At 53.4% G+C, this 66,920-nt stretch overlaps 5 protein-coding genes and 2 non-coding genes across 9 annotated transcripts in view; 3 read left to right on the forward strand and 4 right to left on the reverse strand.

Moving 5' to 3' along the window:
- The first annotated feature begins 412 nt into the window (after positions 1-412).
- On the forward strand, positions 413-41,463 carry DNMT1 (DNA methyltransferase 1). 3 transcript variants are annotated; one of them, XM_004442617.3, is made up of 40 exons: positions 413-575; positions 7,942-7,978; positions 8,489-8,596; positions 8,790-9,009; positions 9,667-9,742; positions 10,904-10,985; positions 13,667-13,701; positions 14,084-14,168; positions 15,211-15,245; positions 16,283-16,370; positions 18,114-18,148; positions 18,659-18,740; positions 20,617-20,651; positions 21,229-21,274; positions 21,369-21,449; positions 21,524-21,633; positions 24,350-24,468; positions 24,766-24,858; positions 25,315-25,466; positions 25,632-25,819; positions 25,923-26,106; positions 27,350-27,447; positions 27,658-27,805; positions 28,873-28,988; positions 29,190-29,394; positions 29,472-29,605; positions 30,922-31,095; positions 32,680-32,901; positions 33,542-33,734; positions 34,917-35,001; positions 35,174-35,302; positions 35,440-35,722; positions 36,031-36,172; positions 37,240-37,406; positions 37,819-37,996; positions 38,677-38,872; positions 39,193-39,359; positions 39,555-39,671; positions 40,394-40,484; positions 41,117-41,463. In XM_004442617.3, exons 1-40 carry the CDS (start codon positions 496-498, stop codon positions 41,146-41,148), a joined length of 4,848 nt encoding a protein of 1,615 aa, XP_004442674.3. In that variant the 5' UTR covers positions 413-495; the 3' UTR covers positions 41,149-41,463. The 3 variants fall into 3 exon arrangements, with proteins under 3 accessions (XP_004442674.3, XP_087281610.1, XP_087281611.1); XM_087425484.1 differs by lacking the exon at positions 413-575 and adding an exon at positions 791-1,118; XM_087425485.1 differs by lacking the exons at positions 413-575; positions 7,942-7,978 and having other exon boundaries at positions 8,830-9,009.
- Positions 41,464-51,819: 10,356 nt separating this feature from the next.
- EIF3G (eukaryotic translation initiation factor 3 subunit G) lies at positions 51,820-55,855 on the forward strand. The gene is made up of 11 exons (XM_004442616.3): positions 51,820-51,893; positions 52,030-52,076; positions 52,552-52,635; positions 52,749-52,837; positions 52,966-53,025; positions 54,013-54,117; positions 54,207-54,396; positions 54,854-54,961; positions 55,049-55,185; positions 55,268-55,374; positions 55,728-55,855. The coding sequence occupies exons 1-11, from the start codon at positions 51,874-51,876 to the stop codon at positions 55,741-55,743; spliced, it is 963 nt and encodes a 320-aa protein (XP_004442673.1). The 5' UTR covers positions 51,820-51,873; the 3' UTR covers positions 55,744-55,855.
- Positions 55,856-55,932: 77 nt separating this feature from the next.
- Positions 55,933-58,704, reverse strand: P2RY11 (purinergic receptor P2Y11). Its single transcript, XM_087425489.1, has 2 exons — positions 58,626-58,704; positions 55,933-57,227 (listed from the first exon to the last, which is right to left on the reverse strand). Exons 1-2 carry the CDS (start codon positions 58,642-58,644, stop codon positions 56,128-56,130), a joined length of 1,119 nt encoding a protein of 372 aa, XP_087281615.1. The 5' UTR covers positions 58,645-58,704; the 3' UTR covers positions 55,933-56,127.
- Positions 58,705-59,027: 323 nt separating this feature from the next.
- On the reverse strand, positions 59,028-62,807 carry PPAN (peter pan homolog). The gene is made up of 12 exons (XM_087425487.1): positions 62,728-62,807; positions 62,469-62,639; positions 61,888-61,989; positions 61,642-61,692; positions 61,364-61,534; positions 60,611-60,687; positions 60,330-60,437; positions 60,105-60,228; positions 59,945-60,023; positions 59,710-59,839; positions 59,465-59,631; positions 59,028-59,384 (listed from the first exon to the last, which is right to left on the reverse strand). Exons 1-12 carry the CDS (start codon positions 62,743-62,745, stop codon positions 59,173-59,175), a joined length of 1,410 nt encoding a protein of 469 aa, XP_087281613.1. The 5' UTR covers positions 62,746-62,807; the 3' UTR covers positions 59,028-59,172.
- LOC147912132 (small nucleolar RNA U105B) lies at positions 60,505-60,584 on the reverse strand. Its single transcript, XR_015550284.1, has one exon. It is a non-coding gene; the product is annotated as a small nucleolar RNA U105B (small nucleolar RNA).
- Positions 61,757-61,842, reverse strand: LOC147912133 (small nucleolar RNA SNORD105). The gene has a single exon (XR_015550286.1). It is a non-coding gene; the product is annotated as a small nucleolar RNA SNORD105 (small nucleolar RNA).
- ANGPTL6 (angiopoietin like 6) overlaps positions 62,503-66,920 on the forward strand; it is a 7,676-nt gene continuing 3,258 nt past the window's right edge. The window contains exons 1-4 of the mRNA XM_087425486.1: positions 62,503-62,639; positions 62,728-62,820; positions 65,111-65,199; positions 66,832-66,913. Coding sequence (XP_087281612.1) covers positions 62,744-62,820; positions 65,111-65,199; positions 66,832-66,913 — 248 coding nt within the window. The 5' untranslated portion in view covers positions 62,503-62,639; positions 62,728-62,743. The remainder of the gene's footprint in view (positions 62,640-62,727; positions 62,821-65,110; positions 65,200-66,831; positions 66,914-66,920) is intronic.

Consider the following 66,920-nt stretch of genomic DNA (forward strand, 5'->3'; position numbering starts at 1 on the left):
GATTTTCTGGAGTAGGTGGTATTAGCCCCTTTTTACAGATGAGGAAACTGAGGCTGGGTCCAAATGACCCTCCCAAGGTCGTTAGAGTGAGCAAACAGGTGGAGGTGGGGTTGGAACTGAGGACTTTAACTCAAAAGCCCACAGGCTTGAATCTCGTGGGAATGCTCCCCGTTTTATCCCCAGCCTGCGGGAAAGAATGAATGAATGAATGTCTCGGGCAAGGCTCTCGGCAAACGGCGGAGCTTGGACGAACCCACTGCTCCGCGCGGGGGTGTGCGCCTGACTCGCGCATGCGCAGCCCCTGCGCACGTCCCGCTCCACTACGTCCGGCCGCACATGGTACGGCCTCTCTCCGCGTGGTACGTCCCGCCTTCCCCCACGCCCAGGCCGAGGTGGTACGCGCCGCCTCCGCTCGCCGCCCCTCCCCGTCGGTTTCCGCGCGCGCGAAAAGCCAGGGCTGTCTGTGCTGCTGCCGCCTCTGCTGCAGTTTCCAAGATGCCTGCCCGCACCGCCCCAGCCCGGGTGCCCGCGCTGGCCTCCCGGGCCTTCTCACTGCCCGACGATGTCCGCAGGCGGTAAGTGCCACGGGGGCCCGCGAACGCGGGGGGTGGCACAGCGCTGGGGGGGTCGCTTCCCCGCCGGGTAGCCTGTGGCCGCCGCTGACAGACGGGCGCGCATGCGCGGGGTGGCGCGGCGCGCGGCGGCGGTTGGCGCGGGCAGGGTGGCACTTCCGGTCGCGCGCGCCCCTGGCCGTTTGGCGCCAAAATGGGCCGAGGCACCTCACAGCTCCCTGGTGCCTAGGAACTTGGGGTCTCTTCTGACCTCAAAGTAGAGCAAGCGTTGGGGTCGCCTCGGGGGTCCCCTTCCCGGAGCAGCCGCGGGCCGGGCTCCCGCCGCCAGCCTGGTCGCACAGGAAGTGGGCAGCCCGCGGCCTCAGGACACCCCTCGGCAGGGCACTTCGGCCTCCGCTTCCGGTGCCCGGCCCGCCTGGGGGGTCGTGCCGGCCCGGTCCCCGGGGTCGTTTCGGGGGGCCCCCTCGGCAGCCCCGCGCGGCGCATCCCGATGGCGGCTTCCAGAGACGGACGTCGCCGGTCGGGGCCCGGGCGCGGCCGGCTCAGGTTTGCGAGCCCCGTCTTCCTTGGGGGGCTCCCGCCATCGTCTCGGACTGCAGGGAAGTCACATTCTGGAAGGAACTCGTACCGTGCAGCGCAGGGCCAGGGCTCAGGCAGCGCGAAGGCTGCATGGTCTTTTCTAGTAAATCTGTGCCCATGAGCCGTGGGCATCAAGGAAGCCTTGCTGGGGAGAACTGGCCGCACTTTCCAGTGTGTGTACTTAGGGGGCAGTTTGGGGTCGCTGATGTTGGGGACCAGCTCAAGCAATGCCGTGCACATGGGTCAGTGGCACGACCATTGGGCCCCCTCTTCTTGTTCTAGAAGGGCTCCCATTTCAGTCCTGAAAACTTGTACCCCTCGCTTGGAACGCTGATCGCGGGAACCTTGACCAAGACTGAACACTTCCAAGCGGATTGGTGACCCCGCTTTTGCCATTTCGCTGTGCTTGTTTCCTATGGCTGTGCCAGGCCCGTTCTGATTTGGGCTTTTCAAAGTGGAGTGTGTGTGGGGGTCTCCCTACTGGGTGTTTAAGGTTCCAACCACTTCTTCAACACTGTTAGAGGGGATGTGTCTTGCTGAAGAACCCCTATCTGGATCCCCCCAAGATATAACGTAACTTAAAGTGGAAATGGAATCATGGAAGTCCCTGGCTTCATTTTAGACCCAATACAGAAAAGTTGGGGTCCAGCCTCCTTTCTCTGATGGTGAGAATGCTCCCTCCATTGGCTTTTTTGACCTTGGGCACAAGTGTCATAAACAAGCCCCAGCTGTGGACTAAGATTGACAACATGGGCTTTAATTTTATTTATTTATTTTTCCCCCAAAGCCACAGTAGATAGTTGTATGTCATAGCTGCACATCCTTCTAGTTGCTGTATGTGGGACGCGGCCTCAGCATGGCTGGAGAAGCAGTGCGTCGGTGCACGCCCCGGATCCAAACCCAGGTCGCCAGCAGTGGAGGGCGCGCACTTAACCGCTAAGCCACGGGGCCAGCCTGACAACATGGGCTTTAAACTGGCATTGGATTAAATGAGAATATGCCTGGCACCTGAAAGCCCACGTGTTAGCATTGTTATCAGCTAATTTAGCTTACTTTCAGGTCTGCGAATCAGTCACTGATTGTATAAAACACTTTACATTATCGCATTTAATCAAGAGTCCTTAAGAGTGGGTGCCACAGGCATCCACTTGGAGGAAGCGGGAATTCCTGCTGAGGTCTGTTTCGTGCCAGAGCCTTTCCCTTCAACGAGGAGTTTCGAACAGCCCACTAGCTCGGGTTTTATTGGGCCGGAGCAGTGTTCTGTTTGGCTGAATTTGAATGTTCTTAGGTTTACAATCCACCATTCACTCGAGCTTCCATCTTACTTGGAACTAGAATTGCCTACTGTAGGTATGGAGTTGTGGATTTCTGCCTTAGACCATGTGGTAGACGTTGAAATTGTCAGCTTACATGACCCTCGATAGCTTTTCTTACATCTTGAATTTCAGCATACAAAATACACACATAAACATGGCATTCATCACTCCTTTAAACTTAGATTCATAAACGGAGGTATAACTCTTTTTGACCCACGACAATTAGACAAGTGTAATCTATAATATAAGAGGAACCTAAGTCCAGTAGAGTGTTCTAGGAACAAAATTGAGGCCTGGTCCTCATGTATGTGTTTCTGTCACTTCTGCTAACTTGTGTTTATATGGCATCTTTTAAAACTCACAGAGTCCCATTAGATATGTAATGATACTGGAAAGTATTTAATTTTGGGTTTTTAAGTCTTGCACTGCTTTTTGGAAGTGTTATATACGCTCAGTCTTCTGAAAATCAGGCTTTTGAGGACAAGCCACGTTTCTCCACTTGATGTTTCTTACTCTGTCCAAGCCGCCATCATTTGTACAGAAGAAGCGAGAGTCTTCCTGCTGTCACTGAGGTCTGTTTTCTATAAGTGGAAACTGTGATCCTCTTACAACGTGAGTTGGAGCCAGTGGTTTTTCCCGCCCAACACGCTGCCTGGTGCACTTGACCTGGAGTCTGGAATCCCTGTCCACTTGCGTGACTCAGTCTTGTGCTCGTCTCCTCACAAGCCACGCAGGCCTCCTCTGAGGTTCTCGAGGCCTGAGACCATGCAGAGTGACCAGTGTGAGGCTGACTGCTGTCCATTCATCCGTAAGACTGTGCTCAGAAAGACAGTCCCCTTCCCCCACAATGAGAAGGGTGTTGAAATATGTCCGTGCACCCCATGTGCTGCCTTTGCACCCTGGAGTTGGTAAAGGTTTGTTTCCCTTCTTCATTGTATCTGCAGCTTGGTGTACAGTAGACTCAAAGGCCTGCCAGCCTTTCCCCTTTAATGAAGCCTGGATTTATGCACTGATTCTAGCAACTTCCTTCGCACAACTGTGATTAGCCTTTGTGATCGTGACAGCTTTCTTATCTGCTAGTCCTTCTGTGATTAGATTAGGCTGCCTCTTGATGTTCTTAACTAGTTCCATGGCTCCTCTCGAGTAGGTATTGAAGAAGGCAAAACTGACTTACCTTTTCTGGTTCTTCCCTGCCGCAGGATTCTAGAGGTGCAGACTACTGAGGTTCAAGTCTCACCCTCCCACTTGCCGACTGTATGGCCAAGCTGTCTAAACTGGTGCTTTCTCTGTAAAAGGGGATGAAGGTGCCCGCTCCACCGGGGTGTTAAGAAGATGAACTCAGCTGATAGGTGTCGGCTGTATATTTCATTTCCATAAGGGGAGCATCATTTAAAGTACTGACATATAGATCTGATGCTGAGGCAGATATTAATGTAGCACTGTATGCCGTGTAGAGATGAGGTATATACCTCCTCATCATTCCAACCTTGCTCTTTGCCTGGCTTCTTGTAGAATGATCTAGACTTGTTCTTTCTGCTCCCACCATAGCTTTTGTGCCAGCTGTCCAGTCCTACTCTTGATTGCATTCTTCTCTTAAAGGTTGAAGTGGCTTTGTCTTTCATCTCTCATATCTTGCTTCGTAATTCTTTGTATCCTTGGCTTTTGTGATGCTATGTACTACTAGGGAGGCTCTTTCTTCCCTCATCCCTCTCACCTCCTTTCTTTCATTCTTGGCCCCTTCTCTCTTCCAGTCCTGGGACTTCTACTTTTAGCCATTGGGGTGCAGCTGGAGGTAGCTACCTCAAGTTTTGATGCCTCTCTGGAGAGCCACTTCTAACTTCTAGCTGCTGGATCGCCATCTAGACAGCTACTGTTCACTGAAACATCACTCTTAACACTCATGGCCTGCTTACTCTTTCCACCAAAAAGTGCTGAATTTCTGATACTTGATTAGTTTTCGGTTACTGCCATACAAATTACCACAATCTTAATAGCTGAGATAAAACAACATAAATTATCTTATAGTTCTGTAGGTCAGAAATCTGGTGTGAGTCTCACTGGATTACAATCAGTGTCAGCAGGCTGTGTTCCGTTCTGGAGGCTCTAGGGGGAAGGGAATCTCCTACTCTTTTGGGTTGTTGGCAGAATTCAGTTCCTTGTGTTAAGACGGAGGTTCTTCTTTTGCTGGCTGTAAGCTAAGGGCCATGCCCAGCCGCTGGAGGTGATAACATCCCTCAGTTCGCGGCCCCCCTCTCTCCATCTTTAAAGCCAGTTCTCACGTCGCAGCTCTCTTTTGACCCATCTGTAGTCTCATCTTTTGAAATGCAGCAGGAAAGGTTCTCTCAAGGATTTAGGTGATTAGATTGGGCCCCCCTGAATAATCAGGATAATCTCCCCATCTCAAGGGTTATAAGCTTAATCACATCTTCAGAGTCCCTTTTGCCATGTAAGGTAACAGAGTCACAGGTTCTAGGGGATTAGGGTGTAGACATCTTTGGGGGGTCCATTATCCTGCCTCCCACAGATACCATCTCAGATAGCCCTACCCCACCCACCATGCAGCCAGTCTTGAGAGGCGGAGTTAACAGAGCTTTGTAACTTCTCTTGCACAGTCTCCATGCCTGCTGCTAAACCACATTTCAGACCAGCCTTTCTAGTTTAGGGTGTGAGGAAGAGATTACAAAATATTAAGTTACTGTGTCTAATCTATATTCTATATTTCTCCCAGATTAATTTTCCTAAAGCCTGCCTCTTTGATCTTGGCTTCCACGTCCCGCATGACTTCCTCAGTGGTTTGTTAACTATGGAACCAGATCAGTGATATTTAGTGTGACGTTCTTGAGCTCCCTCGGACTGGCACCCAGCCTCCACTCTCTGGAATTGCCTTTCCTACCATTTGTGTTAACCCGACTTGTGTCGGTTTCCGGGGTGTACCGGGCCAGCTCCCCCACTGTGCTGCTGCTGTTCAGGCAGCTCCCTCTGTCATCTTCCCACCGAGCTCTCAACTCCCCTGACCCCTCCTTCCTGATGCTGCTTATGCCCTTTCTCTTCGGAAGCCCTCAGATTTGAACTGTATCTGCCTTACTCCTTCACGGCTGTTTATATGTGTATATATCTCCCATAAGACCACTGTCTGAGGGGAGCCAATGGAATGAATCATGGGATCTTGGGCTGGCAGGGAGCTAAGGTTTCTCTCGTTGATAACGTGGTTGCTGTTCTCTGCATTGGGTACTCTACCTGGTCCTCCACGTTCGTTTCTAATCCTCCTGGCTGTGAACGTAAAGCAGATGTCAGGTGGGGTCATCAGTTTTACTGGGAAGGGACGGACTCTCCAGTGAGGGCCTGGGTAGCAGGGAGGAGAGGCACACTGCTGACAGCCTCCTTCCTGCCAGCACCTCTGGCTCCTCGGTGCCGGCCCTGGGCTCCGACCTTCCACTCTGGGCCAGGCAGGTTAAACCAGTCTTCGTGGGGCAAGACATTCTAGGTATTCTGAAGACTTCTTTATTTCTCTCTGCCAGGCGAAATATCCCAGTTCATAGGAAAGATGGGAAGAATTCAGACCCTCAGATCTGTCTGGTGCCCACATGTAGGAGTTGTCTGCCTTGTGAAAGGGCACCTTGTTGGGCTTCAGTCCATTGAGCGTTGTCCTTAATGCCTGAGGGACCCGCAGGATCGAGGGGCCGTCGCTGGTGGAGGTAGGAGCTGTGACTTACCCTAGTCTTGTGAGCGGAGGACTGACGGTCAGATGTGAGGGTCGCGCAGCAGCACGTGCGCCCCTGGCTGTGAGTGCCCAGTTCTGCAGCTGTGCGCATGGAAGGCTCTCCCAGGACCCGAGTTACTTCGAAGGTTGAATGACTTTTGCCTGGAACGGGCTCCCTGTGCTTCTGGAAAGCTTGATTCTGAATCTTCTTGAGTCCAAGAAGATTCTTGGATTCGTAAGAATCTACATATGTAATCTACAGTATATACTACCACTGTATCTGCAGTCTGCCGGGCGTCTTTTCTCCAGAAGGACCTTGCCTGACTCCCCCCGTCGGGAGGCCCCTGCCTGGCTGTGCCTGTGTCCAACCCCCCAGCTTGTTGCCTGGAGCAGGGCTGGCAGACAGTAGGTGCCCACAGATGTGAGTGGCGATTGAAGCTAGAAGCAGGGTCCGCATGCACTTGGAGCAGCCGCTGAATGACACTTGTCCGGCAAAGCCTGTCGCTCATGTTCCTGGCTGCTTACACTCGCCCTCTGGAGGTGCCTGCCTGGAAGAACTGTTCCTGCCCTTTGGGCTAGTGATAACCGAGTACCTGGTCTGTGGGTGCTGAGTGGGAGGGTCCAGAGATGCTGGAGGCCTCCCTGCCCAGGGCGCTCCCCCTTCACTGACAGCCGCTCACCCATCTGGTCAGACCTGTTCTCACCCACTGCCCACGGTCGGCACCGGGGCTGGGAACAGCAGCCTCTCCAGTCAGCTCCTTTCCTCCACGTCTTCTATTCTCGCTCCTTTAGTCTCTCTTCTCCCTTCCCCCAAAAGGGGCAAACACTGATCTCCAGTGATGGAATCAGACCATGATTTTCCAGCCCAACTTATGACAGTTCTGCTCTTCTGAATGATGAGGTACAAACATGCCGAAGGATAAGCTCTTGGGTGAGGCGCCAGCCAACTTCTCTGACTTTGTCTATCACCCCTGTGTGTGGGCACCCCCTGCTGCCCCACACGCCGTGACTCCATGTCATGCATTCCTCATTAGAATGCTGCCGTCCCCCCCACCCCGCCTTTCGGAGCGTTAGCTGCCTGGTCCCCACAGCATCCTGTGGCCCTGGTCCGCTCATTCTAGCACTGCCCACACTGGAGTGTGCCTTCTTACGGGCTCTTGTCAGATCCAGCTGGAGGTAGACCACCTGTAGGTCTTAACTTGCAGAAGGACCCCAACTGTGTCACCTACTGCTTCCTTCCCAGAGCCTTTTAAAATAGCATATATTGGACCGGGCCTGTGGCTTAGTGGTTAAGTGCATGTGCTCTGCTGCTGGCGGCCCGGGTTCGGATCCGGGCGCGCACCGATGCACTGCTTCTCCGGCCATGCTGAGGCTGCGTCCCACATACAGCGACTAGAAGGATGTGCAGCTATGACATACAACTATCTACTGGGCAAAAGATAGTTGGGGGAAAAAATAAATAAATAAAATTAAAAATAAATAAATAAAATAGCATATATTGTGAGAGAGCTCCTCTATCATCTCTTACCATCGTCAGAAAAACTGTCCCCCAGAAAGGGACCTCTTTTAGAGCACAAATGACTTCCTAATTTGTAGGCATTACAGTCAGCATCTATACATCGGGGTGGGGGAGGAAAAAAACCACCTTTTTTTTTTCTAACACTCATGTTAAATTGACTTCCAAAGTTCTTTAGAACTGTGGTATTAATTCTTGCAGGTAAACAAAGTTGCTTAACAGGTATTTCTTTCTTTCTCCCCTATTTTGTTCCTCCAGACTCAAAGATTTGGAAAGAGATAGCTTAACAGAAAAGGTAATCTCCACCTTAAAAAATTTTTTATTACTAAATGTGACTACTTGACAGATACTTTGTGGCTCATAAATTTAAGTGGAATCAGCTTTTTTCCATAAAGTTTTGAAGATAACTTGGATATGCTTATTTAATGCACTGCATTAATATGCTGCTAATATTAGTTGACATTTGATAACTCATTGAAAAGTTGCCCAGTCTAGGTTCCAAACCATCAATTCTGAATTGTAACTTGTCCTGGTCAGTTTTCAAAAACACGGTTTGGTTCTAATACACCGTTATGTGTCTGTCTCATCTCTGATCTTCCCATTTTTTCACCACTATGGAGACGGTGTGATGTGTGTGATCTTAATGGAAACATCACGAATGTGTCTTGTGAATATGTAGTTTTTCTGGCCAAGTCAGCATTGCCTGCCATTCAGTCATTGTTACGTGACCAGGCAGCTTAATTACTTGTGTATTAGTTAATAGCTTGAGAGTTTGGGGACGTCTGATCCTGTATCCTTCCCTTAGGAATGCGTGAAGGAGAAACTGAATCTCTTGCATGAATTTCTGCAAACAGAAATAAAGAATCAGTTATGTGATTTGGAAACCAAATTACATAAGGAAGAATTATCAGAGGTAAGTCAGTGCTCTGCATCCCGGCCTCTAGAGGACGCCTCCCCCGGGTAACGTGCCTGTGCCCGGGGAGGCCGAGCAATCCCCCGCTCTCCCGTTACCCGATAGTTGTAAAGGGAAGTGCGTGTGTCCCCTTATTCTCTCACTGCCACTGGTTTACATTCACTGCTACTTAAATTATCCTTTCCCGCTGTAGGAGGGCTACCTGGCTAAAGTCAAATCCCTTTTAAATAAAGATTTGTCCTTGGAGAACGGAGCGCATGCTTTCAGCCGGGAAGTGAATGGATGTCTAGGAAACAGGAGCCAGGCAAGTGGCGAGAACCGCAGAGTGGCAATGGCAGAGGAAAACAAGTCCCCCAAACCTGTTTCCAAACTTTACATGCCCAGAAGAAGCAAGTCCGATGGAGAGACGAAGCGTAAGAGCCCTTGACTCGTTCACCCTTGATGCAGGCGGGTACCACGTGAGGGGACGGTCAGACTTGGAGCTGGGGAAGTGCTTCCTGGTTTGTTTCTTGTGTATATTCCTAACTAGGAAGTATTGCATACTTCCCGACTCGCTTAGATGCACACTTCTTTAAAGTTTGTCCTTGACCTGGTATAGAGCCTTAGATCCCAACATGTGGCTAAATTTATGATGTATAAGATAACAGGGGCTACTGATGCTACTTCTAAATTATGTGCCTATGTAAGCTAAACACTTATTCATAGATTCCGAGTTTGTAGTCAAAGTGACTCTTGTGGAATCTTTAAAAATGAAAGAGCATGGACTTGAGCTCAGGTCCGGTTCTCGGCCACTTCATCTTTTGCTGATACCAAGGGGAGGTTCTGTTTCCTTGTCTGGGTCAGGGGCTGGCGCCTCAAATAAGAGCTCGTGTAAAATGGCTCAGCAGACTGACAGGTGCTAATTGCTGACTGGATGAAGATGGTTGTTGGTTGGAATAAGAAGGGAAGATGCTTAATCCTCAGAACCTGGTTCTCTGCACTAGCTTGGCAATGCTGGAGAACTGCACCTTCGCTGTGAACTTTTTAATTCATAGTGGCTTTTTTTTCTTGTTTCTTTTTTCTTTAAACAGCCGAAGTCTCATCTAGCCCCAGGATTACAAGGCAAACTACCAGGCAGACCACCATCACGTCTCATTTTGCAAGGGGGTCAGTATATAAGGAATTGACAGCCGCCTTTTCTAGGGGCCAGCTGTTTTTGGTAAAACGTGCAATTAGTAGGATGTAATTTAGCAATTCTGACTTCCACATTGCATAGTTTTCAATGCAGTTTTGTTCGTTAGACATTCATGAACAGTATTTCTGAAAACCTCATCTATTTTTACTCTTATTATAAAGGAAACTTCAAATGCACACAAAATTAGCGAGGATAGTAAAATGAGCCCCCAAGTACCCATCACCCGGTGTCAACAGTTAACAGCTCCTGGCTGTCATTTTATCTATACCCCCATATACTCCAACTGGATTATTCCAAGTGGATTACAACTCCATATACCCCCATGACCCCCAATTGGATTACTTTAAAACAAATCCCAGACATGCCTCTTATCCATAAATATTTCAGTATATTTCTAGATGAGGAGTCTCTTTCTGACAACTTTAGTATTCATATTTTCTATAATTGCTAACATTTAGCAGTCCTTTTAAAAAGGCAAAACATAACTATAATACTATTTTCATACCCTATAAAGTGATAATTCCTTTCTATCAAATATAGCAGTGTTCACATTTCCCCATGTGTAGCAAATAAACTGTGTTTGGTTGATTTTTTCCTTTAAGCCTTTCGAATTATAGATTCCTTTTTATTTTCTTGCCGTTTATTTGAAGAAACTAAGTTGGCTGTCCAGTAGAGTGTCTAGATCCAGCTGACTGCATCCTTATGGTGGATGCGTTCCCTTGTCTCATTTCCTGTAAACAGGTAGTTGGGTCTAGAAGCTTGATCAGAGTCCAGCTTTTTTTTTTTTTTTTTTTTTGAGACTTCTTCGTAGACAGCGCTGTGGCCTTCCTTCCATCAGTGGCATGTAATGTCTCTTCGTGGTACTACCAGCCGGTGATCAACATTTAGATCCACGATTTCTTAGGGTTTGCAAAATGGCCATATTCTAAACCTGTCACTCAAAGAAACATTAAGCTTGAAGCCTCTTTCACCATCCTGGCAACGAGGGCTTATCCTTGGAGGGAAGAGGGCATCTAGGCCCTGAGTCTGTCCTTGAGAGGGCGCTCTCGGTAGGGAGGTGTGTAAGTCGGTTCCTGCCCGCTGGAGGTCTGGGGACTGGCTGAGCTAACGGTTGGCTTTACTGTGTGTCATAGCCCTGCCAAACGGAAACCTGAAGAAGAGCTTGAGCGAGAGAGAGCAAAAGCAGACGATTCTGTTGACGAAGAAAAAGACCAGGTAGGCTGGTGTTTTCAAGTTTCTTCACTCGGCCTTATTTTGGTACACCTGCTGGTAATTATGGCTTTACACCTGGCCTGTCTCAATGGACCTGAAGGACTGAGAAGGAGCTAGAACATATCCCTGGACTCGGGGCAGTATGAAGTACATCATGGTTAGACCCGAGGGCTCGGCAGGCCCCTGCCACTCACGAGGCAGCCCCGTAACTTCAGTCTGTTGCCTACTCTGTCTACCTTCCTGCCTCTCTAGCTGACAAGATTTATGACAGGCAAGCCAGCAGATGTGACGTGTTTAAAGCATTTGCTTCTGATGTCACATAAGCTCCTTTTAACATCTATCCAGTTGTTATATGTAGTGTAATAATGCTGCTTAGAATGCTTGGGTTAGAGCACTGGTGGCTCATTGAAGGCTCCGATACAGAAAATGTTCATCTCCGATGGTACTTTCCCTTGTGACTTAAGGAGGCCAAACCTGCATGACACCAGATGATCACATGCTGTTGCCTTTCATTTCCGTTTTGCCGCAGGATTAGCTATGAGAGTTGAGGGGAATTGTATAGGTTTACGTGTGGGTAGTAAATGCCTTACTGTTACCTAGTAAAGATGGGTCTCTGGTTTGCTCTAAGGCAGGATTTCTCAACCATGGCATTATTGACTTTTGGGGCTGAGTAACTGCTGTGGGGGGCTGTCTTTTGCGTTGTAAAGTGTTAACATCCTAGACCTCTACCTGCTAGATGCCAGTAGCATTCACCTTCTCCCCTCCCAATTGAGACAACCAAAATCATCTTCAGACATTGCCAGATGTCCCCTGGGGGGCAAAATTGCCCTGAGTGAGAAGCAGTGGGCTAAGGGGTCACCTGGCTCCCAGTCTCACTGAGGTAGGCCTGACATCCTCTTGTAGGACACACTAATTTGTGTATCACTTTATTCTTAGAAATTAGATGTCACTGTTCATGTCTCTATTCAGATAGCTGTAGTTAGGTTTAGTTAGAGTACCCACTCAAGTGGGAAATTGAGGCACAGAGGGAAACAACTTGTCCAAGTCACATGGCCAAGTCCTTTGCCTCCTAGGAAAAAGCATTACAGATGAGAGCAAGCTGGCTCTTGTAATATTGACAACTCTGTTTTTTACAAACGCACCAGTTTTAGAGCTGTTCCTTGCACTCAGACCTTTTGGAGACCTTACGTAGCCTTTTTATCTGGCTTCTGAAGACATGTGCCGAGCACTGTTTCCCGAGGAGGAAACTGTTTCACTGGAAGTGTGAGGGAGGCCCTGGGTGCTGCGTGGATGAACATTCCAATATGCTAGAGTAAGACCTTGTGTACCAACCCAGTGTTATCAGACGATATCGGTCAAATAAGTAGTAATAGAAAGAATCTGACATTAGTCAACTTAAAGTTTTGAGAATTTACTAAAAACAGGTATTACATGCATTTGGTAAAACTTTCAAATAGTACAAAAGGGTGTTCAGAACATAGATCTCCCTTATGCCTCGCCCTGAACCTCCAGTTTGCCTTTCTAGAGGCAAGCATTTACCAGTTCATTCTATATTGTTTTAGATGATATATACATGTGTGTGTATATATATTAGTGTAGTATGTCAGTATAAAATCTATATTAGTCAGGGTTCTCCAGAGAAATGGAACCAATGGGCTGTCTGTATATATGAGATTAATTGTAAGTAACTGCTTCATGCAATTATGAATCTGGCAAGTTGGAAATATGCAGGACAGGCCAACAGGCTGGAGACCCAGGGAAGAGTTGATGTGGTAGCTCAAGTCCAAAGGCAGTCTGGAGGCAGAATTTTATATATATGTATGCATATTAAGATTTTTAAACATACATTCCATGTAATATAGTGCAGAGAGATTCTGTGTAATTTACCCACCTTTCCCCACTGGTAACATGGCACGTAACTCTAATACAATAGCAAAACCAGGAAACTGACATTGGTGCAATCTACAGACTTTCTTCAGGTTTCACCAGTTTTCACATGTTATGTGTATATAGTCACGTGTATGCTATGGATTCTTGTAACCTCCACCTCAAACAAGATGCAGATCTGTTTCATCACCACCATATTCTTATCCCTTTTATTTTTTTTATTTTTAATTTTTTTTCCCCCAAAGCCCCAGTAGATAGTTGCATGTCATAGTTGCACATCCTTCTAGTTGGTGTATGTGGGACGCGGCCTCAGCATGGCCAGAGAAGCGGTGCGTTGGTGCGTGCCTGGGATCCGAACCCGGGCCACCAGTAGCGGAGCGTGCACACTTGACCGCTAAGCCACAGGGCCGGCCCTATCCCTTTTAAATACATAAACACACACATCCTTCCTGATGTGAATCCGAAATTAAAAGAATTCCTGAGATAGGTGGAGGATCTTTGATTCTTTCACGTAGCAGCGCTAGATGGTCTCGAGTGCTTAGACGTGTGCTGGGCCAACGCCTGGACCGCCCCTTTGTTTTGAGGGTGGGGAGACATCAATGCCACACTGGCAGTTGCCTAGGTCTTCTCCCCACAACCCAGACCACCCCCCACACCCAGACCAGCCCCGCCCCACCCAACCCCATTTATAACCGTATCACGTATGTTTATTTAATACTTTGACTCATGCTTTTGGTTTTGATTTTCTTTTGAAATGAACATTCTTGTCTTTCTCTTCCTCCTTTCTCTCCATGTAGGAGGAAAAGAGACGTCGAGTTACATCCAGAGAACCGTAAGAATAATTAATATACCTTTTTGTTCTGTGCAATGTGTAGTCTTGATTACTGAAATGACTTTTCTGAAACCTTTTAGAAGGAACTTCATAGTGAGTTGCCATGGCGACCAGAGATAGCTTAAGGATGCTGAGTTTGGGGTTGGATTATTAGCCTTTTGATTCGGGGGAATGCTCCTTGCAAAGAGTGCGTTGAGGGCAACTGGCGGTTGTTATCAGAACGACATCTAAAGGTCATATGAAATGTTAAAGTGGTGTGTGCCCTTCAGGGCTCCTGAGATGGAGAGTGCTTTCTCGGATAGGAAGGAGGACCTTCTGAAAACAGCTTCCAGGAGAGGAGTGTGTGAAAGTCACCATTGGCTTGTTTTCTTTTGCTTGACAGAGTTGCTAGACCACTCCCTGCAGAAGAACCGGAAAGAGTAAGACCAGGCACACACACGGAAGAGGAAGAGGAGAGAGATGAAAGAGTGAGGCCTAGTCACCCGCAAGTTTGTCACCTCTGCCTTAATCTCATAAGAGTCTCCACTTGGTTCTGGGAAGGAGGCGGTTAGGGGGTGGGGAGCATGCAGGAACAGAATGACTTTCCCTCATGATCACAATGCCCGTGACTTTGGCTAAAACGTTTTTCAAACTCATTTTTCTGGTAGTTCTCTACGGGGAAGGTGTGTTCCCGTTTTGGTTTGGTTTCATGTTAAGACATTGATTCGAAGTTTCTTACAAACTCGAATGGGTGTGGGTGCTGTTACTGGCAGCCTATTAAAGGCTGAGGGTCCATTATTTTGCTCTGATGGAGAATCGACCAAGATGTATGATAATTCTTATACCATTTGGTACTTGAAGCAAGTCTGTAGTTGATCACCTTCCCTACCCTGATACTAGTTAAGATTAGACAGCAGTTACAGGCGGGATACGCCATTCACTTGAGAACAGGCAGTTCTAATGGGGCCAGCTCAACCACCCTCCAAAGAAGGAGCTTTGGGCGGCTGCCAGGATGTCTTCTCGCAGTGGGAAGGCCTGCGACACGTTTCTTCTCTAAGAGCACTGACCTCTGTGGGCTCTTTACAAAGCGCGTGGGCGTGCTGAGGCTGCACTGGCCTTGAGCAGCGTTCGGGAGAGACGTTTAACTCCTCAAACTCGGGCTCAGAGCAATGCCGTGTTTCGGGTGGAGCTCTTTGTACAGATTGGGTCATCCTGCTCTGTTCCTTCATTAGAGATTCCTACTCTAGATATTAAGTCGTTTTCTATGAGGTTGTCAACACTCGTCATGACAGGTGGTAGAGGGATTTGGGGGTAAAAAACGCTTAAACTGCAGGATCTCTCCTCTGAGAGTTTCTTTAATTTCCTGCCTATTGGCCCCACACACAAAAAAGTGCTGTCTTGAAGGTAGACAGTCTTTACTCCCACCAACTAGACTCAGGACCAGTTTAGATATTTTCTTTCCTTAGAACACTTTAATAAAGATTAAGGCCAAATGGGGAAAAATTAACTAGTCTTTTTCCCCCCATTTAGGAAGAAAAGAGACTCAGAAGTCAAACCAAAGAACCGTAAGTATAGTTAACATGGCTTGTACTTTATATTGTGAAACTTAATTGCTAAAATAAGCGTTCTGGTAGAAATAATGGATTGGACAGACGATTAGGTCCACTAATTATATATATAGTGTGTGGGTGAGTTCCGCTTGTGGAAAAGAGGCAGACCACCACTGTGAAGGCCGAGGTCAGCTGGGATTTGGCTACCTTGACCCCACACTCTTCCTCAGCAGTGGTCATACAGCAAGCAGTTTGTCAGGTGGTGGTTAAAGGGCGTTGAATGAGGAGCTTTGTCAGTTACCCGTAGCTATGGAAACGCTGTGTAACAAACAGCCCCAAAGCTCAGTGGCTTAAGACAGCCAGCAGTTATCGAGCTCACGAGTCTGCAGCTCGGTGGTTATCAGCTGTTCTTGGCCAGGCTTGGCAGGGACAGCAGGCTGACCCACTTCTGCCCCACGACTTCGCCATCCTGGGCGCACTCTCCTGGCAGTGGCAGAGCGAGAGGGCAGAAGTGAAAAGAATCACTTTCTCAAGCCTCTGACATCCAATTGGCCGAAGCAAATATTGACTGGGCCTGAGTCGGGGTGGGCAGAACACAGGAACCAAGTGACAGGGCCCTGGCTGAGGGAGAGGCGAAGATCCCGTGTGTGCATTCAGCTTTCCACAGTCGCTGGTATAGACCGCCCATCAGACCAGTGCTCCTGGACCTACACGGGGTCAGCCTCGGGCCAGCCACTTGCCTTCCTCCACCGCAGGTGGGATTCCCATCAGATTACAGGAAATCAGTGGAGTCTTGTTGTCTGTTTTTTGTTTTAAACTCCTGGCACTTCATTGACGTTCGTATGACGTGTTGATGGCATTTCTGAAGATCATAGTTCTGAAGTAATAAAGGCCTTTTGGGTTTCCTGCAGTGGAGACTTGCCCTTCAGATGGGAAGGCACCCCACGCTCTGACTCCAGGGAGGAGACTGTGTGAGCCCTCCCTGGGCCACTGGAGATGACGGCAGGCTCCCTGAGCTGACGGGGGTGTGTGTGTCTTGTTTTGTGTCACAGGACACCTAAACAGAAACCGAACGAGGAGCCGGATGGAGAAGCCAGACCAGGAGTTCAGGCTGAAGCAGACGAAGGCGGAGAAGAGAGAGTAAAGACTGAATTTATTTCACTCTGTTCTTACGTTCCCATTTAGTTGGGAGAAATCGCACAGGGCAGGGCTGTGGGTTCCAGTCCAGCCCCACTTCCCCATGGGGTGACTGAGCAACTTACCTAATCCCCCTCGGGGCCCGCCAGCTGGTGGGAGGGGTGGTTGGTGGTTGTCACTGCGTGTCAGTGCCTGTCACATAGTGAGCATTCCCTGTCTGTTTATCCGTAACCGTGGAGAGGGCCTGTGTGTGCCTTCACTAAGGTCTGTGTGGAACCAACTTCCTTGAGATCCTCTCCACTGAGAAGGCCTGACGTGTGTCAACCCAGACCCATGTGTCAGCCATGTCTGTGCTTTAGTCAGTCTCCTAAATTCTAGTCTAGCTCCCCTCACCCCTGCCAGCCTCCCTAATTCAGCTAAGTGAACATGTTTAAACCCTAAAACATACGTTGAGCCATGGACAGTCATCTGTAAAAGTACGGGATGGTAAGGTTATCCGCATGGCTGTCCTCTACCTGAGCCTGAGGGGAATGGAGACTTCTGGGGGCCACAGCCCAGGAATCGCCAGGTCTTTGAGCAGTTTGGTCCCAGTCTAAGAGGATGAAACAGGATAATCCCAGGATGGTCTCCATGGTTTTCTGTCTGAGATCCAGAGAGGGGAGCCAGGGTCACAGACTAGCTGGGTCCTGAGCATTCTCATGTTCTCAATTCCAACCTGGTGGGCGGTGGGCGTCCACTCGTCCTATGGCAGATGACCCTTCTGGTGTCGCCTCCAGCTTGCTCTAATGTCTTATTGTCCCTTGCCTTTTCTGTCCGGATGTTAGTCACTTACTGTCAGCACTTGGCTGGATCCCTTTAGGTCTAGAGAGATCTTGGTGGTGGCGTCAGACCACGCACTTCCTCACACAGAAACCTCGGGAGCTTCAGACCATACAGCCAGCACTTTTGTGGCGTGATAGAATGGGATAGGAGGATCCAACATTTGACCTTCTCTAATATTATTGACTCTTCCGTCTTAATAAATCCGTTCATAGATTTTCTGCTTTATGAAGATGAGCTAAACAAATTTATCAGAAAGGTATTTTTTATATGCAGGCTTAGAAGACACTAGATCATCCATATGTAACAGAGTTGACTGAGTTGGAAATTCCTACTTCTGTTTTTTTAATTTTTCATACTAGAATCCTAAATTTGATTCCCACTCTTTGCTGTCCTAATGCCTGTCTGTGTGACATCTTCACCCCTGACCCGGTGACAGATGGAGCTGTAGGCGTTTTGGCTGACATAAGCAAAATGGCTATAAAATTCCCTTGTATGCTGAGCTATCCTAGGACAGGAGTTGGCACACTGTGGCCCGCAGGCCAGAGCTGGCCCTCTGCCTGTTGTTGTAAATAAAGTTTTATTGGAACACAGCCATACCTTTTCACTTACATATTGTCTCTGGCTGCTTTGTGCTTCAATGGCAGAGGTTAGTAGTTGTGACACAGAACATGTGGCTTGCGAATCTGAAAGTATTTGTTTTCTGGCACTTTACAGAAACAGTTTGTCAACTCTTTTTGGTAGGGGGTAGGGAACTGAGTTAACAATTTGAAGCCTCACTTCTACTGTGTAGATCTGCCCAGATTTTCCTGTTCTCTAGTTCCACAGTGCTGCGATCATTAGCTGATACTTTGGTGTTTGGTCTCGCTCTTCCTTGGAAACTAATTTTTCTCCCTTTATCTCTCCACCCGCACTTCCCTCTGTCAGGATGAGAGGAGGCAAAGAAGTCAACCCAAAGATCTGTAAGTGGTTAAAATGCTTGTGTTTTTGTGCTGTGCTTTGTGTAATTTTAGTTGCCGAAATAACTGTTCTAGAGACCTGTGATGATATAGAGATGTACAAGGAGTTGCTGATGCTGTTGGGAGACTGGGTCAGTTCGGGCAGGATTGGATAAGAAATCAGACTCTGGGCCCCATCCTTTCCCCTTACCTGCCACCACTTTGGCCGCACTCTCGTCCCTGCAGAGTCACGTGTGTCCCCTAGCTTCCAGCACCTCTCATTGGGCCTCACGCCTGAGGGGTCACCTGGGGCTTCTGAAGGCCTTGTTTTAGGATTACGAGTTAGCAATGTGCCTTTAGAGCCCCCATGACAAGGGGGATATCACTTTTGGACGGAAAGAATCTGTTCCCCAGATGTACTCTGAATATTTTGCTTGCCAACAGGGAGGCGTTAGTTTGTCATTTTTGATGTGAGTTGGCAGTATAGTCAGTTTTTCTGAGCTAACGTTTAGCATATATTTGTTTACCAAATAGAGCTGCCAAAAGGAGACCTGAAGAAAAAGAACCTGAAGGAGTAAAACCACAGGTTTCTGATGAGAAAGATGAGGATGAAAAGGTAAGGCCTTGTTTTTCAATCCTGCCGTATTTCATACAGCGTGAAGTGATTTTTTTTTTAAACTAACTTTATTATAGAAACATTCAAACATACCCCAAAGTAGGCAGAATAGGGTAGCAAACCCTCATGTTCTCATCATCAGCCTTCACTTATCGACTCATGGCCAAGCGTGTTTCTGTCAAGCCCCACCCGTTCCCCTCAGCCTCCCTCACCCCGGATGATGATAAACAAATCCCAGACATGTTACTGAAATGTTTACAGAACTACCCATAAAAGAAAAGGACTCTGTTTTTAAATATCACCACAAGCCCGTCATCATAACACAGCTAATATGTCAAGATCTAGTCTGAGTTCAGATTTCCCTGATTGTCTCTGTTGTCTGTTTTTTACAGTTTGTTTGTTTCAGTCAGCACCCAAACAAGGTCCATACGAGTCTGGTTGATGTTGGTCCTAAATGTCTCATGTCGTTTCGCCCCTCTCCCCTTACTTGCAGCTTGTGGAAAGGACCGGCTTACCTGTGAAGTTTCTGGATTCTGAATTTTGCCATTTGCACCCCTCTCGTGTATAGTGTCTCCCTCCAGCCCCGTCTCCTGCAGACTGACAGTTCAGTCCAGGGGCTTCACCAGATGCTGGTCTTCTGTTTTCCAGAGCGCTTCTGAGGTGGTGCCGTGTGCTTCCTGTTGTATCTGCCAGAAGGCACAGCTGTCTTTTTATGGTGTTAAGATTGATCCCTGGGCTCAGGCACTGTCTGCCTGATCCATCCATTATAAAGTCCCCCTCAGCTGTTCCCCTCAGGTTTTTATAACAGTCATTGCTTAAATCCATTATTTCACTAGGAGTTGCAGAGTGATAATAGCCCTTCATTTCTTCCTTCACTCGAAATCTAGAAATGTGTCCCCTCATTAGTCTGCTCGGGCTGCCATAACAATCGACCACAGTCTGGGTGGTTTAAACAACAGACACTTATTTTTTTCACACTTTCAGAGACTGGAAGTCCAAGATGGAAGTGCCAGCAGGGTTAGTTTCTGGTGAAGCTCTCTTCCTGACTTGCCGAAGGCTGCCAGGAAGTGTCCTGTGCTGTGTTCGTGCTGTGTCCTCATGTGGCCTCTCCCTGTGTGGGCACAGAGGGAGAGAGAGTGAGACCTGGTGTCTCTTCCTCTTTTTATAAGGACACCAGTCCTCTCAGATTAGGGCACCACCCGTATGACCTCATTTAACTTGAATCATCTCCTTCAAAGCCTCATTTCCAAATACAGGCATACTCAGGATTATTTTATAGAGCTTCAGCATATGCACTGGGGGGGACACAGTTCAGTCCATAGCACCCCTCATCAGTTTTTTACTTACTTTGAGGTGCCACTTGTACAGGAAAGCTAAGGGTTTTTTAAAAAATTGGTCTCTCGGGGCCAGCCCGGGGGTGTAGTGGTTAAGTTTGCACGCTCCACTTTGGCAGCCCAGGGTTCGCGGGTTCAGATCCCGGGCGCGGACCTACGCACCGCTCATCAAGCCACACTGTGGTGGCATCCCACATACAAAATAGAGGAGGATTGGCACAAATGTTAGCCCAGAGACAATCTTCCTCAGGCAAAAAGAGGAGGATTGGCAACAGATGTTAGCTCAGAGACAATCTTGCCCACCAAAAAAAAAAATTGGTCTCTCATGAGTCTTTTAAGGAAGTCTTTGGTTATAAGAATTTTGATTATAAGACTTTGGACACTAGCAATGGCTTGGATTTCACTGGTCCTTTGGTTGCTTCCCCCTCCGCCTCTGACTAGGTTTTGTGAAAACCACGTATATAAAATTTGTAACTCTACAGCATTATCCAGATGTAGGATGCTTTTTTACCCTTCACTCCTCTTTTGTTTTCTACATTTAGGAGGAGAAGAGACGCAAAACTACATCCAAAGAACCGTAAGAACCTATTTTTGTCTTTATGCAAAGTAGATCATGATATTAAAATGATTGTTCTAGGGGCCGGCCTGGTGGTGCCGTGGTTAAGTGCGCACGCTCTGCTGCGGCTGCCCGGGGTTCGCAGATTTGGATCCCAGGCGCGCACCGATGCACCGCTTGGCAAGCCCTGCTGTGGTGGCATCCCATATAAAGTAGAGAAGATGGACATGGATGTTAGCCCAGGGCCAATCTTCCTCAGCAAAAAAGAGGAGGATTGGCATCAGATCTTAGCTCAGGGCTGATCTTACTCACCAAAAAAAAAAAAAAAATGATTGTTCTAGAAAGGAAAAGGGGTTTTCAGTGAATTGCCAGAGCAGCCTTAGCTTTGAATCTGATTGGGTCTGAGCACAGGACCAAGACGCCCTAATCCTGCCACAAGAGGCAGGTCCCCTCCATGCGGCAAAGAGATAGTCATGACCTAGACCTTGCCCCTTACACAACAGCTGGTGCTCACCTGTGTCAGGTAGATTAGGTATAACTGATGGCAGATTCTGGTATGTTCTGAAATGATTTAAAAAATCTTGTGCTTTGTTCCCAGAACTGAGAAAAAAATGGCTCGAACCAAAACAGTAGTGTCCTCCAAGGTAAATGTATATCTGGGGATAAAACCGGTGGTGCAGCACTAATGGGATTGCGGGGAGCCGGCTCTCTGAGCGCCCGTGTGTTCATGCCCCACAGATCCATCCTCCGAGGTGCGTTCAGTGCGGCCAGTACCTGGATGACGCAGAGCTGAAATACGAGCAGCATCCCCCTGACGCGGTAAGTTCCGCTCTCTTCTCAGCCTTCTGTGTCCTCTCTTGTGTGCCTCTGCCTAATGGCCAACTGTCTCTCAGGTGGATGAGATACAGCTGTTGACGAATGAGAGGCTGTCCATCTTCGATGCCAACGAGTCTGGCTTTGAGAGTTACGAGGCTCTCCCCCAGCACAAGCTGACGTGCTTCAGGTAACTACTACGCTTCTGCCTTATTGCAGCGGGGCACTTCCCTGACGCCGCCTCCGTTCTTAACGTCCTAGTGAAGATCTTTAGCTCCTGTCCTGGAACACTTCTTAAGCTGCTAACACTCCATGGATAAAAGCCACAAAGCCGGTGGAAATATAGTGTTGTTTTTATTGTTAAAACTAGACATGTTAACTCATCAGTCAGTACACATCCTGAAGGTCACTCATTCATATAAGGGCCAGTGGCGTGCTGGATACTGCCCTAGCACCTCAGGTCCCCGCTTTCTTGGAAGCAGAAAAAAGTTATGCCGATCAGGGAGGAACAACCTTGACAAATGTAAAAGAGCACGGTGAGCAGAGAGAGTGGGTGGGAGAAAGAAGGTGTGTTTAGAGCGGAGGGAAAGTGACTTGAGCACAGACCTCGGTGGTGTAAGAGAACAAGCCGAGGGGGTAGCTAGGGAAAGACATTCCAGGTAGAGGGAACAGCAAGTACAGAGGCTCAGAGGAGGGTGTGTGCTGGTTGTGGAAGACCAGGCGATGAGGCTGGTGTGGCTGGGGCAGAGGGAGCAGGGGGCGAGTGTAGGGGCTGTAGACAGGGAGGAGGGTCCGCGGGTGGGGGGCTAGATCCTGCAGGGCTTTGCAGGCCGTGGCAATGACTTCGGAGCCTTCTCTGAGTGAAGGGCCATGGGGTCTGGACTGGAGCTTTGGCAAAGCTGAGCCGAGCTGTTGAGTGAGCAGACTCCTCACGCTCATCAGCACCTCCTTCAGTTCTGCTCCTCTCACTGGAGCTGTGCTTGTCTCAGGGACTTCACTGTTTCTCTCTCCTTTCAGGCCTGGCACATGTTCTCCCTCTCACTGAGAATGGTGGGCGGGTGCATTGCCTCAGGTGGAATCACTTCTGGGCAGCAAGTTGGGGGCTCATGCCCTGAGAGGAGACCCCAGCATGTTTCTTCACCGTTCTCCGCACTCCCTGTGGTTAGGGGTTGGAGGCGTCTCCCACTCTCTACAGTCAGGATCCTGATGCATACTGGGATGCCAGCCCAAACCTCTGCCTGATGGCATGAGTGAAACGTGCCGTGTTGACATAGCTGACGGTCACGCGCTCCTGCCTCCCTGTGGCGTCCTCAGGACAGAACCATGCGTGGGAGCCAGGTTGCTGTAGTCAGGAATGGTGGGGCTTGGGGTCTCTTGGCTTCCTCCTGAAGAACAGGGTCTGCTGTAGACTCATTCCTGTAGGGTGGGAAGGTGGCAGTAAGGACATTTTCCCAGGAATAACGTGCCTTTTAGCATCAGGCCATTGGTTTTTTAGGGACTGTTTACCTGTGTTACTTGGGCTGGAAGTGGCAGGTGGAAACAAGTCCATCCTGTGAACCTGCCTGCCTGCCTGCCCGCCTGGGACTTAGAACTTCTCCCTGGTGTCACCTCTACTGAGAGAGCCCACAGGCAGCCTGTTGGGCTGCGCACGGGATCCTCCTCTTCTGCATATCCTGCCCTCTCCTGATATGTGTCCAACTTTCATACTTGACTTCAAGTCCTGAGGGCAGGGCTGTGACCCATGTCTGTCTACCATGCCTGGCACATAGTAGGGGAGCTCAACTCAAGGTAGTCACATTTTCACGTTTAAAGAATTTTATCTTTGGCTGCCCCACGGCCTAGAGGTTATGTTTGGCACACTCTGCTTCAGCAACCTGGGTTTGGATCCCGGGCGCAGACCTACACCACTCACTGGCGGCCGTGCTGTGGCGGTGGCTCACATGCAGAATAGAGGAAGATTGGCAGAGGTTAGCTCAGGGCAAATCTTTCTCAGCAAAAAAAAAAATTTGTCAGATTCTAAGATGAGGATTTTTGGTTCCAAGGGCCTAGGCTGTGGGAGTGTGGTGGGGGTGCTCTCAGGAGAGATCCCTTGTGGCCCGTTTGGGGACTCTGAGGGATGGCATGGCACCTCTGGTATGAAAGGGTGATCCCTGAGGCCAGCATGAGCAGGTCTGTAAGCAGAACCCCTGATTCATGTTTTCTTAAGTTTGACATCCTACTAAATGAAAAATATCCTCCGGAATGTCAGAGTGTCTCTGAGATCACAGATGCCCTTAGACTTGACATTTAACCCCCACAGGGAGGCAGAATCCCTCCTTCCCATGTCCCTGATGTACCTCGCTTCTTATGCTGTTATAATATGCTTCATTTTATTTAATTGCTTTACTGAGGTGAAACTCACGTAACATAAAACTAACCATATATAACCATTGTGAAGAGGTAAATCCATAAAAACAGCAGATTGGCGGTTGCCAGGGTCGGGAGGGAATAGGGAGGGACTGCTTAATGGATATGAAGTCTTATTTGGGGCAATAAAAACATTTTGGAGCTAGATAGACGTGATGGGTGCACAATTCCATGAGTAGAATGTGTGTGAGACGCCAGTGTTGCTCCAATAGCAACATGTCAGAGGAGCATGCAGCCAGCTGCTCCCTTGTGAGAGTTCCCATCGTCCCCCTGTGGGTCTCACTGATCTTCTGGCTCTGCAGACACTCACACTCCTGGTGCACAGGTGGGAGAATCGGGTAGAAACCCCTTGGATGCGAGAAGGCTGTACTGTACTGATCTAGCGTTCTGGCAGCCAGACAGATAGCTGAGTCTAGGTGTTGCATAGTCCCATCACCTTGTGTCTGGGCTTCACTCTGTGCTTCGATCTTCACACTCTCTGTCGCCTGTTGCCTGTCTAGTGTGTACTGTAAACGTGGTCACCTGTGCCCCATCGACACTGGCCTCATCGAGAAGAACGTGGAACTCTTCTTTTCTGGTTCAGCAAAACCAATATATGATGATGACCCGTCTCTTGAAGGTAAGTGGAACTTTCCAGGTTATGTTTGGGACACATATTTTAAAGACAAAACAAAACTCACCTACAAAGGAATATTCAGCTGGAATTACTGCCTCTTAAAGTTAGGGCTTGAGAGTCTGCTGTGAACAGCTGTATGCATACTCACTGTGGTGGCGCTGAGGACTGCCGGCTCAGCTGATGAGAAATGTCAGGTCCCGTTGGCACTCGAAGCGCCACTTGGCCCTCCTGGGGTTTTGATGTGAGTCCTAGCTCTTAGTCCGTTTCCTTTCAGGATACTGTTTCTTTTCCTTCTCTTAGGGGGTGTTAACGGCAAAGATCTAGGCCCCATAAACGAATGGTGGATCACTGGCTTTGATGGAGGTGAAAAGGCTCTCATTGGCTTCAGCACCTGTAAGTATGGGGCCAGCTGTGGACTGTTCTGGGATCTGAACGGGGCCTTTGCTCCTGTCTACCCTGGGGCCTGGTTGGGCTCTGGTGGGAAGTCAAGCAGGCTCACGTGAATGCCACATGACCGTGTGGGAACCCTGTTGGGTTCGACTGGGGTGGCCTCTTGTGTTAGTTACAACCAGCCCTGGAACTGACCCTCCAGGTATATGAGCGGGTCATATTCTTGCAGCTTAAACCCAGACCGAATTCCAGAAACCAGAGACGAGCTAAATGAAAGCCACTTGGCTGGTCTCTGTTCTCCAGCTGGCTCAGGCCACTTCTGAATGAGCTAACTCTGACTGTACTTTGCATCTTTTTGGGTATAGGATGACTTCTAGACTGTTCTGTAAGCTTCCCTTTGGCCACTGTAGCTGCCATCAGGTTCAAACTGCTTTTTAAAACGTCTTCTGTTCACTGCAGCATTTGCTGAATACATCCTAATGGATCCCAACCCCGAGTACGCCCCGATGTTCAGCGTGATGCAGGAGAAGATCTACATAAGTAAAATCGTAGTCGAGTTCCTGCAGAAAAACCCTGACTCAACCTATGAAGACTTGATCAATAAGATTGAGGTGAGAGATTTAGTGTCTTTGTAATCTGGGGTTCACCTACTTACATGCAACATAGATGTTGCTAGAAAACTCATGTCTAGAATCAGCAGAAACCGTTCTTTAGTTTGATTAGAACAGTTTTGTTTCAGCCTAAGAGAAACTTCTGATGTTTTTCTTTTCTTCAAGACCACTGTTCCTCCTTCTGTGCTCAACCTGAACCGCTTCACAGAGGATTCTCTCCTTCGACACGCCCAGTTTGTGGTAGAACAAGTGGAGAGTTATGATGAGGCTGGGGACAGTGACGAGCAGCCCATCTTCCTGACCCCCTGCATGAGAGACCTCATCAAGTTGGCTGGGGTCACCCTGGGCAAAAGGTAAGGCCACAGTGGGAATAAAACGGAAGACCCGAGACCAGAGAAGGCGGTGTCCTGTGCCGTCTTCCCCAGCCCGCTAACACCACGGAAACTTCTCTCCCAGGCGAGCCGAAAGGCGGCAGACCATTAGGCATTCTGCCAAGGAGAAGGACAAAGGCCCCACCAAAGCCACCACTACCAAGCTGGTCTACCAGATCTTCGACACTTTCTTCGCAGAGCAAATCGAGAAGGACGACAGAGAAGACAAAGAGAACGCCTTCAAACGCCGGCGCTGCGGTGTCTGCGAGGTAACCTCCCCTGGGCTGGGCTCCCCATGTGATCTGAGGACCCCGCTTCTTTCTCCTTCTGACTTGAGACTCGCACTGCTCAGATGTGACGCCTAAGTTGGAAGCTGGGAGAAAGAGTTAGTGATGTTGGGGGAACTGCGTGCCTCACGGGACAAACAGATTGATAGGACAGCTGTCGAAAGAGGTGTGCTCGGGCGCTTTGCTGTGAATGCCATTGTCACTAACTAAGGAGCCTGGCCTCCTGGGTGGTGTTGGCTCTGCCTGCGTCTCACTGTGTCTCAAGGCCCCATGTGAGGGCAGAGGGAGCGACTGCCCCACAGAGGCGCTGCTTCCCCCTCGGACGGGGCATCCTGCCAGGAGCCTGCCTTGTCTCATGGTGTCACTTTCCCGGCAAAGCGGGGACTTTGTCCAACTTGGATTTGAGGCCTTAACAGACCTTTCTTGCTGTGAATCTTTTATATATATTTGCCTCACTCTGGAGGGATTAATCCCGCCAATCTGTGACCCAGAGATCAGCTGCATTTTGGTATCCATTGGCTTATTTTGGATGAAAACTTGAATGCAGAATCACAGCTGCCTTCAGAGCCGCCCCGTGTTCACAGTCCTTGGGCTTCACTTTCTCCTTTTGTCTTCAGTGGCAGCCTGAGCAAGAATTCACGTGTTGTCACCTTTGTGTTGGTTTTACTTTACTTGTTTTCATCTAGCACATGTGTACCCAAGCCTTTTTAATTTTTTAAAAATATATACATAACTGGTATCTTCTGCAGCTGTGTTAGGCATTGATCCAGGCAGGTCTAGTTAACTCACTTTGACTGTTCCATAGTCCTATGTCATATGAATATCCCAACTTACCCTCGATGACGGGCAGTTTTCTGTCATAAATCACGTGGCAGCATCTTTGAACGAGGCTTCTTGGGACTGTCTCTACTTAGAAGTAGAATTGCTGGGGTATGGGTTATAGACGTAACTTTGCTCTAGAACACTGCTCTCCAAAGTGGCGATGCCAGCTTATCCTTTGAGCAGTGTGTGTTCTCCATTCCCCACAGCTGTCCCAGCACCACATGTCAGCTTCTTAACCTTGGCCACTCTGGAGGATATGAGTGATATCCTGTTCCTATTCTCATTTCCCATATTTCTAATGAGGCTAAATGTACAATTTTTGAAAATTTTAATTCACCAAGAAACTAGTTACCAACTGTCACTAATGGCTGTTGGATTCACTTTTTTAAAAAATATTTTTTAGGTTTGTCAACAGCCTGAGTGTGGGAAGTGTAAAGCCTGTAAGGATATGGTTAAATTTGGTGGGAGCGGACGGAGCAAACAGGCTTGCCAAGAGAGGAGGTAGGTTTGGCTGGCTTGTCCTCGTGGCAGAGGAGGATGCCAGCTGATGGCACACGGGCTTCGTGTGGGACGGCGGGGTTGACATGTGCGGGGCAGGAGAGTTCCTCTGTCGGGCATTGTCACCAGGCCTGTTCCTCACACCTAACTAAAGCAGCCCCCGTTTGGATTTACTTGTAAAAGGGGCCTCGCTTATAACAAGTGACTTTCTAGGTGTCCCAATATGGCCATGAAGGAGGCGGATGACGATGAAGAAGTGGATGACAATATCCCAGAGATGCCGTCACCCAAAAAAATGCACCAGGGGAAGAAAAAGAAACAGAACAAGAATCGGATCACGTGGGTTGGAGACGCCGTCAAGGTAATCGTGGGGCCAGCTCTTGGTCGTCTTAGTGCCGCCCTCTGAGAAGCATGTTGTCTCCTGATGTCTCGCCGCCAGGCCCTTTCTTAAGCAGCCTGAGCCTGGAATCTGCTCCTTTGCCTGTGAGGAGCAGGGCTGGCTGAGAGGCCGAGGCCTGTGGCCAGGCACCAGAAACGCATTTTGGCTTGTGTGCCCAAGGACTTGGTTTCCCTAGCATCGCAAAATGGGTATTTGGCACAGTTCTAGGGGTGTCAGGCTCGTTCACCTTGGAAGCGTGTTGTGAAGCGAGCCGTCACGGCCCCTCTGGCCTGGGAGTGGGTGTTCTCGGGACACTAACAGGTTGCCTCCCAGCGGTTCCGCGGTCATCTGCCCGTCTAAGGCTCGGCTCCTTGACCAGAGCTGGAGAGGGAATGTCCTCTCAGCATTGTGTCCTTCATGTCCATGAGCCGTAGATATAGTGGGTTCATTCACCAAGCTTGGGGCCTCCCCCTGCCTGGTGCTACTGTAAGCCCGGACGTGGCTAAGCCCCTGCCCGGCGGCACTAATCTCCAGAGCAGGAGGACAGACGCATACTGTCAGGCAGGTGGGGGGCTGGAAGGGGTCTGGGCCCCCGGAGGCTTCCCCGAGGAGGCGACCTCTGAGAAGAGCTGGCCGCGTGAAGATCTGGGGAAGAATTAGGGCAGAGGCCCTGAGGTGGGAGCCACCTTTCCTGGTGGGAGAAAAGGAAGGAGGCCTATGAGGTTGATGGGGGAGTCGGGGGTAGGATGTTCCTTAGGACCACAGTGAGGAGTTAGGACGGGTGCTGTTCAAATCGAATGCTGGAGTCCAATTTGCTGCTGACACGGAAGGGCAGAGCTGATGATAGAGGGGCGTGAGTGCCCTCTGCTGCAGGCTTCCAGCCAAGGGAGGCAGGTGTTCTCTGTAGTAGCCAGGCTGGTAGAGCTTGTGACTTCTTAGAAAATCATTATGAGTTATGCTTTTAAATCAAGTAATAGGAACACGTGGGTCAAGCCTAGCACGGACCTTCACACCCACCCTTGCCTGAAATTAAGCTCTCTTGTTTTCAGACTGATGGGAAGAAGAGTTACTACAAGAAGGTATGCATCGACTCGGAAACCCTGGAAGTGGGGGACTGTGTCTCTGTTATTCCAGATGATTCTTCAAAACCACTGTACTTAGCCAGGTTTGTATCCTTCCCTTTGCTTGACTTCAGCACACACTTTCTCTTGAACAAGTAGGAGATGCCTATTTTGTAAGAAGAGCACCAGCAGCTCCTTGCCCTAGACTAAAACCAAAAAAAAAAATGCAAGTTTCCCTAAGTAGACTTGGACCAGGTCTGCCAGTCAGGTTAGCAACTTGCATGTGCCGCCTCTTCCGACGCCAGGGTCACGGCCTTGTGGGAGGACAGCAGCAACGGGCAGATGTTCCACGCCCACTGGTTCTGCGCTGGCACAGACACGGTCCTCGGGGCCACGTCGGACCCCCTGGAGCTGTTCCTGGTCGATGAGTGTGAGGACATGCAGCTCTCGTACATTCACAGCAAAGTGCAGGTCGTCTATAAAGGCCCGTCGGAGAACTGGGCCTTGGAGGTGAGTGCCCGGCGCCCTCGGGTGTCCCTCCCTCACTGCCTGGGGTCATGGCTGACACAGCATCCTTGTCCCCAAAGGGAGGCATGGATCCCGAGGCCCTGCTGGCAGAGGATGACGGGAAGACCTACTTCTACCAGCTGTGGTACGATCAAGACTACGCGAGATTTGAGTCCCCTCCAAAAACTCAGCCCACGGAGGACAACAAGTATAAGTGAGTGCCGGGATGGGGCTCCGTGTTGTTCCCTCCTCGGGGCCCGTCTGAGGTGCTCGAGGACGCCACACTTACGTGACTCGCTTGAGCTCGTCACGTGCTCCCATCTGTTGGGTTTGTTCCCCCACAACCTCTGGTGGTTTTCCTCGATAAGCAGATACCCACCTGGCTTTGTTGTAGTTGCTGTGAGTGAGTGGACAGCCTGGGCGGGAGGTACCTTTATGAGAAGCTCTCATGTCCACGAGCAGGCTGTGTCTTTCTCTCTTAAGCCTTTTTGCGTGTTCCTTAGTGTTTGTCCCACAGATCTTGGTGAGTGTTTCGTTTCTTAGGTATTTTCTCTCATAAGTGAGATCTTTTGTTCCATTTGATTTTCTGGTGGGTGACTACCTTTAGGGAGGCCTGCTCTTTTTTTTCTAATGCTTAGCACCCCATGCCTTCCGTTCTTTTTTTTTTCTTTTTTTTTTTTTTGTGAGGACAGTTAGGCCTGAGCTAACGTCCGTTGCCAATCCTTCTCTTTGCTGAGGAAGATTGGGCCTGGGCTAACATCCGTGCCCATCTTCCTCTACTTTATATGGGACGCCGCCACAGCATGGCTTGATAAGTGGTGTGTAGGTCCTCGCCTGGGATCTGAACTTGTGAACCCCAGACCACCAAAGCGGAGCACACAAACTTAACTACTATGCCACCAGGCCGGCCCCTGTGCCTTCCTTTCTAACCTCAGTACCTCCTTTGTCCTGACTAAAGTAGCGCTGGTGCCTCCAGAGCGTAAAAACGCTGACAGTGTAAGGCTGATGGGGCGGAGGCTGGGAGGGCTCACGTAGATGCTCCTGTGTTTCTCCGATCAGGCTGGTGCTGGCTTTTGACTTGATCTCCATGTTTAAGGCAGTCTCCAACTTTCTTTTAGAAAGGCTTAAGCAGGAATAGTGTTGAATTTTACCAAATACCTTTTCAGCCTTTATCGAGTTAATGATATGAGCCTCCTCTTCAATTTTGAGTTCTTGACTAAACCACTCTCTGCATTCTTGCTTGTGGTGTATCCTTAACCATATTCTAGATGATTGGTTAATGTCTTAGGGTTTTTATATCAAATACTCAAATGGGATTGGCTTATCATTTTCCTGTGGTGTGTGTCGTCTCTGGGCTTTGGTACCAAATCAGTGTTCTCAGAGTGTGAACATGACGTACAGGACGGCCAGTTTCTTCCCACGTCTGCACGTATTTTCTCTTGGTCACCAGTCTCTGGATTAAGCCAGCGGTTTCTGCCGCGGTCTCTACCAGCCGCCTGAGGCTTTTGTTTCTGTCCTTCACGCCTTCAGGTTCTGCGCCAGCTGTGCCCGTCTGGCTGAAATGAGGCAAAAGGAAATCCCCAGGGTCATGGACCAACTCGAGGACCTGGACGGCCGCGTCCTCTACAGCTCGGCCACCAAGGACGGCGTCCAGTATCGAGTGGGCGACGGTGTGTACCTCCTCCCTGAGGCCTTCACGTTCAAGTGAGTGTCCCCTCTGCCAGGTCAGGCCCGTGAGCGCTGGGCCAGGACAGGGTCGGCTTTGTGACATCCCCCACCTGCACCCCCGGTTCCAGCTGCTGCCTGAGCTGTCACATAGTGTCTGTGATCAGGCAACATCCAGCCGTCCAGTGTAGAGTGAAGGTGATTCGGTTGCACAAAGAAGCTGTAAAGGAAAGCTTCACGTGCCTTCTGTGAAGGAAGTTAGACAAGGAGACCCTGCTGGTTATGAGAGAGTGGCAGGGTCAGTGATGGGCCCCCGCCTAGCCGTGTGGCTTCAGGGCAGAGAGCACTTCCTCTCAGTTCCCGTCTGTCAGATGGGGAGAGGAGTATCTTGCCTGCCAGGTGCTAAGGATTAAGTGAGTTAAAAGTGCTTAACACAGTGTCTGGCTTAGAGTAAAGACTGAAGGAATGTGAATTGCAATTCCCATTTACCAGCAAGTATCAAGTGACTTCTTTGCATATCAGAGGCTTGAGGCTCTTCAGGGAAAAAGCAAAGCCACAGATATTTTCCACTCTTGATCCATTCTTTATTCGTTCTAAGAACTAGCGCGTGGTTAGAATTACAACCAACATTTTCCAAACTTCTCGATTTCCCGACTCGCAATTCCATTTTCCTAGAGTCCCGGTTGGAACCCAGTCCCCACCTCAGTTCAGTTACTGTGAATTATGAAACACGGAGGGCAGGGGTCCTTCCAGCCTCGCCCAGTCAGTGCACGTGGCCCCCCCAGCACCTGTCGTCCTTGGCATGGAAGGGGAGGACACCGTGCGGTGCTCTGTCCCGGCTGCTCCTGGCACAGTGGAAGCGTCAGCACAGATGTTCAGAGGCACCTGTCAGGGGGCCCGGGGGGGAACACGGCAGCTGCCTTCCTGAAGGGCAGTCTTCAAAGGATGCAGCCCTCGGTCTTGGCAGGCAGATCCGATGACCAGCTTTACCAAAGTGGTCGGGCCAAATTCGGCTTGCCCAGACCTCGAGTCTCCCCCTGCTTCTGCAGCATCGCCTCTAGTCGGCGCCTTGTCAGGAGAGCATAGGTTATAACGTGGTAACAACCCCAAAACTGCCGACGTTTCCTTCTTGCCTGCGCTGTGTCCATCATGGTTCTGCAGGGAACTTGGCCTGTTGCGTCACTCAGGGACCTGGGCTGACAGAGCCGCCACCTTCTCAGAAGTTGCCAGCCTGAGCCAAGGGCAGGCACACTGGAGGCCCTCCTGGCGGCTAAATGCTCCCGCCCAGGAGTGCTTGTGGGTCACTTCTGCTCACACTCAGTGAGCGGAACAAGTCGTGTGCCAAGAAGTGTGGTCCTGCCATGCAGCCGGGAGCGGGGAGCTGGGATATTGGAACAGAACAGCATTAGCAACTACCCTAGCCAGCGGTGCGCAGACAGAGAATGCTCGTTCTCAGCTATGGATGGGATTTAATCTGTCTCTCCCTCTTTTCTAGGGGCGCTTAGCTGCAATAGTTTATAAGGTGTTTGAATTTCAATGGTTATCGTTCGTAGCCAGTCGTGCTGAACTAACTTCCTTTTAAGGTTTACTGTTCAGTTATGCGGAACGCGTGCCTCTCTGCAGCATCAAGCTCTCCAGTCCTGTGAAACGCCCCCGGAAGGAGCCCGTGGATGAAGATCTGTATCCGGAACACTACCGGAAATACTCCGATTACATCAAGGGCAGCAACCTGGATGCCCCTGAGCCCTACCGAATTGGCCGCATCAAAGAGATCTTCTGCATCAAGAAGAGCAACGGCAGGCCCAACGAGACAGACATCAAGATCAAACTCAACAAGTTCTACAGGTCAGTGAGGGCCTCTGCTCTTCCGGGAGGCGGCGGACTCTTCTAGAAGGCTCTGCCTGGAACGGGGTTGTAACACAGCGCAGGTGTTTTAAGAGGTAGAGGTGGCTGTCTTTCCAGGTGTTCCTGGTTATCTGATGGATGCTGGCAACGACTATAATTTTATTTTGTGGCCTTACTTTTAGGCCTTTACTTTAAAGCTGCAGAGTTTTCTCTCTGAAAGAAATCCTCAAGCGGAAGTCCAAGATGTGACGAAGGCAGGGGGGAACGTCTGGGCTCTGCCTGAGGCCCCTAGAGAACCTCGGGCCCCCGTCCCCTGTGCCCTCTCTGTCCCGTGCTTCCCGGGCCCGCCCGGCTGCTTCTGGACGGGAGGCCGGCAGCCGCTGTTGCTGACACAGGGCCGTCTTCCTGGGCTCTAGTCGGGGGCACAAAGAGCAAGCAAACCGTTCACTGAGTTTGTTGCAAAGAATCCCACTCGGTTTGTAGCGTTTAGTGTCGGCTAAGGGGAATGGTGATCAAGCGACTTGACTCGGGGGCCGTGGTCCTTACCCAGTGATTCTCTGAGCACCCCTGGGAACGTGGTGCCGCTGAATTCATTGTCAGCTCACGGCAAGGGAGAATTCTTAAAGACTTCCGCTCACAGGCCGGAGAACACGCACAAGTCCACCCCGGCCAGCTACCACGCCGACATCAACCTGCTTTACTGGAGCGACGAGGAGGCCGTGGTGGACTTCAAGGCCGTGCAGGGCCGCTGCACCGTGGAGTACGGGGAGGACCTGCCCGGGGGCCTCCAGGACTTCTCCGCCGGCGGCCCGGACCGCTTCTACTTCCTCGAGGTGGGCCTGCGCTGACTGGAGAGAGGGACTCACTCGGGTCAAACCTGCAGCCCCCTAGAAAGTGGTGTCCGGAGTACAAATCTGTGACGTTTAAGGTGTTCTGGGACACTTTCAGCTTTTAAAGTGCAGTAGAAAATGTAACCTGTGAATGTCCTAATGCAACTAAAATTTATTTGAAGACACTCGGGTGGCCTCTGCTAGCCTGACCAGTGCCTTAGTGTGAGTTAGAGAAAGGTGCCCCTCTCCCTTCAGCCAAGCGTCTGCATCCACGGCCACACAACTAGGCAGCTGGCTGAGAGAGGGTCCAGGAGTCTGATTAAGCTCATCACTTACAGTGTCTGAGCATGGCCTTTTTGTGTGTGTGTGTGAGGAAGATCAGCCCTGAGCTAACATCCATGCCAATCCTCCTCTTTTTACTGAGGAAGACTGGCCCTGGGCTAACATCCGTGCCCATCTTCCTCTACTTTTATGTGGGACACCGCCACAGCATGGCCTGACAAGCAGTGCATCGGTGCGTGCCCAGGATCCAAACCCGGGCCACCAGCAGCGGAGCGTGCGCACTGAACCACTACGCCACGGGGCTGGTCCCCCTTCTTCACTTTCTGTGTTACATCATCTTAAAATGCTACATGGCCTGTGTTTCCTCAGGCTCCAGTGTGGAAGGCCTCATCAGACCATAGTCCCTGCTGTAACACTTTTGCCTATTTTTAGAATGAGTAGGCCAAGCTCTTATAATAGCAGGAATTTCAGTGTTGGCCACATGAAGTATTTGTATTAATAGAACTTTTTCATTTTCAGTGTAATGAAATCAAAGTACTCTTACTGGTGGCTAATTGCTGAGGGCAGTATTCAGCGAGACATTAAGTGGCTCTTGGGCCGGCTCCGTGGCTTAGCGGTTAAGTGCGCGCGCTCTGATGCTGGCGGCCCGGGTTCGGATCCTGGGCGCGCCCCGAGGCACCACTTCTCCGTCCAACATGAGGCCTAGTCCCACGTACAGCAACTAGAAGGATGTGAACCTATGACATACAACTATCTACTGGGGCTTTGGGGGGAAAAACTGAATAAATAAAATCTTTAAAAAAAAAAAAAAAAGTGGCTCTTTATCAGAATAACTTCCTAACTCCTCTTCATTAGGGGACCAGTGCGTTTCTCCGCCAGACTCTTGTGGTTCTTTCCTTCTAGGCCTATAATGCCAAGACCAAGAGCTTTGAAGACCCTCCCAACCACGCCCGGAGCCCTGGGAATAAAGGAAAAGGGAAGGGAAAAGGTACGCAGACTTCCCTAGGGGTCTCCCAAGGCCTGTTGTGAATCGCTTTGTGTAAAAGAACACGGGCTCTCTGCTCTGAACTCAAAACGAGGCCGCCTTTGAATCAATAACGTGTTTGAGGAGAGCAGGTTAGGACTCTGATTTGAGTTCACTTGCGGCCTGTCTCCTCCAGGGAAAGGCAAGGCGAAGTCTCAAGCCTGTGAGCCAAGCGAAGCAGAGGTGGAAATAAAACTGCCTAAACTGCGGACCCTGGACGTGTTTTCCGGCTGCGGGGGGCTGTCGGAAGGGTTCCATCAAGCAGGTAAGCGCTGGGAGGTTTCTCTGCACGACTAGGAAAACTGGACAGGGTGGTTCTGCCCGGAAGCCCTCTGTCGTCACAGTTCTGACTCGAGTCTCGCTCAAGGGACTTTGAACACGTCTTTGTCCTTGTGTTCCCAGGCATCTCCGAAACCCTGTGGGCCATTGAGATGTGGGACCCAGCGGCCCAGGCGTTCCGGCTGAACAACCCCGGGTCCACGGTGTTCACGGAGGACTGCAACGTCCTGCTGAAGCTCGTCATGGCCGGGGAGGTGACCAACTCGCGTGGCCAGAAGCTGCCCCAGAAGGGAGACGTGGAGATGCTGTGTGGCGGGCCGCCCTGCCAGGGCTTCAGCGGTATGAACCGCTTCAACTCTCGTACCTACTCCAAGTTCAAGAACTCCCTGGTGGTCTCCTTCCTCAGGTAAACGGAATGGAAGCCCCTCTGTTCAGTGCGGCCCTGGATGACGGGACAGCCGGCCCAGGGCTGCGACGCCAGATGTGCTGGGGCGAGCCGCCACTGCCTAGCTGCCCCACTGCTGAGGTCTGTGTGCCCAGGCCGGATGAGGGCCTCTGCCTACAGGAAGTGCCCGGCTCGCCGGGGGGGAGACTGAGAGCTGGGAGGTGCAGCTTCCACAGCCAACGTCGTGCATTTGGGAGAGGCTTCTGGTAGAGCGGTCTTCCTCCTCTTGGGGTCTGGGGGTGACTCATGGTCTCTCCTGCCTCCTGCAGCTACTGTGACTACTACCGGCCACGGTACTTCCTCCTGGAGAACGTGCGGAACTTCGTCTCCTTCAAGCGCTCCATGGTCCTGAAGCTCACCCTCCGCTGCCTCGTCCGCATGGGCTACCAGTGCACCTTTGGCGTGTTGCAGGTGGGCCCTCCCGGGGAGGGGCGGGGTGGGCAGACTTCCCAACCGGAAATAGGGTTGACAGGGACAGGCCGTTAGTGTGGAACCTACAGTCCTGACGAGGGGGGAGGTGGCGCTGGGGCCTGCCCCCACCACCGTGAAGCTCAGAGCCGGGGCCCCGGCAGGTCAGCCTCATAGTGTCTCCCTGAGAGCTGTGTCGTCACCTGCCTGAGGAGGGGCCGCATGCTCGGGGCTCTGCTGCGTTGGTCACAGCTCGTTTTCCCGATAGGGAAGGTGGTGCCAGCTCGGGGGCTCTCGGTGGCAGCTAGATCTCCACGGAGGGGTGGGTGAGGCCAGACTGGAGAACGATACAAAGACCAGACTGTTACATAGGCTAAAAAAATGTCCTCTGGTTGATGTACGTATGTAGAAACACGTAGAGGAGGTGGAAGGTCATGCTCCGGGGGTTGTCAGTGGCTGTGTCGGCAGGACAGGAATTTGGGGTGATCAGAGGGGACTAGGCCTTATCTGGAAAGCAGTCACTCTATATGTACCTGTTCAGTAACTGTTGGTATAATAAAAAATGAAGCAGTTACCCGAATGGGAGGGATGGTTGGCTAGAATGCAGTGAGTGAGTGTCTACATGAGTGAGCACTGGGCCGCCTGGCCCCCCAGTTCAGCCTCCACGGTGGCTCGGGCTCGCTGGGCAAGCCTCATGGGAGGCGTGTTCTCTGTCCCGTGTGACCACAGGCTCCAGATAGGCGGCAGAGCTCCTGGTGTCTCCTGGCTGCTCTGCTCCCTGAGTGCTGAGACCGCGGGTCCCTCGCAGTGCTCTCCACAGAGCCAGCAGGAGTCGCCAGCAGGCTCCACTCCCGTCTTCTCCAGTGGCCGCCACGGAGCATCCTGTGTTCTTTTCATCTGGTCCCACTTCCTCTTGTTAGCAGCAAACCTGCTGGGTTAATTAGGGGTCCTCCAGGGGAGCTTGGCACCAGCCAGCCGCTCCAGAAAGTTGAGTGCTGCTGACTCCGGCCCTCAGTCCAGCCATTCGGAGGTGCCCGCTGACCGTGTGTGTGTGGCCCTCCCATGTGCAGGCTGGACAGTACGGCGTGGCGCAGACGCGGAGGCGTGCCATCATCCTGGCCGCGGCCCCCGGAGAGATGCTCCCCCTGTTCCCAGAGCCCCTGCACGTGTTTGCGCCCCGGGCCTGCCAGCTGAGCGTCGTGGTGGACGACAAGAAGTTTGTCAGCAACATAACCAGGTGGGAGCCCCTGCTGGCCCCACTGTGTCACGGTGCTTGTGAGCGTCACCCTGGGAGGGTTGGTGTGGGCGGGCCTTTCAGGAGCCTGAGCGGAGGAGAAAGCGCTAGGTGGCATGGTGTCTAGCCTGCCACACGGGCACTGCCCCCTCTGCTCTCGAGTTCTGAATCCGAGTGAGCCCTGCGTGCAGGGCAGTGGTCAGATGCCGGGCTGCAGTCACAAGCAAAGCCCACGCTCCAGCCTGTCCCCTTCATAGACGGGTCTAAGCAGAATGCTGCCCGTGTGACCGCAGGCGGCCCTTTGACCTCTGAGCGGGGTTGTCCCCTGGACAGGGCACTGCCGGCATTCGGGGGATGGCTGTGACACGAGGGAGTCTGGCTGCGGGAGGTGTCGACTGTCGGCTGTGCCCTGCAGGTTGAGCTCAGGCCCGTTCCGCACCATCACGGTCCGAGACACGATGTCAGACCTCCCGGAGGTCCGGAACGGAGCGTCGGCACTGGAGATCTCCTACAACGGGGAGCCGCAGTCCTGGTTCCAGCGGCAGCTCCGGGGCTCGCAGTACCAGCCCATCCTCAGGGACCACATCTGTAAGGTAGCGTCGCCCCGGCAGCTGCGGCCTCCCTCCAGCCGCCGGCCTCACGGGAACCGACTTGTGGTCGGAGCCCAGCCAGCGCTTGGGTGGGAAGCAGGATCTGATCCCAGCCCTCTTCCGGCTCCTTCTCTGCTCTTGGCCCCTGACCCGAGCCACGGCCATCCCGACTGGCTCCCAGCCTCGCCTCCTCACCGCCCCCTGCTTCTCTTCTTGCCCTCGACCGCCCGTGCCCCCTGCAGCAGCGTGCAGTCATGTGAAGCGTCAGAGCTTCTGCTGTCCTTAGAATACGCCCGAATGGTGTGTCTGGCCGCTGCCCCCTGACTGAGCGCATCTGTCCCTACTCCTGTCTCTATGTCTTGTCTTAAATACACCAGACCTGGCCCTCTGCACGCGCCCCAGGTCTCTCCATAGCCTCATCCTGCGGGGCTCAGCTCGGGTGTCACCTCCTCACGCTTGCCCTAAACTGCCCCCCCCCCCGCATTATTCCATGTCCCTGCTGTGTCGTCTGCATGGGACACCTGTGGCCCCCGAGTCGTTGATCACGGTTACTGTTTGTCTCCCCTGTGCGGGTTCCTGGTCGCCGTGGTGTTCCCAGTGCCCAGAACAGTGGTGCCCAGCCCGCCGTGGAGGCTCAGGTGCCCCCTGAGCTAGGTGACAGTCGTGGCATGCTGCTCTTTCAGGACATGAGCGCGCTGGTGGCCGCCCGCATGCGGCACATCCCTCTGGCCCCGGGCTCGGACTGGCGCGACCTGCCCAACATCGAGGTGCGGCTCTCCGACGGCACCATGGCCCGGAAGCTGCGTTACACCTACCACGACAGGAAGAACGGCTGCAGCAGCACTGGGGCCCTCCGCGGGGTCTGCTCCTGCGTGGAAGGTGGGCCCCTCGGGCCCTGGGTGGCTCCCCTCAAGTCTGGCATGAAGCCCCCCACCCTCTTAGATTCTGATCCCCCCTCAGCGCTCCAGTGGGCTCGGAGGAAGGAGTGCTGATTCCTGGGGTTTCCCAGCAGGAGATAGCAGGGGCTGCTGCTCACTAACCCAGCGGCCCTGGCAGGGCACAGACACTCCAGGCCTGGGGGTCCCTGCTGTCGAGAGCTGCCGAGAGCATTAAGTGGCAGAAACTTTGCCTGAGGAACGGGGGCTGTCGGCTGCCCCGTCCCTCCTGTCCCGCGGCCTCACCGCAGCCCTCTCTTCCAGCGGGCAAAGCCTGCGACTCTGCGGCCAGACAGTTCAACACCCTCATCCCCTGGTGCCTGCCCCACACCGGGAACAGGCACAACCACTGGGCCGGCCTCTACGGGCGGCTTGAGTGGGACGGCTTCTTCAGCACGACCGTCACCAACCCCGAGCCCATGGGCAAGCAGGTAGGGCCGGGGCCCAGGGGCAGGCCTGGGAGGGGCGGAGGCACTGGCGTAGCGGGTAGGGCGGCCTTTCGGCAGCTGGCACTGTGCGCCTCTGCCGCCTCGGTGCCAGTGGAGACGGCGCATGCGTCAAGGCCCAAGGCTGGATCTGTCCAGGGCCTGTCCTGTGCCCTTGCCCACCGCGCCTCTCGCCCCCAGGGCCGCGTGCTCCACCCCGAGCAGCACCGCGTGGTGAGCGTGCGGGAGTGCGCCCGCTCCCAGGGCTTCCCCGACACCTACCGGCTCTTCGGCAACATCCTGGACAAGCACCGGCAGGTCGGTGGAGCGGAGCCGGGCCCGGGGGCCTCCCACACGGAGGACCTGTCTGACCGGGAGCAGGGGGGTCGGGGGGGCGCGACGTGCACGGCCACCTCCGAGGGGACGCGGAGCGCCCAGAGCTTGTCGGCTGACGAGCCTCCGCACTCCCGGGAGGGGCCGCCGGGAATAGGGCACCCCGTCCCTGGGGGCAGGCGAGTCACGGAGCACGTCAGTTGCCCTTTACACTCTGTGGCAGATTTAGCCCAAAAGAAAGTTCCATTGCATGGAACCTCGGTGAAGGAGCAGACTCAGTTCACTGCTGCTGAGGGTTGAAGTGAACCCACAGTTCCTAACTGGTCTCAGCGTGTGGGGTTGGCCGTTTCTTCATGTATTTCCATCGAAGTAATGCACATAGTGGCTTACAAACCCAGCGGGGCCTGGGGCCATAGCGACCACCTCCCACCTTCCCCCAGTGCTGTTGTCTGGGAGTGGAGCATGCTGACTCCGTTTCTGGATCTGAGTTTGTCTGAAGGCCGCCTTCTCTGGGGGTGGTTCTTGCACGTTGGTGTTTGGGGTGGGAGGATGGGCCGATGAGAGGGTCCGGGAGCTGTGGGGAGGGAAGGGCTATGGGGGCCAGTGTGAGCATGAGGTTGGGGGCCCAGTGCCCCTGTGGTTCTGAATGGAGGCTGGTGCTGATCCCAGCCGTGCCAGACCGGGCATCGCCCTCCTTCCCCCCTCAGGTGGGTAACGCCGTGCCGCCGCCCCTGGCCAAAGCCATCGGCTTGGAGATCAAGCGCTGTATGTTGGCCAAAGCTCGAGAGAGCGCCTCAGGTATGGCAGGCGTGGAGGGGGCAGAGCAGCCGGGTCCCACTCTGGGCTCTGGGACTCGGGCGGGTGAGTCACACCCTCCCTGGTGGCCTCACTTCTCTCCAGGGGTAGCTGTGAGATTGAGGGGGTCGCACACTTCGAGTGCTTAGGACAGGAGCCCAGCACACAGCTGCCCAGTGAGCCTGGCTGGGCCTGCCTCGGACACTAACCCAGGCAGTCTAGAAACCTCCAGGGACCACCTTTCAGCAGTGCTCAGTCCCCCTGAATGTGCATTCAGAGTTGCTACACATTCTTATCTGGTCGGCCAGTAACACCGACCCTGGGCGTTAACGTACAGTCACGAGTCACTTAACGATGGGACACGTTCTGAGAACTGCATTGTTAGGTGAGGTCGTCGCTGTGTGAACATCACAGAGTGCCCTTACGCAGACCTAGATGGTACAGCCTCCTACACACTAGGCCGTGTGGTACTAATCTACGGGACCACCGTCGTATATGCGGTCCATTGTTGACCGGAACGTCGTTTTGCGGCGCAGGACTGTTGTTCCTGACGACGTACTTGTGATCCGTGCCTGTTGCTGAGTGTAGCACTGTGTCTGTTCGTGGCAGTGACTTGCCCTCTTATTTGTCTTCAGTTAAAATCGAGGAGAAAACCACTGAGGACTAGTCCCGCCCTCCTGTCGCCCTCGATGCTGGCACCAGGGACCCCCAACGTGCACTGATGTTGTTGTGTTTTAACATGTTGATCTGTCGGTTCACATGTGTCGTACGCGGTGTTGTGGCCTTGGCTGACACGAAGCTGTTCTGTGAGGTTTGCTTATCAACTAATGACGTAGCGATGGAACTGTGCCGTACTTTGTGCATTCTGGATTTTAAAAGTTTTTTATTATGCATTATATCAAATCGACCACTGTATGAGTGGAATTTATGTAGTTTTTATATGTTGTAATATTTCTTCAAATAAATCTCTCCTATAAATCACTGTGGGTGGTGACTCGTGATTACGAGGGGCTGCTGGATGAGAAGCGGCTCCTCAGTGCTGAAGGTGACCCCATGGAGGCATTTGTCTGAAGATAGGTCACTCCATGTATGTGTTTAGGGTTGGGGGTTAACTTGTGTGACTCAGTTCTGGCCAACAAGATGCAAGTGAAACTTGCTAGTGTGGCTTCCAGGAAAGCCTCTGAAAGGAAGAGTCTTAGTTGGCCTTCCCCATGTCCTTGTAGCCCTTTTTCGCTCTAGAGTGGGCCTGATGTCGGGCGCTGCAGCAGCCGTCTTGTGACCATGAGGACAGAAGCCCCGTGCAGTGGATGGTGAAGCAAGAGGAGAGGAGCCACTCGGAGCCCTGGCCTGCCGCGCCAGACAGATCCCTGTTTGCTTAAGAATCTGTTGGGTGGGCTTTCTGTGCTTTTAGCCTAATTGAATCCCACTGAATTCTAAGACCAACAGACCTTTTTGGTTTGTCTTCGGGAAAGGATTGCTATAAAATGCCAACAAAGCCGAGGTAGACAAAAAAGGGTCAGTCACCAGCGCACACGCCCCAGAGGGCCGCCGTCAGGATGCGAACACCCGCTTCATCACCTCTACAAGTCCTTAAGGAAATGGCCCACTTGGTGGCACTTCGGCTGTGACTTTCCGCTCGGCGAGTCACAGAGGTCTTAGTCGTAAAATGAGAGGGCTAAATATAATTCAGATGCGGCATTTGCTAGGTTCCCTCTTTCTATTATAAACAGCACTGCACTGAACATCCTGGTACGTTCTCTTCCATCACCTCCTTAGAGAGGCTCCCTGGATCATGGAGTACGAGTGTTTTCACTTTCAGAACATGCGGCTGACGCCCCCTGGAGAGGTTTTCACACTGCTCCCACAAACACAGCGAACTTCCTATTTGCCTGTCCTGGCTGTCGCTTCCTTAATAGTTGACACACTATTCTGTGTCAACAGAATAGTGAGTGTCTTGTTAGCCTTTTTGAGGAGGGACTCAGCACTTGCACATGTGTGGTGGCTACTGGAATTTCTTTTTTAACTTCTGTTTTATTTATTTATTTTTGTGAGAAAGATCAGCCCTGAGCTAACATCCATGCTAATCCTCCTCTTTTGGCTGAGGAAGACCGGCTCTGAGCTAACATCTATTGCCAGTCATCCTCCTTTTATTCCCCCAAAGCCCCAGTAGATAGTTGTATGTTATAGTTGCACATCCTTCTAGTTGCTGTATGTGGGACGTGGCCTCAGCATGGCCGGAGAAGCGGTGCGTCGGTGCGCGCCCGGGATCTGAACCCGGGCTGCCAGCAGCGGAGCGCGAGCACTCAACCGCTAAGCCACGGGGCCAGCCCTGGAATTTTTTTTTTCCTCTGTGGTGACGCATGACTCTGTCCCCGCCAGGAGCTGTCTGGGTGTTAGATTTTTGCTCTTGCGTTACTTTCGTCTTGACTCATTGTTTCTTTGCCATACAGAGATTTCATTTTTAAGGGTGAGATTTATTTGTCTGCTTCTTTTTCGGAGCCTGTTTTAAAAGGCCTTCCCAGCAGCCGGCCCAGTGGCGTAGTGGTTAAGTTTACACGCTCTGCTGCGGCGGCCTGGGGTTTGCGGGTTTGGATCCCCAGTGCGGACTGACGCACCACTGGTCAAGCCATGCTGTGGTGGCGTCCCATATAAAGTGGAGGAAGATGGGCACGGATGTTAGCCCAGGGCCAGTCTTCCTCAGCAAAAAGAGGAGGATTGGCATGGATGTTAGCTCAGAGCTGATCTTCCTCACAAAAAAAAAAAAAAAAAAGCCTTCCCTGCTCCCAGATCATAAACTTGTATTTCCTTCCATGTTTCTATGGCATCTCATTCTAACACGTGCATCACGTTTGTAAGGACAAAAATAGACATCTCAGCTCATTTTTTGAGCAGGTAACAAATGCACATGGTAAAGTTCCCCCATCAGAGATTTTATTTTTTAGACATACTTTCTGCTTGTTTTGTTTCTAATCTAAAAACTCATTAACAAGCACATTGTGGGGGCCAGCCCGGTGGCGTAGTGGTCAAGTTCGCACACTCCGCTTTGGCAGCCCGGGGTTCGCAGGTTTGGATCCTGGGCGCGGACCTACCCACTGCTCTGCTCATCACGCCATGCTGTGGCAGCGTCCCACGTATAAAGTAGAGGAAGATGGGCACGGATGTTAGCTCAGGGCCAGTCTTCCTCAGCAAAAAAAAAAAAAAAAGTACATTGTGAGCATAATGAGAAGTATGCTAAGTCTTTTCCACATTCCCAGGCACCTTGACAAAGATAACTGAATCCTCGTCTCCTTCCAGAGTCATCTCTGCTCGAGTACAAGTGCATGCGTCTGTCTTTTCTCTGCTACAAATGGTGGCACCGATTATAAAACTGCCTTGTGCCTTGAAAGTTGTTCTAAGAATGTCTCTGCTTCCCTTATTTTATTTTGTTAAGGTCTAATACGAAATGCTCAAGTCCTGAATGTACAGCTCGAATTTTGGTAAATGCATACAACCCTGTAACCCACATCTTATCAAGCTGTAGAAGGCTTCCATCACCCCAGAAGTCACCTCGTGTCCCTTCCGCCACCAACAGGCAACCTCGGGCCCAAGTCCGTCCCCATAGATGACTTTCACCTGTTCGGTTCAGTCTGGGCTCTTGGGTCTGGCTCCTCTCACCCAGCATCATGTTTCTGGATTCATCCGTGTTGCTAATGTGTATCAGTAATTTGCCTCTTTTTATTACTAAGTAGAAGGAACGCCCTTATTTTAAACTATCATTCTGTGTTTGGAAACAGCTGTCCCTCAATGAGAAGCTGGTCAAATTGTGGTACGTACATTTACACACGTGTGTGAATCCACATCCACGATGCATTTCTAGTAGTCGAGTGGCTGGGTCATGACTTTTAGAATTGGCACATCCTCTAAAAATCGAGTGGATATTTTTATAGTGATTGCATTAAATTTACAGGCTTCTGGGGAAAATGGATCCCAATGACAACCTTTCTAAGAACAGAGTCAGTCCTTCTGGTTATTCAGATATTTTATTTCCCACATAGCATTTTAAAGTTTTCATATAGATATTGTAAATTTCTTAATTTGATTCCTATGTATTTAATCCTTTCATGACTGATATAAATGGGATGTTATTTTCCAAAGTGTTTGTTTGCCTACAGAAAGATTGACTTGTTTATTATTGATTTTGCATATAGATTATGTATTTCTTTCTAACCTTGCCGACTTACTGAATTCCCTTACTTTTGTTTTTTTTTTGTGTGTGTGTGTGAGGAAGATCAGCCCTGAGCTAACATCTGTGCTAATCCTCCTCTTTTTGCTGAGGAAGACTGGCCCTGGGCTAACATCTATTGCCAATCCTCCTCCTTTTGTTTTTCCCCCAAAGCCCCAGCAGACAGTTGTATGTCATAGCTGCACATCCTTCTAGTTGCTGTATGTGGGACGCGGCCTCAGCATGGCCGGAGAAGCGGTGTGTCGGTGCGCGCCCAGGATCCAAACTCGGGCCGCCAGCAGCGGAGCGCGCGCACTTAACCACTAAGCCACGGGGCCGGCCCTGAATTCCCTTATTTTTGTGATACTTTTCCAGTTGAGGTCTTTGTTTCAGGTATACCATATGCTACCGAGAACAATTTGAGGATTCGCTTCGGTGTAAGAAGTGGAAACCATGTCTGTTTTCTGCTGTGGCTCAGCACTGGGTCTCAACTGGGCGGCGGGCTGTCCCTCAGGGGTGAAATTCCAGGGGTGGCCCACGTGAGTGGCGGCCCGGGTGAGGTACATGTGCCCGCCACCCACCTCCGGGCACCCCGAGAGCACTGGCCCGGGCCAGGCCTGTGGACAGAGCGGGGCGCTGCTGTGCTGGGTTGGGGCAGAAGGAGGGGCCACGGCTTCCAGTAGTTCTGCCTCCCTGGCCGGCTGGCAGTGAACCTTCTCCCTGCCATCAGGGCTGAAGTTCAGCCTTTTCCTGGGAGGAAAACCTGGAGGAATTGGAGCATTGACAAGAATAGTGATTGCAGTAGATTGACACACATTTCATCAAGGAAAATCCACTGAAGGTCAAAACCGCGTGACCATCTGAGGTGACTATTCAGTGCCACACTTTGAAATCATTAAGGAGGACGTGTGGAAATCAAGCAGGAACTGCATCTAGTGAGAACCCGGTGTGGCCTGCTGATGGGCAGAAAGCTCTGTTTCCCGGAGATTAGCAGTGAGCTGTAGGCCAAACACTAGGCTGAGATAATTTTGTGACTCCTCATGATCTAATTTATTCAGTCAAGAATCATGGCTGGGTTCTGTTGTTTTAACTTTTAAACCATTTTAACCATTTTTAAGTGTACAATTCAGTGGCATTCGGTACATCCACTGTTGTACAACCATCACCACTATCGATTTCCAGAACATTTTCATCATCCCAAACAGAAACTCTATACCCATTAAATAATAACTCCTCATTCTCCCTGTGCCCCCAGCCTCTGGTCACCTCTACTCCTCTTTTTGCCTGTTCTAGGCACCTCATATAAGTGGAATTATATAACGTTTGTCCTTTTGTGACTGGTTTATTTCACTTAGCATAATGTCCGCCAAGTTTGTCCCTGTTGTGGCTGTGTCAGAATTTCCTTCCTTTTTAAGGCGGAATAATATTACATTGTGCAGATACATCGCATTTTGTTTTTCCATTCATCCATCAAGGGACATTTGGGTTGTTTCCACCTTCTGGCCATTGTGAATAATGCTGGAATGAACAGTCATGGCCAAGTGTTTCTTTGAGTCCCTGCTTTCAATTCTCTTGAATATATACCTGGAGGTGGAATGCTGGATCACATGGTAATTCTATGTTCAACTTTTTTTTTTTTTTTTTTGGTGAGGAAGATTGGCCCTGAGGTAACATTGGTGCCAATCTTCCTCCATTTTGTATGTAGGATGCCGCCACAGCATGGCATGATGAGCGGTGTGCAGGTCCACACCCGGGATCCGAACCCGTGAACCCCGGGTCGCCAAAGCAGAGCGCGTAAATTTAACCACTACTCCACCATGCCGGCCCCTGTGTTCAACTTCTTGAGGAACTGTCAAACTGTTTTCCACAGCGGCTGCACCATTTTACATTCACACCAGCAATGCACAAGCATTCCGGTTTCTCCACATCCTTGCCAACACTTGTTATTTTCTGTTTAATAATATCGTCTTAGTGGATATGAAGTGGTATCTCATTGTAGTTTTGATTTGCTTCAGATTTGTGTGTGTGAGTATGTTCTTTCAATTTTTTTTTATTTTTAAAAACTGGTAAAAATTTACCATCTTAATCCTTTTTAATTGTACAGTGCAAAGGCATTATGTTCCTGTTTTTGTGCAACCATCACCACCATCCTTCTCCAGAACTCTTCTCATCTTGCGGAACTGAAACTCTGTCCCCATTAAACACCAACTCTCCATCCCCCTCGCCGCAGTGCTTGGCCCCACCATCCTACTCTCTGTCTCTATGAATGTGACTCCTCTAGGGACCTCCTGTAAGTGGAATCACACAGTATTTGTCTTTGTGTGACTGGCTTATTTCACTCACCGTAATGTCCTCCAGGTTCATCCATAGTGTAACCTGTGTCGGAAGTTCCTTCCTTTTTAAGACTGAATGACATTCCATTGTACGGATGACCACATTTTATTTATGCATTTATCTATCGATGGACACTTGGGTTGCTTCCACGTTTTTGCCTACTGTGAGTCATGCTGCTATGACCATTGGGGTGCAAATATCTGTTGTGTCCCTGCTTTCAATTCCTTCGGGTATATCGCCAGAAATGGAATTGCTGGATCATGTCGTGATTCTGTGTTTCATTTGAGGACCCGCCATACTGTTTTCCCTAGCAGCAGGTTGTTGAGTGAAATAAACATTCACGGCCCAGCTGAAGCCTTTCCACGTACCTCCCAGATCCCCGTCTGCTACTTCCCCAGACACAACCACTGCGAGAACATTGCTGTGTTTCCTTCCTGTCCCTGTCTTTCAGGTCTTACCACATCTGCGTGTCCATAAACTTAGTATTCTCGGCGTCTCTAGAAATATTAGGTAAATGCTATCCTGTACGTATCTGTCCACAGCCCGCTTTTCTCTCTCAACCGTGTCTGGAGTTTTTAAAGAAAGGTCAGCCATAGAAAAAGTATAGTGAATCCTACAACCACCAACATAACGGTTGGCACTTTTTTCCACTTCTTGTGTCATGAGGAAGCCTCTCTGACCCCCCCTCATCCCCACAGTGACCATTATGACGCACGTGTGTCCTGTGCCCATCGGCTTTGTCCACACTCACACGCAGCCATCCGCGACTAGCAATTGACAACTTACGTCGACAGCATGCAACGATGGAGCGCCGACCATCCCAGGCTCTGTTCTGGGGCTGGGCGTATAGCGAGGACAGAGTGACACCGTCCCTAGCTGCCTCGAGGACAAAGCAGGCAGACAACAACACAAGTGAACGAGGGAATTTTAAAGAGCTAGAAATGCCTCAAATAATCAAAATAAAACAGCAAATTGGGATGAAGTGACTCTGAACCTTGCTTTGTGCGTCTCCAGATCGTATTATTAGTGCCCAGATCTTAGATGTGTAGCTGGATTATTTTTTACATGTGTATTTGCCTGTGTCATCAGCCACCTAGATCAAGATGTAGGAAATTCCCATCACCCTGGAAGGATGCCTGGCGCCCCTCCCAAACCAGTCCCTTCCCCATCCCCAAGAGGTGATCACAGTTCTGATTCCCATTACTATAGATTGGTTTTGCGTGTTTGAGAATTTCACACAAATGGAATCATACAGTGTCTATTCTGTTGTGTCTGTGACATGCATCTGTGTCATTGCATGTATTAGTCACTTGCTCCTCTTCATTGCTGTATAGTACTCCACTGTAGAGGTGAACCACAGTTCATCTTTGGTTATCCATTCATCTGTTGATGGACTTTTGTGTTGTGTTATGGCCTGAATTGTGTCCCCCTAAAATCCATATGTTGAAGCTCTAACTTCCCAGTACCCCAGAATGTGAGTGTATTTGGAGATGAGGCCTTCAAAGGATTGAGTTAAAATGAGGTCACTAGAGTGGGCCTAGTCCAATATGACTGGTGTCCTAATAAGGACCATGTGAAGACACAGGGAGAAGACGGCCATCAACAAGCCAAGGAGAGAGGCCTCAGAAGGAACCAACCCGGCTGACACCTTGATCTCGGACTTCCACCCTCCAGAACTGGGAGAAAAGAAATGTCTGTTGTTTAAGCCCCCCGGTCTGTGGTACTTAGTTAGGCAGCCCCAGCCAACTAATTCAAGTTGTTTCAGATTTGGGGCCATTGTGAATAAAACTGCCATGAACATTCGTGTATGTATTGTAAGGCGTGGCTTCTTGTGGACACGTGTTTCCGTTTCTTACGGAAACTACCAAGAAGTGGAATTCCACGTTGTGTGATCTAGAGAATCTTCCTGAAGCTGCGGCAGAATTTCCAGTGGACGGCACACCGTGCGTGACCTCACTCCTCCTCATGTGCTTTGCAGGGTTGGTTTTGCCCTCGTCCTGGCTGCTGTCCTGTGGAGATTCTGGATGTGGAAAGAATGTAGGAGCCACAAAGAAAGACTAGAAGAGGGACTCGAGAACTTTCTTTCCATTCATCCTTGGATTCAGGCTTCTCCCCTCTGCCCTATGCTCCCTCAGGGCCTCTTTTATTTTTCTTTAGGGAGTACCTGACTTTTTGTAAAACCAATACACACTCCATGTTTAAGAAAAAGTATTCCATACAGAAAAATACCGAAAGGAAGTCAAGATGAGGCCAAATCGAAACACCCAGAAGCATCGATGTTTAGCGGTTAACGTCTTTCTGGGCAGCTCTGTGGCTCCACAAAAGCGCACAGTTTCTCTCCTGGGGTGGTGCTTCTACAAATGAGGCAACGTTTAGCTAATCCCTCACTCATGATGATTGCGCTGTTTTCAATTTTCCAATGCTTTAAGCCACACCGTGCAGACACTTTGTTACTGACAAGTTAGTGCGCTTGGATGTGTATTTCCTTCGGCCAGTCCTAGGCGAGGGAATGCAAGTTAGTAGATATCCAAAATATATTAAAATACATTTATATGTTACAGCTCACATACATTACACAAACACATACTATATATTAATATCTACAGAATTTTCGATTTATGTGTATATTTACATTTAAGCCAAAATAACATAGACACATGGTAAAGAATTTTAAATACAGCAGGAAAGTCCAAAAATGAGCTTTCCTCTTCTGACGCCTTCCTCTCAAAGCATACTTCAGCACCAGTTTGATATTTCTTTTCAGAAAATAGCTTGCATATATCTACGTATCTAGGTGCTATTAAAGACTTACTTTTTTTTTTTTTTTTGGTGAGGAAGATTGGCCCTGAACTAACATCTGTTGCCAATCTTCCTCTTTTTGCTGAGGAAGATTGTCCCTGAGCTAACATCTGTACCCATCTTCCTCTATTTTGTATGTGGGTCGCCGCCGCAACATGGCTCCATGAGTGGTGTGTAGGTCTGCAGCCAGGATCCCAACCTGCAAACCCCAGGTGCCAAAGCAGAGCGTGTGAACTTAACCCCTATGCCAGTGGGCCAGCCCCCACAAATTGGTTTCTATAACATATGCGATTTTGCATCTTGCTTCTTCTTAGAGATTTTTTTTGGGGGGCTTAAGCAACAGACATTTATTTCTCACATTTCTGGAGTTGGAGATTTTTTTTTTTTTTAAGATTTTATTTATTTTTATTTTTTCCCCCCAAAGCCCCAGCAGATAGTTGTATGTCATAGTCACACATCCTTCCAGCTGCTGCATGTGGGACGCGGCCTCAGCATGGCCGGAGAAGCGGCGCGTCGGTGCGCGCCCGGGATCCGAACCCGGGCCGCCAGCAGCGGAGCGTGCGCACCCAACCGCTAAGCCATGGGGCCGGCCCTGGAGATTTTTTTAACACGAGCACAAATGGATCTATTTCTTTAAAGACTGCATGGCATTTCATAGATTACATCACAGCATACCTTAATCTGTTTAACCAGCCCGATGGATGGGCAGATAGGCATTTCCAATTTTTGCTATCACGAACAATACTGCACGAATATTCTCACGCATTTGACCACATTCACGAGTTTTTCTCATCATCTTAGCTGGCTCAAAGGAAAATACATACATGTATTTTAAGTCTTAGGAGATGTCAATTTTCCGTCCAAAGAGCTTGCATAGTTTCATGCACTAACAAAGTATGCATCTGTTTCTCTACATTTTTGCTGCTGTTGGGTGATATCCAATTTTTAAAGTTTTTCCCATCTGCTAGGTTGTTTGAATTTTGCATTTCTTGGAGTAAATTTGAGTAAGTTTGCACAAAAGTTTACTGGCCCTTTTTACACACTATACTTTCATCTTTATTGCCAGATCACCCTCTTTCTTCCACTCACTTCCCCATCCTGCTTCCTGGTATAGAGGATAAAGAGCCTAAACTCTTTAGTCTGGCTTAAAAAGTCCTTTATGATCTGGTTCCCACCCCACCCCAAATGCCCATTAATTGAGCACTTACTGTATACAGACACTCTGTGGGTGCTGGGGACCCAGGAATCAACAAGGCAGGCAAACGTCTGCTTTCTGCAGCTGACATTCTAGAGCAGTGTTTCTCAACCTTTTTTTTCCCCCCTTATCGCCCCTCTAAGAAGAAAACTGGAATTATCTTTAAATTTAATTTAAATCAATTAATTTCAATTTAATTACATTTAATTTCTCCCTAACGAGAAAAATTAAATACTTAGGTATAAGATTTTATCTGATAGGGCTGGCTTTGGAGGGCCACAAGCTATTGTAATGTCTAAGGTTCTTTTTTGCCCCTCAAGAATTAATTGTGGCGCCCTTGGGAGCCATATTGCTCCCATTGAGAACGCAAGCTTTAGAGGGGTAGCTGCTGGACAGTAAACAAATAAATGGAAAAGATTAAATCAGGGGCCCGAGACTGTTATAAAGAAAAGCAGGAAGAATGTTCGAGGGGGCCATTTGACATCTTGATCGTCTGAATCAAGAACGCTCTTCCCAGACAAGGAAGACCAGCCTTGGTTTCTTCAGCTGCCAACGGAAATGATAATTTCCTCCTCACGGTGCCTGGCATACGGCAAGCCCTCAATAAATGAACTTTACTGTAATTATTAATTAAAAAAATATTTTTAAATGTAAACGGAATAAGCGCTGAGATGCGCCTCTGCTCTGCTACCGGCTTGGGTCCAGCGCCCAGCGGCGCGCACAGCCGGCGCCTCCACCTCCGTCCGCAGGGGGCGCTGTGGGGGCCGCGGCCGGGCTGCTCTAGGCGGCGGCACCGGAAGTCTCGTTCTCCCCTCACTTCCGGTCTCTGGCCCGGGCTTGGGCTGCGTGGAGCAGGCTTTGCAATGCCGACCGGAGACTTTGAGTGAGTCGGGGTTGGTGGCGGGGGTCCCGGGAGGCGGTTTGGGGGTTCCGGGGAGTCTTGTGGAGCCTGGGTGCCCCGAGGCCGCGGGAGCCGGGCTTCGCTGACCCGCCTTCCCCCCGCGAACTTGTCCCCGCAGTTCGAAGCCCAGCTGGGCCGACCAGGTGGAGGAGGAGGGAGAGGACGGTGAGTACGGCCGGTCGCCCCGGCTCACCGCAGCCAGCGCCCCGCCCGGTCACTGCCACCTGCTCCGGCCCCCGGCCCTGGCACCGCCAGCCCCTGCCCCGCGCCATCCTCCTGGACGGCCTGTCGCCAATTCCAGAGGCTCACTGGCCGGCCCCTCCTCCTCCCGTGCCACCCCAAGCCCTCACAGCTGCCCGTCTGCTCGGGGGAAGAAGCTGTCACAACCTGCCGCCTGCCTTCGTACCAGCGCCCGGATGCCTTTATGGGCTGCCCCCGCCTTCCTGCCGCCCCCATCCTTACCATTGCTGGAGGTCACTACAGCCAGCTCCCTGTCCCCGCACGGCTGTCCCCGGGCACTTCTTGGCCCTTGGGCCCCCCCTTCCTCAGCTCCCAGTGTGAGCATCATCCCCAAAGTCCATTCGTTTCAGCTTGGCACACCCCGCCCCCCTGCTGACCTCCCCGCCACTGCCTCTCACAGACAAATGTGTCACCAGCGAGCTCCTCAAGGGGATCCCTCTGGCCACCGGCGACACCAGCCCGGAGCCTGAGCTACTGCCAGGAGGTGAGTGACGGGCGACCTCCACTCCATCCTGGGCTGCCTGTCTCCCCAGCCGCATTCCCGCCTGGTCCCCATCACCCGGGACTCAGTTCCCTGCCCCTCTTCCCCTCTCCCAGCTCCACTGCCGCCTCCCAAGGAGGTCATCAACGGAAACATCAAGACAGTGACCGAGTACAAGATCGATGAGGACGGCAAGAAGTTCAAGGTGAGGCTGGGGGTTCAAGGTTGTGCTTGGGGGCGCTTGGGCCACGAGCGGGTGGTGTGTGGAGCAAGATTGCCTGGCCCCAGGAGCCTTGAGACGCAGGAAGCCGACCCTCTCCCTCCCATCCACAGATCGTCCGCACCTTCAGAATTGAGACCCGGAAGGCCTCAAAGGCTGTGGCAAGGAGGAAGGTGAGACTCTGCTCCCCTTGTCCTGGGGGCTACCCCAGGACTGACTCAGGAATTAGGACTCCTTTTCCTAGTGCCTTTATTTCTAAAGATTTTATTTATTTATTTTTTCCCCCAAAGCCCCAGTAGATAGTTGTCTGTCATAGCTGCACATCCTTCTAGTTGCTGTATGTGGGACGCGGCCTCAGCATGGCCGGAGAAGCGGTGCGTCGGTGTGTGCCCGGGATCCGAACCCGGGCCGCCAGCAGCGGAGCGTGCGCACTTAACCGCTAAGCCACGGGGCCGGCCCGCTAGTGCCTTTATTTCTAGAAATGGGGTTTAATTGTTTGTACCTATTTTGTTGGAGCAGAACTGAGGCCTAGGGGTGTTTCATTCTCTGGGTGCCCTGAACAGTCCAGGGCGCAGGAGTGGGCAGAGTTGATTCTGCCTCCTCTTGGCTTGTCTGCCAGGAGGAACAGAGCCAAGCCCTCCCCTAAGGTGGTCAGACCAGAAGCCATAGCAGTAAAAACGTCTGGCACGATTGTTTGCATACTTTCTCCGTGCCAGACCCAGATGCTTTGCATTCACTGTTTTCTCATTCAATCCTCATGGCAACCCAGGGAGGTGTGGCGCATTGTGGTCCCCTTTTTGTAGGGAAGGAAGCTGAGGTTCAGGCCCCTTGAAGTCTGGGGGACCCCTGTACACCCCTGAGCATCGCTCCCTAGTGGGAGCTGGCCCACCACCTGCTCGGCCCCCCAGGAATTGTTCTCTGTGAAGCTGTTTCCCTCTGCGCCTCGGTTCTCTCTGGAGCTTGGGGCTGAGGGCTGCCTTGCACTGCCCCGCTAGGGCCTCACATGCACTCAGGAAATGGGAATTGTCATCGTCACCCTTGTGGGAGGGATATGGGGCCCAGACATCCCAAAAGGGGCTATAACAGGTCTGAGGAGCCAGTGGGTGGGGGGCCCTACCTGCCCTGGCCCTGACCTGTCCCCTCTCCCGCCCTGAGCCCAGAACTGGAAGAAGTTCGGGAACTCCGAGTTTGACCCCCCGGGGCCCAATGTGGCCACCACCACGGTGAGCGACGATGTGTCCATGACGTTCATCACCAGCAAAGAAGTGAGTGGGGCAACGGCGGGGCCGGTGGCCTGGGAGGTGGTGGCGGCAGGGTGCGGCGCCCCCTCTGAGCTGCCCCCCCCACCCCGCAGGACCTGAACTGCCAGGAGGAGGAGGACCCGATGAACAAGCTCAAGGGCCAGAAGATCGTGTCCTGCCGCATCTGCAAGGGTGACCACTGGACCACCCGCTGCCCCTACAAGGACACGCTGGGGCCCATGCAGAAGGAGCTGGCCGAGCAGCTGGGCCTGTCCACGGGCGAGAAGGAGAAGCTGCCCGGAGGTGCAGGGCCTGGGGGTGCGGCTGGCGCACCGCGTGTGTCGGGGGTGTACGTGGGTGTGTGCATGCACACCTGTGAGCAGACACACGCGGGTCTGCCTGGAGTCTCCTTGAGCGGGGTTTGCCGATGGCGAGCTCGAGTCTGGACGGCTGTGCACCCACGACTCGTGTGTGTGGGACTCAGGGGCTGTCCGTGTCCTGTGTGCCTCTGTTCCTGTGTGTCGTGAGGCTGGGCATTACTCTAGTTGTCAACCCCTGTGGGTTCTCACTCTGTGCTGCTGGCTTCCTGGATGCGACCTTTATGTCATCGTGGCCACCGGGCTCGGACGAACCGGATGCCTGTGGCTTGACAGACAGCGCGGGGCTGGGTCGGGGCTGGAGCCGCCGGCACCCTGGGGCAGGTCTGTCCCGCCGTCTGCGCCAGGGTGAGGCCTGAACCGCCTGTGCTCTTCGTCTGCAGAGCTGGAGCCCGTGCAGGCCACCCAGAACAAGACAGGGAAGTACGTGCCACCGAGCCTGCGGGACGGGGCCAGCCGCCGCGGGGAGTCCATGCAGCCCAACCGCAGAGGTGAGGCGGTGAGGGCACCTCCCAGCACCCTGTGATTAGCCCGTGGGTGGGGCCCGCCCCTCACAGCCGCCTCTCCCTGCCACCTAGCCGACGACAACGCTACCATCCGCGTCACCAATCTGTCAGAGGACACGCGGGAAACCGACCTGCAGGAGCTCTTCCGGCCCTTCGGCTCCATCTCCCGCATCTACCTGGCCAAGGACAAGACCACCGGGCAGTCCAAGGTGGGCCGGCGGCCGTGGGGCGGGGGAGGGCTCGTGCCCCTGCTGTGCTCTGCGCGCGCCCCTGACCCCAGCCCTCCCCCAGGGCTTCGCCTTCATTAGCTTCCACCGCCGCGAGGACGCCGCGCGCGCCATCGCCGGCGTGTCTGGTTTCGGCTACGACCACCTCATCCTCAACGTGGAGTGGGCCAAGTAAGACCCCTGCTCTCCGTGTCCCCTTCCCCCCCCGCCCCCCTCCTCCTCCTCATGACGTCACAGCCGCCACTCAGGCTGACTGCAGCCCCCACACTGGCTTCATGGTCCCCAAGCCTGTTCTGAGGGGCGGGTCCTTTATCGTCCGTCCTTCTCAACGAGGGGCCCACCGCCTGGCGGCGGCAGGGCCAGTCTGGCACCCTTTGTGGCCTGTGCCACCACGCTGTCTCACCCTGTCCCCTGCCCCACTGGGGCCCCAGCTGTGTGTGGCTGGGGGGGGTGGTCTTGGGATTCCCTTCGGGGTCCGACGCCCTCAGACCTGCCGTCCCCTCCTCCTCTGTCTCCTTCTCTAGGCCATCGACCAACTAAGCCAGCTGCCACCTCTGCTGCTGCTGGGCCCCCGGCCCCAGGACCCTGCGGCGACAGAGGCGGCCTCCCAGAGCAGGGGGCTCCGAGGGCAATAAAAGCTCCGGTCACCCTATGCTGTCCTGTTTATTTGTGGATGTCACTTGCCCTGTGGTGGGTGGGCCAGCCCCGCCCCCCGCCCCCGCCCCCGCCCCCGCCCCCGGGTGATTGCTGTGGACAGAAATTCCCGCCCTGCTGGCCCGGGCGCTCTCTGCTCGTCCCACCACAGGCCTTTCTTTGGGGGAGGAAGTGGTGGCTCGGGGCCTGGGGCCTGCTGTGCTCTCGGCCCCCGTTCTGCTGCCGGGTCCCAGCACCGTGTGGCGAGGAGGAGGCCCAGGATAGGCCAGGTCACGGCTCAGGGGACTGGGGCCCCGGGGTTCTGGGGGTGGCTGTGGGCTTGAGGGCCAGGCCTTGGCCGGAGCTCTCAGTGTCCTCTGGGGTCCGGCCCCCCCCGCAGCCGAGGCAGCCGTGGCGGCGGCAGCCCAGGCTGGGCGCCACGGCCATGTAGAGCAGCGGGTGGATGCAGATGGCCAGGGGCATGAGGCCGCGCATGACCTGGTAGCTCACGTAGGACCCCAGGTCCAGCGCCTTCTCGGCCTGGGCCGCGTCCGCGAAGCTGGGGCAGCCGGCGATCCAGCGCTGCCCGGCGTGCACGTTGAGCACCTGTGTCACGTAGTAGGGCACGTAGGAGCTGGCGTAGAGGGCCACGCCGCTGGCCACCAGCATGGCCACATGCAGCTTCTCGGCCGCCGTCATGCCGGGGCTGCGCAGCACGGCCCGCCCGAGGGCGCCGTAGGCCGCCAGCGTGAGCAACAGCGGCAGGGCGCAGCCCAGGGCTGCCACCACCAGGATGTAGACTCTGTAGGCCTCGAGCTGGCTGTCATCCGCCGTCCCCAGGCACTTGATGCAGGCCCCGGGCCTCTCCACGGCGCACCTGCCTTCCTGCTGCGGCCTCTTCAGGTGCGAGAAGCCGAGCGTGGGGGCGGCCAGCAGGGCCGCCAGCGCCCAGCCCGCGGCGCTGATGGCCCACGCGTGCTTGGGCCGCAGGTGGCTGCGGGTGAAGAAGGGGTGCACGACGCCCAGGTAGCGGTTGAGGCTGATGCAGGCGATGAAGATGACGCTGCCCAGCAGGTTGCAGATGAAGAGGAAGCGCTCCAGGCGGCACGCGGCCTCGCCGTAGCGCCAGTGTTTGGGCGGGTAGAAGTAGGCGGCCAGCGGGGGCAGCGTCAGCGCGTACAGCAGGTCGCTGACGGCCAGCTGCGCCGAGAAGACCACGGCCGGGTGCCACGGGCGCTGCTCCCGGGTGCCGAAGCGGTAGAGGGCCAGGCCGTTGCCGGCCACGGCCACCAGGAACTCGGCCACCAGCAGGGGCCACAGAAAGCCCTCCTGGAAGCTGTTGAGGATGCGGGCAGCGGCCGCCGAGAAGTTGGCTGGGCAGGGTGTGGCGCCTACGGCAGAGGGTGTCACTGAGCGAGCCCTGTCCCTCCTCAACGCGCTGTCTTGCTGCCTCTGGAGCCCCGTGTCACTGTGGCCCCATAGACCTCTGCGTGCTGAGCCCTTTGGGTGCCTACGTTCCCTGAGTCCCTGCCACACCCAGGAGGGGGCACCAGCCCTGGCTCCTTTTTAGGGGGAATCAGGCCCAGAAAGGTCAGAAGCCAGAGGCCATCACCCAGCTGTTTTCTAGGCTCTCTCTGGGTCCTGGGCCCCGAGGAACCAGCTGGGGCAAGAACGGGGTGGGGGTCACTGCCTTCACAGGATGCACGTGAAGGAGTGGGAGCCCAGGGGGGTCCCCGACCCCACTACGGTCCTCTTCCAGGTCTCCACCAGCAAGTCTCACTGCCTCCTCCCTCAGACTCTGTCACCCCCTTGGTTCCATCAAAGTCCAGCCCCCACCACCTCCCGCCTGGACCCGCACAGTCGCCTCCGCCTCGTCTCCCTGCTCCCACCCTCACCCCAGTCTGTTCTCCCCACAGCCTCCAGAAGGCGCCTGTGAGCGCCTGACTCTGGTGTGAGCGCCTAACTCTGGTCAAATACCTCTGCTCACAGCCCCCCACGGCTCCCTCCTCGCTGGGAGGAAAAAACGCAGAGCTCACCTCTGACCACCAGGCCCTGCAGGAGCTATCCCCACCCCCCACATGCTCTCATTCTCTCCAGCTCCTGGTGACTCATTCTCTACAGTTCTTCCTACACTGCCTTCCTGGCTGTTTCTTAAGGCATATCTGCCTCAGGGCCTTTGCATTGCCTGCTCCCCTTGCCAGAGTCAACCTGCCACTACCTTAAGACTCTGTCACCTTTTTCCCGTCTCTGGTCCTAAGAAGCCCGCTCTGACCTCCTGAACATTTCCACTGCACCCCTCGGCCCCTCCAAGTTGCTTTGCCTGCATATTTTTTCTCCATAGCCTATTTCCATCTGATCACCCTGAGGAAAATCCCAAGGAGAATGTCCCCTCCTGAGGGCAGGCAGTGCCCTGCTACCGGCTCCCCAGTGCCTGGGACACACCAGCGTGGGTGAGAGCAGAGCCCTGCAGACAATTCCCTCACACCCCCCACTCAGCCTCAGCTTTCTAATCTGAGGAATGGCCTCTTCCCAGTCTGTCCAGCAGGCTGGCTGCCAGCTCCGTGCAAGGTTCACGCACCCCTTCTCTGCTGTAGATTGCTTCCAGCCCTGCCTCCCCCCCATCCCCTCTGCTCTGGGGCTCTGGTCCCCATCCAGACGTGAGTTTTCACCCATGTCCCCTCCTCCTGGGCGCCGGCTCCCTCAAGCCTCCCCCGACCCCCCACCCCCTGGCGGAACTGCAGGACCCAGGGCACTGGATCTCACCCGACCCAGCAGCGCCTGCTCCTCACCTGGGACGGTGGCGGCCATGGCCTGCACGCCCTGCCTCTGTGGCCACTGCCCACGCTCTGCCAGGCCCCTCCCCGGGGACAGGCAACACGCCCGGCCCCGCCCTGCCCCAGCAGCTCTGACCTCAGCCTGCGGAGCCAGTCAGAGCACCAGCCGCACTTCCCCCAGGCTTCCTTCCTCATTGCACTCAGCCCGCTCAGGCCAGGGGAGGCTGGGGATGGGCCTGGGACCCTGCGGCCCCGCAGCCCATTGCCCGCACCTTAAACCAGGCCCTGCCCGGGGTGGGGGCGGGAGCGCCCAGCTTTGGGGCAGAAACCAGATCCAAACCCAGGGGCTGTGGGCCCAGGGCTGTCTGGGCTCTGCACCGTGGGGCTCCTGTGACCCATCCCCAACACAGACTCAGCTCACGGGAAAGCAGTCCTTTATTAGCGGGGGGTGGGGAAACAGCTCCTTTATGAAAGGAAACTGAGGGCCACACCTGGAGGCCCGGGGGAACCCAGGGAGCGTCCCTCAGGCCCCAATCTGGGGCGTTCCACCCGCGGCTCGGGCTCAGGCCACTCTCCTAGGTGGCCGTGCTCGGCCTCGCCCACGGTCCCGGGCAGCCCCTCTGGGTCCCAGCTTGGCCTGGGGCCCCCGGGGCCCGCCCCTGGCCTTTGGCGGCCTCTGGTCACTGCCCCGGTGCGGCCTCCGCTCCTTGACTCGCCGCTTCTTGCCTGGGGGCCCGGTGGGCCGTCTCCGCTTGGCCGCCTTTGGGAACATGTCTGCAGGGAGAGAGCGAGTCAGGGCCGCCAGGGCACAGGGACGGGCCCGCGGTGCCCAGCCGCATCCACCCGTCACACACCCTCATCAGGCTCCTCGCCGACTGCCTGGCGAAAATACTCCGCTTCCTCCTCCTCCTCCTCCTGCTGGCCGGCCCCTCCTTCCTCCGCGGGGGCCCCGGGGTCCTCGGCGTCACTGTCCCCGTCGGCCCCTGCCCGTGCCCGCTTCATGCCTGCCAGGCTCTTCCTCCTGGAGGAGAGGGGCAGTGCTCAGCGCGCAGCCTGCACCCTGGGCCGCGCCTCAGCCACCCGGCCGGCAGCCGCTCACTTGTGGGCCTCGCGCTGCTCCTGCTTGCGCTGGACGTCCCGGGCCTGCTGATCCCGCCTCTGGGCCTTGAGCCGCAGCTTCTCCTCCTTGGCCGCCAGGATGGCCTGCAGCTCCTCCTCTGTCTTGTGCACTGAGCAGAAGAGACGGTCCCCGAGCCCCGGGTGAGCCCGCTGCACCTCGTGACCCACCTGAGGGCCTCAGACGCCAGCCCCGCGCCGGCCCGTCCCGTCCTCACCAAAACTGTGAAACAGCACGTTCCCCTCCCCGACGCCTTCCTGGATCTTGATGAGCTGCAGCGTCATCCGAGGCCCGATCTGGAGGGACACGGGGAAGGGTCAGTCCTTCCTCGGAGCTGGGGGCTGCCATGGGAAGCCAGCCCTGCCCCTGGGCCTCACCTCGGTGAGCCGCACGGCGCTCTGCTGGGCCCGCATGTTGCCGCGCCCCGCCACGGCCTGCGGCAGCTCCGTGATGTTGTGCTCGCCATCGGGCTCCCCCTCGCTCTCTGACAGCCCCGCGCCCCTGTGCGGGGCACACATGGGCTCAGCAGGGGACCCTGGGCTCCCGAGACAGCTCTGGGGTCCCCTGGACGGGGGTGGTCTCCCGCCCCGCGCCCTCCTCACGTGGCCAACAGCTCGCTGATGTCCTGCAGGCGGCTCATGTTGGGGAACTTCTCCTGGAGAAGCTTCTTCATCCCACGACTCGCGCCCACGGGGACGACCTTGATGCTACTGTGGGGCCGGAGCGGGCAAGGAGGCGGGTTAGGGGTCACAGCATCGGCTCTACCCCCTACCCTATCCACCGTGCGTCAGAGCGTTTACTTTGAGACTGAGCAATCACAGAGTCTCAGCAGCAGCGTTGTCATCAGCCGCACGGAGGCCACCCCCCACCCCGCAGTACTCACTAGTGGCGGAAATCCAGCTCCTGGGAGTCGGGGTTGTAGTTGATGAGAAGGCAACGTTTGATGGTGTTCAGGTTCACCTGGACGGGACAGAACAAGGAACACGGCGCCTCGTGAGCTGCCCACAGGCCTCACCGCATGCTGCAGCCCATGCTGTACCCTGGCCATACTCCAGAAATCTTAGCCAGTGTGAGTGGGGCGCTGCTAGCAGCGTGGGGATGGAGGGGGCTGCAACCAGTGCCCATGGACTGCCTGGGGCGCTGGCTACAACCCTGAGTCTGAGGCCCACTGAGGCCGCCCACACCAGGCTCTGACGACTGGCATCTCACAAACCATAGTTGAGACCCGCTGGTGCCAGGGGTTAGGAGCTGGGCTCTGGAGCCAGAGAGATTAAAACATCCAGTCCTGCCCCCTTGTATCTACCTTTAGACTAGTGCCTTCACCTCTGCCAGTCTGTTTTCCTCTCCCTTACAATGGAGCCGTAAGGACAGGCTACACTGCTCAGTCCTCAGTGCACACCCAGAAAATACAGCACCGGTGGCGGTGTCGTTATCCACCTGCTAGATGGGAAGGCAGTTCACGGGGGAGTCTCTTGCCCAATGTCACAGAACACGAGGGAGATGTGACCTCAGGGGCCGGAGCCCTCAGCCTCAGTGCTGGGAGGCGAGGACTGAGCAATCACCCCAAAGGCCCGTGTGTGGTACCTGCTGCCTGCCCCACCCACCCTCACCAGCCACCACGCCAGGCCCAACCCACCTTGTGCACGTTGATGGAGGGAAACAGGTTCTGAAACATGGTAGCCATGAGCTTCACGTGCATGCCGCGGGGACCAAAGCTGTTGAGCACGAGAAGGGGCGGGTGGGCGAACTGCTGCTCGTGCATGCGGTGCCGGCGCAGCGAGGAGACCACATCACGCACCAGTGTGTACTGCACAGCAGGGTGACGAGTGGGTGACCGCCAACCACATGTGGCTGGTGCCACCCCCAGACCCAGCTCCCGCCCCACACAGCCCTCATACCACCTCCCATCCTTACCTGGTTGATCCGGAAGGTCAAGGTGGGGCCTCCTGGGAGGCGCATCAGCTTCTACAGGAGAAGGAAGAACTGGTGAGGGTCGAGGTCTCCAGCTAGGGACCAGGGGGAGTGGGAACCTCTACCCATCTCGTCAGAGCGTTTACTTTGAAGCCGGAATCATGAGGGCTCAGAGGCACATGGGTTCATCATGAGAGCTGGGGCAGGACAGGGGCGTGGGGGAGGTTAGGGTCGCGGGCATTCACTCACAAAATAGATGTTGGTCTCCGTTTTGCTCAAGATCAGGAAGTGTGTGACCCCAAGAGGCCCGGCCACTGCCACACAATCCTTCAGAGAGTTTTTCTTTCGTATCTGGAAGTAACAAAAACAAAAGAGAAAAAATCACAGACATTCCCTTATTCAACAAAGACTATAAGCTTAAGCTGTTAGGTCCCTTCTTGCGTCTAATTTCTCGGCCTCTAGAGCCAATCAGACTTGAACTCGAGCACCGCCTGTGTCCCCTGCTTACTGGGCATCGCCCCATTTTGCAGATGAGCCAACAGAGGCCCAGCGAGGTTAAGTAACTTGCTCCAGGCCTTTGAGAGCAGCCAAGTTTCCAACCCAGCTTAACCACCGGCCTCAGGCACCCGGCCAAGCCCGAGGCTGAGCGCGTTCATGTGCGCGCCCTCGCTGCAGCGCGCGAAGCCCTGACAACAGGGACGCCGGTCCCCAGAAGAGTCCCCTTCTCCAGCCAGGCAGACGAGGCCTGGCGCGGTTCCGCGCTTGGAGCCACCCCCGCGGCCGCGGACACGGGGCCCAGGGCGGGGGGAGGCGGGCCGGGTGGTGCAGACCTGCAGGCGGGTGGCGGTGAGCGGCTCCATGACGCGCCGCAAGTCCAGGCTGAGCTGCCGGACGCCGCGACCCGCGCGGCCCCGGGCGAACACGAACGAGTGCGGCTGCGCGGCGTAGGCCTCGAGGTTGCGGAGCTGCGCCTGGGCGCGCGCGCGCTTCTGGTGCCGGGACTGCGGGGGCGAGAGGCGGGCGGTGAGCGCCGCGGCCTCCGCCGGACCCCCGCCCGCGCTGCCCGCCTCCCCGGCCGCCGCGCCTCACCCTCCCCGACTGCCCCATGTCGCCGTCTTCTCCACGAGGCCGCCTCGACAGGCCACTTCCGGCGCCGCGCCGCTCACTTCCGGCGCAGGCAGGGTGAGTCTTCCAAGGGGCGCTGCGTGATGACGTCTCAGGCGAGCATGCGCACCAGGTGGCGGGCGGCTGGGGGCGGGAAATCAGCGGAAGGGTTGCTATGGAGACACCCGGTGCCTGTTTCTATGGAAACCGGGGCGGGGCCGCGCGGTACAGGGAGCCCGCGCGGGCTTCGGAGAAATGAACCGCGGGTTCGAATCCCGCCCTCGCCATTTCTACCAGCTGTGCCATTTTGAGAGCCATTTTCTCCATTCCGAGGCTCCTAAAGTGAGGATGATAATCGCTTCCCCCCCGACCCGCGAATTAAGAGAGATGATGCATGCACAGTGCTTGGCACCCTCGCACCAGCCTCTTAGGGAGCAACCAGAGAAGGGGGCAGCACGTGGCAGTTACCCATCTGGGCCTCCAGCTACTGAGGGCCAGCTGTCCTCCCCTAGGGCCCTGTCTGCGGACGGGCTGAGGGATGGAAACTCCACATCACCTTCTGGAAACTCAGGGCAAGGCGGGCGCTTTGTGCATAATTCACCCCCTCCTAGTTTCCGCTCAAAGCCCCAATCTTGGCCTCAGCCTCTGGCTTCTTTCCAGAAGGTTGGGGTGGGGGGATGGGACGCCCCCCAACATCTCTCTCCCTGTCCCATCTGATACCTTCTGCCATCTGCCTCCCCTCCCCCATCTGTTTCCCTTCCCCTCCCCAATTCTTTCTCCTCCCCACCCCAGTCTGTTCCGTCCCCCGCAGCCCGCTGCATCCCCGTCTTCTCGGACTCTGCCTCCCTCTCCCCCAACTTTGTCTCTGCCATCAGTTGCCTCTTTCATCCCCTGTAAGTTTCCATCGTTCTCCTCTCTCTGTCTCTGTCTCTATCTCCATTTCTCTCTTCTTGTCTCTCTCCCTGGCTGCCCACGTCTCTCCCTATCTCCCCCACGTCTCTCTCCTTCTCTGTCTCTCCGACTCTCTCTCCCTTCTGTCAGCCCCTCTCTGTTGACTTAGGAGGTTTCTTCACTCTCTGCTGCCAATGGGGGAAGCTGGAGGGGGCTGCGGGTGGGGGGCCAAGGGGCCCAGTGTGGGGGGCCCCAGCCCAGGCCGGGAGCCCAGCCTGGCAGCCTTTCTCAGATCTGGGCCGACCATTTCCTCTCTCAGCCCGGGAGTCCACTCGGGTTACGGGTTCAGGACGGTAGGAACTGGGGGAAGGAGACTGCTCCCCCAGAGTGTGTCTGCTGGTCGAGGAGGCCTTCGGACAGGTCTCTGGGCTCCGGGGTCTACGTGAGTCGCTTTATAACTCCTCAAAACGACTGTATGGTTACTTCTGCCTGTTTTTGTCTCTGCGTGACTTGAGCTGTGTGAGGATGTGACAGTGTGGAGGGAGACAGATGGAAGCATGCACGCTGTGGCAGGCAGGCAGTGTCAGGGTCTTGTGGTGTCCCTGGTTTGTGTCTCTGTCTTGCCAGTGCGTGACCACGGCTACCTGGCTATGTATGCGTCTGACACACAGATACAGACACACTCAGACCACAGGCTTATTTTCTTTTAAGTCGTGGCGTATGTGTGTGTGCGTGACCAGATTTTGCACACACAGTTCCTGCCCGAATCTGTGTTATTTCCAGTTGTGTCTTTAGACGTGCACGTGCCAGGCAAATCCTGGCAGATTCCATCTGTCTCGGCAGCTGTGTGCAGTGGTTTGCATGGCTCATCGGGTATCCGTCTGTGTGTCTTTGTGTCTGCACTGTTAGGCGCACACGGCGGGGTGTGACTGTTGTGCTGTATGTGTGTGAGTTCTGGAGCCAAGCTACCTGGGCTGAATTCCACTGCCGACCCTTTCTGGCTGTGTGACCACGGGCAAATCGCTCACCCTCTCTGAGGCTCAGTTTTCCCTGCTGTAAAATGAGGCTCCATCCAGAAGCCAGCTCAGGCTGCAAGGATTAAACAAGATAAAAGGTGTCGAGTTTACAGTCATATTTGACACACAGTAGGTGCGGCTGGTGTTTGCCATTATTCTCTGTCTGTTTGGGTCTCAGGCTGGGATCCCCCCCGGGCCTCCTGGGGCCTGCAGCCTCCCACGCTCTGTGCTCCTCTGTGGGGGAACATCCGGGGCACTGACCTGCGTTATCAGGCTCTGCTGGCCTGGGCAAGGGGGTCTGGCAGTTCTGCCTCAGTTCTCATGCGGGAAATGCTAAATATTTACAATTGGGGATCCTGGGCTGAGCATCGAGGCTCTAGCCCCAGGCTCTGGGGGGCAGGGGTGGTTCCCACGCCTCCTCCCTTCTGCTCTCCCACCAACCAGCCTCTCCCCATCCCCAGCTCAGAGGCCCTGCTAGACCCTCGGCTCCTCCTCGGACTTCTTGTGCCTGCTCTGAGCCTCGCTGGACTCAGGAGCTTGGTCGTGAGAGGTGAGAGGGCAGGGGTCTGGGAGGGCAGGTGAAAGCTGATTCTGTCTGTTGGGAGACCCGGCCCCGACTTGGCTAGGGGGCTCCCCAGGCCTCCTCCTCACCCCAGGCTGAGATCGTGGAAGGCAGTGGGTGTTACGTGCCCCCTACCTCCAGGGTTTAGTCCATCCCTGTTGTGGGGGACCTGGTGTCTTCAGGAGTGGGCAAGGAGAGGACCCTGCTCTGCCCTTGGGTGTGCAAGTACAGTCACAAATATGCCTTTTTCCAGCTCCGAACCCTCCCTGCCTCCCACATGAGTAAAACCCTGATGCCCACAAGGCCCTGCATGCTTTGCCCCGTCCCCTCCCTGCCTCTCCTCCTTGTGCTGTCCCCCTCGCCCACTCTGTTCCAGCCTCACACGCCTCCCTGCTGTTCCTTGGACATATCAAGCAAACTCTGACCTCAGGGCCTTTGCACTTGCTATTCCCTCTGCCTGAAATGCTCTTCCTCTTCTCTCTCTTCCTTCAGGTCTTCACTCAAGTGTCATCTTCTCAGTGAGGCCTAACTCATCTATTTAAAATGCGTCCACAACCCCCAGCCCAGGACTCCCGTCTCCTTCCCTGCTTGAATTTTCTCCTAAGCACTGACCTACTCACTGTGTTTTCCAAACTAGGATGTCAGCTCCATGAGGGCAGGGATTCTGTCTGTGTTGGTCACGGCTGTGTCCCCATCGCCTGGAACAGCTCCTAGCACACCATAGGGGCTCAAGGAGTGTTTGTTGCATGTGTGAATGAGGCCGTGTGTGTGACGATGAAGACCACAGGACACGAGCCTGTGTGGGTTTGGACATCGTGGAACTTGGTGTAGACAGGGTGACGTGTGGACCCGTGAATCGTGTTCTGAGTGTCGGCAAGTGCACTCAGGAGGCATGTGTGTCCCCGTCTGAGAGGCTGTGAGTGTGTGAACCACAGGAAGGAAAGCAGTGGGGGCCTGTGTGTGGACTCTGCAGGGCCGGGGCAAGGGGACCACAAATACACACCCTCGGGCGAAGACCCTTGTTGGAGCTCACCTGTGGGAGCCAGGGAACAGCCGGGGGGCATGCAGACCTGGGCCATGTGGGTGTTGTGGGGGTGTGTGTGTGGCCCCAGCACTGTTTCAGGCGCTGGGGACAAAGCAGTTAAAAAACCCAGACTCAGCCTCTGGGAGCTGATATTTCGCTGGAGGAATTCAGATCATAAACAATGGCAAATAAACGAGGCGACTTCAGAGCAATCAATGCTAAAATGGAAAAGACACACTGGACACGGGGTGCCTGGGAGGGGTGGCTCTAAGTGGGGTAGTCAGGGAGGGCATCTGAGGAGACAGCTCACCTGAGACCTGAATAAGCAGAGAGAGAAAGGGAGCCATGTTAAAATTTAGCGAGGAATGTTCCAGGCTGAGGAAACAGCTCGTGCAAAGGCCCTGAGGCTAGAAGATCCCTGCATAGCAAGGAGCCCAGTGTGCAGAGTGAGGAAAGAGGTGAGGGCAGGGAGGGGACAAGGCAGAGCATGCAGGGCCATGGGGGCTGCGGGGAGGCCTTGATCTTTTCCTCTGAGTGACTGGGAGCCATGGAGGTTCCGAGCAGGGGAGGGACGTGACCTACTTGGGTGTTCACAGGCATCCTCGCCCACCAGGGCACGGATTTTTGTGTTTTGTTCCCGACTGTATCCCCAGCGCCTAGAACTGAGGCCGGCACACAGTAAGCA

This window comes from Ceratotherium simum, chromosome 39, assembly GCF_057802395.1.
Source record: "Ceratotherium simum simum isolate JZ-2026a chromosome 39, ASM5780239v1, whole genome shotgun sequence".
Lineage (NCBI taxonomy): Eukaryota > Metazoa > Chordata > Mammalia > Perissodactyla > Rhinocerotidae > Ceratotherium > Ceratotherium simum.

Excerpts from the sequence above, each read along its gene's own strand:
- PPAN (XM_087425487.1), bottom strand. Across the intron at positions 61,990-62,468 it reads TCACCGCCACCCGCCTGCAG|ATACGAAAGAAAAACTCTCT; the intron begins GTCTGCACCACC and ends TGTTACTTCCAG. Across the intron at positions 60,438-60,610 it reads GAGCTGGATTTCCGCCACTA|TAGCATCAAGGTCGTCCCCG; the intron begins GTGAGTACTGCG and ends CCGGCCCCACAG.
- DNMT1 (XM_004442617.3), top strand. The coding sequence starts at position 496 with ATGCCTGCCCGCACCGCCCCAGCCCGGGTGCCCGCGCTGGCCTCCCGG. Across the intron at positions 16,371-18,113 it reads ACGAAGGCGGAGAAGAGAGA|GATGAGAGGAGGCAAAGAAG; the intron begins GTAAAGACTGAA and ends TCCCTCTGTCAG. Across the intron at positions 28,989-29,189 it reads AAACCACTGTACTTAGCCAG|GGTCACGGCCTTGTGGGAGG; the intron begins GTTTGTATCCTT and ends TTCCGACGCCAG.
- EIF3G (XM_004442616.3), top strand. The coding sequence starts at position 51,874 with ATGCCGACCGGAGACTTTGA. Across the intron at positions 52,838-52,965 it reads AGGACGGCAAGAAGTTCAAG|ATCGTCCGCACCTTCAGAAT; the intron begins GTGAGGCTGGGG and ends TCCCATCCACAG. Across the intron at positions 54,118-54,206 it reads CGTTCATCACCAGCAAAGAA|GACCTGAACTGCCAGGAGGA; the intron begins GTGAGTGGGGCA and ends CCCACCCCGCAG.